General features: G+C 38.1%; 3 protein-coding genes across 7 annotated transcripts; 1 reads left to right on the forward strand and 2 right to left on the reverse strand.

Moving 5' to 3' along the window:
- Nucleotides 1–165: 165 nt before the first annotated feature.
- On the reverse strand, nt 166–779 carry LOC115978933 (dirigent protein 22-like). Its single transcript, XM_031100858.1, has one exon. The coding sequence runs from the start codon at nt 770–772 to the stop codon at nt 191–193; it is 582 nt and encodes a 193-aa protein (XP_030956718.1). The 5' UTR covers nt 773–779; the 3' UTR covers nt 166–190.
- A 33,810-nt stretch (nt 780–34,589) lies between these two features.
- Nucleotides 34,590–45,082, reverse strand: LOC115981697 (transmembrane 9 superfamily member 2-like). Of its 5 annotated transcripts, none has more exons than XM_031104011.1 (9): nt 44,878–45,082; nt 44,190–44,288; nt 42,805–42,983; nt 42,024–42,064; nt 41,343–41,925; nt 41,109–41,246; nt 40,855–41,011; nt 40,265–40,749; nt 34,590–35,008 (listed from the first exon to the last, which is right to left on the reverse strand). In XM_031104011.1, the coding sequence occupies exons 3-9, from the start codon at nt 42,951–42,953 to the stop codon at nt 34,789–34,791; spliced, it is 1,773 nt and encodes a 590-aa protein (XP_030959871.1). In that variant the 5' UTR covers nt 42,954–42,983; nt 44,190–44,288; nt 44,878–45,082; the 3' UTR covers nt 34,590–34,788. The 5 variants fall into 5 exon arrangements, with proteins under 5 accessions (XP_030959871.1, XP_030959873.1, XP_030959872.1 ...); XM_031104013.1 differs by having other exon boundaries at nt 34,617–35,008; nt 42,805–42,954; XM_031104012.1 differs by having other exon boundaries at nt 34,617–35,008; nt 42,805–42,959.
- Nucleotides 45,083–54,230: 9,148 nt separating this feature from the next.
- LOC115980874 lies at nt 54,231–54,770 on the forward strand. The gene has a single exon (XM_031103079.1). The coding sequence runs from the start codon at nt 54,231–54,233 to the stop codon at nt 54,768–54,770; it is 540 nt and encodes a 179-aa protein (XP_030958939.1).
- The last annotated feature ends 17,319 nt before the right edge of the window (nt 54,771–72,089 follow it).

Genomic DNA, 72,089 nt, shown 5'->3' on the forward strand with positions numbered 1-72,089 from the left:
ATGAAAAAAATTAATATAATAGATTTTATTTTATTTTATTTTCGTACAACAAAATGAGAGAGGGGACTTTGAACCCTTTATTCTCTTCAATAATCATTCCTATTGTTGTACTAACTCAATGGCTTTAAAAAAAATAAAAAATAAAAGCTAATAATTAACGTTTGTCATAAAGAAAAGAGAAAAACACACGTCAATAATGGAAGACATAAACATTGTACTCCACAACAGCATCACCAGTTGGCTCCAACGAATAAGTATGAGCCTGAGCGTACCCGCGTGCGAAGCGAAAAAGCCCACTCCCACCAACGATAGGAAATTCCCTGATATTCGAGAACACACTATTGCGCCCTATCAAACTGATAGTACTACCATTGAACTTTCCTGTAGTGAAAACAAAGTTGAGATCCATTAACAACCCCACCTCACTTTGCGAAGCCGCAGCATATATTCCTTGAGCACTTCCCACTCGTTCGGAACTCAGTTCAGGCTTTAAAGTCAACGGGTCATCCATCACATTCACAGCTCCGAATGCTGTGGGTGATGTCTTTGTCACCGGAGCCTCGGCAACTCTCACGGCTGTAGCATTTTTCCCAGTGACTATGTCATGGAAGTAGAAGTGGAGGTGGCTTAGTTTCTGACGCTTTAGCCCTAGTTTAGGTGGAGATAAGACTCTTGCAAAGCCATGGTTTTTTGTGGCGGTGGTGGTAAGGGTTGAGATTGAGAAAATGGTGAAGAGAATGAAGAGGAAGGTCAGGGTCTTGTTCTTGGCCATGGTGAGGATTTTGGGTTACTGCTTCTTAATTGAAAGGTTTACAAATGACCTTTATATTGTAGTCTAAATTAGGCATTCCCTGGTTCAGGGCAACAACACTTCACCTCAAAAGTTAAAAATTACATTACATATGTTTTATTATGATTTGAAGAAATCAACACATTAATCATTCTAATAATAATGATAATAATAACAGAATATTCTAAAATTTGAAGGGTTATATTGACCCGCTCCTGACCACAGAGTGACGATAAGGAGTAATATTTAATTAAAAAAAAAGTTTTACTAACTATGATTAGAATTTGATCAAAGGAATCTTTTCCCAAATTTAGAATAGTGTCTTACTGTGATTAACAGAATAACTAATTTGTTGACTCTCTCCAACCTCAAATGAAGGGAGTGTTAGGGCCCGTTTGGTAGCAAAGTTTAAACCAAATTTTATAGTGTTTATGTGTTGAAGATTGTGAGTTAAAAAAAAAAAAATGTTTGCGGTAACATTTTTTAACAAAGAGTGCCAAAGTCACCATTCTCAATTTAGAGTGCTTAAACACTATACTTTGAGAGCACTGTAGTGGTATCAATGTCCTTTTCAAGATATTTGTTGCCCTACATTGCCCCCGAACCACATGGTTACTATGTTGGCTTTGATACAATTTTCAATAGCCACAATGAAATGTTAGTTACATTACGATTAGGCTTATTGTAATCACTTTTATAGCCTAGTTCAACCAAGTATATCCAATGTAGGACTCAATGCATGCCCACACAACACTCATACAATTTACCGATCCAAACAATCAAGGTATCACAAATCATTTATCATGATCTGAGGAAGCACTAACCACACCTACACTATCACAAAATAGGATTAGTTAAGTTATTATTAGGGCTCTGCTTACACAACCAAGATCTACCTATTAAAGGTCGGACGTCAAACTCAACACACGCTTGCACAACACATATTAATGCAATCCAATCTAATCTACACAATCTAAGGTAGCATAGTTTGGGTAGTATCATATAAAAATTTTATGAATCAATCACCTCACTTGGGACAAGCTAGAACTTTGTTATAGTTTAATTAAACAATAGAAAAATAAAGGTAGATAACCTAGGAGTTAGCATCTAAACTTGCTTGAAGTCAAAACCAGACCCTAGAGACGATTTCAATAGATATTTTATTCATAAAAATAAATCTCCATTTTATAGGAGTATTGTATTTGCTTATATAGGAGTACTAAACCCTTATCCTAACTAACACAGGATACCCTAATTCTAATTGACTTGGAAAGTCCCAATTATTGAATTAAAGATAACATCGTCTCTAATAAAATAAATTACTAAGAGCATCAGCATTAGTTGTGCTAAAAAAATGTCATTTTTATTACACTAAAAAGTTACTTTATCTATTTTAATACACAATTTTACAATATACCGTACATTAGAGCTCTTATTTTAAAATATCATCAATTAAAATAACCTAAAATAACACCCATTATCTGTTAAAAAACAGAAAAGTAATAAAGAGAGAGGAGAGAGTAGAGAGGTATATGAGAGAGATGAGAGAAAGAGTTAGTAGAGAGGAGAGGGAAATTGTTACAAAAAAAAATTTAGCACATAGCTACAGTACACTTCTACTAGTAGAAGTGTATTGTAGCTATGTGCTAAAACTTTTGGCATATGACACACGTAATGAGGTTTGATTTTTGGTGCTAAAAAAATGTCATTTTAACACACTAAAAAGTTACTTTATCTGTTTTAATACACAATTTTACAATATACCCTACATCAGAGCTCTTATTTTAACATATCATCAATTAAAATAACCTAAAATAACACCCATTACCTGTTAAAAACAAAAAAGTAATAAAGAGAGAGGAGAGAGGTATATGAGAGAGATGAGAGAAAGAGTTAGTAGAGAGGAGAGAGAAATTGTTACAAAAAAATATTTAGCACATAGCTACAGTACACTTCTACTAATAGAAGTGTATTGTAGCTATGTGCTAAAACTTTTGGCATATGACACATGTAATGAGGTTTGATTTTTAGTGTATGGTGTGTCAAATGCTAAAAATTTAACATTTAGCACACCTAATACTAATGCTCTTAACCTAAATAACACCTAATCAGTATCAACATCATCAATATATATAAGCAAAGACCTCATGCGGGAAAGTATTAGTTTCTGTCATGTGGCGCACTTTATGAAAAAATTGAAATACTCTCAAACCACATCAGAGATAAAAAAAAAAAAAAATTTTAAATAGGGATTCTTTATTTCCTTTGGTTTAATATTTCAAGACTACTTTTTGTTACATTTTTTATTCAATAATTTAAGATTGCTATTTGTTTCATTTGATTCAATGTTTCAAGACTTTTCCTCTCTCTCTCTCACACACAAAAAACTCTTTCCATTTCCATTCATCCTTTTCACTTCTACTCCTTTATATGCACATGCCCACAACTCTTCATGCTATCACATCCCAAATACATTGAGACAAAAAAAACGATGTCATTTACCTTCAACCTTTCAATGACATCTACATAACTCCAACATTGTGGTACCATTTAATTCTAATCTGTATGAGTAGGCTATGACCAAGGAAGCGGGCTTACATTTTTTTATTCAGTGATGGTAACTTACGATTTTAATATTGAAGTTGGACATTGTGGATTTTATAAAGATTGTGATTCGCTTTGAGTCTTTGGAACTTTGGTTTGGGAAAGTCATAAATGTATTTTGTTTTAGAACTAAAGAAAAAGAAAAAGAAACATTCTAATTGATTATTTATGAAGTTAGCTATTTTTTTATTATTTTGTGTTAGAATTCATAATTTGTAAGTTTCCTTGTAGGTTTTTTACTACTATTTTGTGCTATATGAGCCATAGTGATAAAAATAAAATTCAATGATGATTTCAAAGTATTTTCCATTTTTTTTAAAGGATACAGAAGCCCAACAACAAAAAAAAAAACTAAATATTAATAAATTGATGTGTTTTTAGTCAATTTCTCTTTTTTTTTTAATCACATTCTCTTTATGTGGATACTTACAAATAATTTCCTTAATTTCATTGAGATAATGAATTGGGTGTTTACGATTGAGGTCTCTATATTTGGTTGTGAGAATAGAGTGGTTGAGGAAGTATTTGAGAGGTTACTTAAATTTATGTAATTTTAAAATATAAAAATATTTTAAGCTTTAAATTTTTATTTATAGATTTCAAAATCATTTAATCGGTTTAAAAATAAAATCTACTTTTATTGTAAATATTATAATATGTTATAGTCTTATAGTGTTATAGAATTTTTTTAAAATAAAATATGAATTTTAAAAAATCAAGTATAAAGTATTCAACAATATTGTGGGCAAACATAAATATTATACCAAAAAAAAAAAAAAAAGTATCACATGTAGTGATGTAGGTCTTAATATACATAAACATAATTTCAAATGAAATTACAAAGTAGTCAACACATCGCACGGGACATTATCTAGTTAAAATCTAGTTCACAAATAAATATACATTTGGCTTGCAAAATAGAAAATAAAAATAAATTAAAATTAAGATCTCTTTGTGCCTCCTGTATCAGTAGACCATTAAATATTTGATTTCTCTAAACACCCAAAGATGGAGAAGAGAGTCATTGGGTAGAATCAGGTTTTTGTTCAGGCATCCAATTGTTGCATGAGTCCCCCACCCCCACAAAAAAAAAGGACAGAAACAAATAGAAATTGGCACAAAATTAAATTAAGTACGCGATGAAAGAATCAATTCCAAGGTATATTATGGCATTTACAAACAACTAATGTACGCAGTGCAGAAGCTTAACTGGAAAGCTAATATTCATACACAACATAAACAATTTGGGGTGGGACGGGTTGAGTCAAAACCAAGAGTTTCTTTGAACCAACAGGCTTCGTTATTTAAATCCAAACCCACCCCTAACCAGTTAAAGGCATCCGACCTCGCCCCACTAAGGACAGACCAAAGCAGAGCTTCAAACAAACCTTCTTCATTGCCATCCCCTATTGTAGACATTCAACTTCTTTTATAGGCTAGTACATAAACCCCATACTAAGAATATTAATCTGTACATATCAATGAAGTTTGATTTAAAATTCCCAAATCTATTCATTGCACAGATCCTGGAAAAAAAATGCCAATTCAGGTTACCAGCCAGAAGCTCTAGCTAGAGAGAAATATTTATAACTTCAAACAAGAACTTATGACTAATACAATGATCAAAATAATCATCCAAAAAATATTGTGAAATCTTAAAAATGGCCCTTGATATTGTTGGTTTTCAATGTTAATAATAACAACAAAACCTTAGCCCCAAAATTTTGGAGTTGGCTGGTTTTCAATGTACAAAAAAAAAAAAAAAAAAAAAAAAAAAAAAACTTTTGTTCTCTCCCTATCATGCAGAAATATTAATATTATGTCACATTCTTTTTTCCTTCTTTTTTTCTTCTTGATTTTCCCAATTCCATTCTCGTGTTTTTTTTTTTTTTGGATAAATCTAAATTGGCCCTTGTTAGCCTGGAAGATTTGGAAAGAAAGAAACTAGGCCCTTAGTATTGCTGGTTTCACATGTAAAAAATAATCCTGCATGCATCCATACCATTTATGATGTTTTCAGTTCATTCATGAGGGTGGAATATTATTTGAATTACGATTCATTCTATGTTTAAGCGGTTTCCGGAAGTCGAACATGTCCACAATAGACTACTGTGAAATCACAAATTTGTGACCCTTTCTATGTCTGTTTTGTATGTAGACTCGACTTACTTCTTCTAACCATATTCTGTAGTATATTGCCAATTATTTGATAACATGAAGATATTATTTGAATAAAGATACAATCTCTATTTTTTTTTTTTTTTTTTTTTTTTTAAGTAAGAAAGATGCATATTCAAAAAACTGCTAAATGCAAAGTAGCACAAACCATATCAAAAAGTACCCAAAAAAAAAAAAAAAAAAGCAAAAACAAAAACAAAGCACTAATTACAAAGAAAGAGAGAGCTAAGGAACAAAGGGAGAGAATCACTAGATGTGAGTTCCCAAACCCTAAACCAATCAAAAAGGAAGTCAGAAATGAGAGCAAGCAGCTGGTCATCTGATCTATTCAAGTCCTCAAAAGTCCCCTGATTGTGTTCCCTCCAAACACAGCACATCAAACACAACAAAACTAAATTCCAAATGTGAGAAGAATACTTCCCCAACCAATTCCACCAACTAAAAAGAAAATCTATCACCAAACGTGAGGGATCCCACGAAATCCTAAAAGTTCTAAAGACAAAGCTCCACAGTCGATTAGCCTTTTCCACAATGTAACAACAAATGATCCATTGTCTCCCCACAAAAACGATACATAATGCACCAGTCAATGAAATCAAAGCCCCTAACCCACAAGTTATCTCCTGTGAGAATCCTGTCCCATGCGAATGTCCAAACAAAGAAAGAGACATGCCGGGGTGCCTTAACCTTCTAAATATCTTTCCATGGAAAAACAACAAAGGAAGAACCATGTAACTTATGATAAAACGAACGGATATTAAAATCTCCATTCTTTGTTAACTTCCGTCTCATACAATCACTATCCATCACTAAGGGTAAATTGGATGTCAAGAATCAAAAGAAATCATCCACCACATCCACCTCCCAATCATTAGGACCCTGAATGAAATGAACGCCCCAAGTTCTCCTATCCCCCGCTGCTTGGCATATCAAAGAAGAGTCTACAAAAGCCACTCTTTTAGCAGCAAAATTGTACAAGACTGAAAATGCCAAATGGATAGGAAGATCCCCACACCACTGATTTGTCCAAAATTTCACTATATTCCCCACCCCAACCTTAAACTGGATGTTTTTTTTGCTAAAAACTTCCCAACTCATCTGGATACTTCTCCACAAACCACACTCCTTCCAAGCTTGGAGGTCCACCCCCCCCATTCTTCCCCAAATTTCAAAGTTACCACCCTCCTCCAAAATCAAGTCTCATCGACCCCGAATCACCAAAGCCACTTTCCTAGTAGGGCTTTATTGAAAGTGGTTCATTTCCTAAATCCTAAACCACCATTGGCAGTAGGCATACACAACTTATCCCATCCCAACAAATGTGTCTTAGAATCACCTCACAAAAAATCCCTTTACAACTTCTCAATTTTGTTAGCCACATGTGTAGGAATGGTGAAAAGAGATAAAAATAAATAAATAAATAGGGAGGCTAGATAACGTACTTTTAAGCAATGTCAGTCTACCACCTTTCAACAAATACAACTTCTTCCATCCGGCTAACTTTCGTTCAATTTTTCCAAAATAGGGTTCCAAATAGAGAGGAACTTATGAGACACTCCCAACTGCATACCAAGATAAGTCCTTGGCAAGGACCCAACCCTACAGCCCAAGATCTCCACCAAAGCATGCACATTATTCACCTCCCCTATAGGAACCATTTCACTCTTCGATACATTGACCTTCAAGCCAGTCACAGCCTGAAAAAAAAGTAGGAACAACCGAACATGTAGGATTTTCTCCACATCTGCATCATAAAAGAGAATAGTATCATCTGCAAACAATAGGTGCAACATTCCCCTCCGCCCCTTTTACCATCTACCCTAAAGCTGCTGTGTAATCCTGTGCCCTCCATTCTCTTTACCATCCTACTAAACACCTCTATCATAACTAAAAATAATATGAAAGAAAGCGGATCCCCTTGTCTTAAACCTTTAGAACTACCAAATAAGTCAACTGGAGACCCATTGACCAACATAGAAAACTGAACTATAGAAATACAAGTACAAATCCACGTACACCATTTCTCCCCAAAACCCATTTTCTTCAACAATTTCGGAAGTGCCTCCCAATTCACATGGTCATAAGCTTTCTCAATATCTAACTTACAAATCACCCTCAGAATCTTACTCTTCACCCGACTGTCAACACACTCATTAACAATGAGAATTGAATCAAGGATTTGTCTAACTCCCACAAAACTATTTTGAGATTCAGATATCAACTTATCTAACACCATTTTCAATTGATTTGCCAAAACCTTGGCCAAGATCTTATAAATACTCCCCACCAAGCTAATAGGTTTGAAATCTCGAATGTTAGAGGCATCATTCTTCTTAGGAATTAAAGCTATAAAGGTAGCATTAAGAGATTTCTCAAACTTACAATGCTAGAAAAACTCTTCAAAAACTGCTAAGACATCTCTTTCCACAACTCTCCAGCAATGATGGTAAAAGGCCATAGAGAAGCCATCTGGACCTGGATCTTTATCCCCTTCCATTTCTCTAACAACTGATAGTATCTTGTCCTTCTCAAACCTCCTTTCTAGCCAGCCCCTCTCCATCTCCCCAATTTGATCAAACTCCAAACCTTCCACAAAAGGCTTCCACTCTTCTAACTCCTGATACAGAGTTTTGTAAAATTGAACAACCTAAACAGCCAAATCTGCTCCCTCCTCATAAATCACCCTATCAACTTCAAAAAACTTAGATGATTATACCTTTTATGAGAATTAGTCATCTTCTGGAAGAACTTAGTATTATTATCACCCTCCTTGATACCCAACATCCTTGATTTGTCTCCATGAGATCTCCTCTAGAGAAAGAAAATTCTCTACTTGCGACTCACTCCATTTCTCTCATTCATCTATGTCTCAATGAGTCCAAGAATCCCTTCCTTAGCATCTAAGAACTCTAAAGCCCCCAATAATTCTTTCTTCTGACAACTAACATTGCCAAATTCTTTGCAATTCCACTGAATAATGTCTTCTTTCAAAACCTTCAAATTTTTAGCAAACACATAACTAGGTGTAACCGAGAAAGAATGGCGAATCCACCATGAATCAACTCTATCAACAAACCCATCCATTTTCAACCACATGTTTTCAAACCGAAAGGGACTTTTCCCCCTCGCCATATCCCCTGCCCCCAAAAGAATAAGGAAATGATCTGAAACATGTCGCAATAGCATCCACTGGATCACGTTCAGAAAGTGTTGCTCTGGACATGGATGGCTGGTCAGTACCACTAGACCAAGTATAACTCCCTCCCTCCCTCCAACGGCAAATCTATTAAGTTTATATCCTCAATAAACTCAAAAAAAAATTCCATAGCCCGGAGTAAGACAAGAACCACCCCTCTGTTCACTTGGAAAATGAACAACATTAAAATCCTCAATACAACACCAAGGAACATTCCAACACTATTGAATACCAACCAACTCATCTCACATATAACCCTTCACGTTGTTATCATTTGGGCAATAAACCGCTAAGCATGCCCAAATAAAATCATCCTCCACACCTTTCCACTGAACCGACACTGAGAACGAATCCACCAAAACCTCCAACTTTTCTAAAACCCTCCTATCCCACATAATCAAGACTCCACTAGCTGTCTATCCATGCCAGCGAGCTTTGTTTCTTGAAGGCATATAACATCATACTTCCACCCACGTAACAAGTTTCTCACTACCAGACATTTCTGGAAGTCATTCAAACATTCCTAGAAATCATTTTCAGCTTCATAAAGACTATTATTGCCCATTGCCAAATCTAATACACGACCAATACTTTACCTCCCATCATAATTGACTGAGGAAATTAAATTCCTCAATTCTCTTTTCCTTTTACTTGTAGAAAAGGCCACTTTTCGGTTAACAGTTGCTTTCTTCTACAACAGGTTATCAACCTCCATTGCGCCTTTCTAGCCTTTAAAGATAAGCAATACAAAACCTCTCATAGCAATTCGCAGAAAGCCCAACCAATTTACTAAAATCTGGAATTATGTGCTTCACCTAATTTGAAATATCCAGTGTACTCCCAAGACCCAATATCTCAGTATCATTATGCACTTCATCGACAAGGTTAGCCCCAGAGGAACAATTGTAAATAGCGGATTACAATTAGACAAACTCTCCTCCTCACTTGTAACTAGTTCTGAGAAAGCTACTTCCTCCACCAAAACACTCAAACCAAATAGGCTACTATCTGACTTCAATGCTATCAGCACTAAATTAGACTAGTCAAGCTGAAAAACATCTATCGACCTAGCACACTTGTCATCCACCCCTTGAATCAAACTCATACTATTCTCGTTTCCAATTTCAACCCCATCCTTGATACCAAAATCCACAATCCCAGCATACAATAATCTCTGAAGGAGATTGGCCAAGAAAAAGCCCAATTGAAGTTGCTAAACTACCATGTCGGTCTTACCTAAAGCCACTGTGAAGTCATCAGAGCTAAACCCATCAGATACACAATGCTTAACCTCCATCTGAGCCACTGCGAGATCATTGGAGCTGAGCCCACTAAAGGAACTTTGATTCACCTCCATCTAAGCCATCGCAAGACTATCGGAACTTATCCCATTGGACAGTCTTCAATTAACCTCCATCTGAGCCACCTCAAAGTCATCAGTGCTGAGTTCATAGGAAAAGTTACGACTAACCTCCATCAGAAGCTCTGCCTATCAATCCAGCATAGCGATATGGGCCATCGAGGACCCTAGTTTGGCTGGAGGAACTTCCTTTGTTGCCGAAGAATGGGCTAGGGGTATCAGGTTGGCCTTAGAAGATTGCTCACCCACTTCATAAATGCTTGAACCCGAAAAGCAATTTTTGGTTGATTGACAAGAGCCCAAACCTGGCTGGGTCACCATGGACTTCAGGTTTAGGCCCACATTGGGCTTAAAGTTTTTTTCCTATGAAACCCATTGAAAACACTTAGGTCCCCCTTTATAATAATCCCATGAAGTCTTCCTCTTTCCTTTCTCATCCACCTCCATAGTCAAACCTGTCCCTTTCCAGCATGCATTCCTTAAAACACTCCCAATACCATAAACAGTATCTTTTGAATTTGAATCAAACCTTAATAGAAATCTTTTTTTTATTTCCTACTGGTATTGTCTCTCCTAAATTAATACCCGCATTAAGGCTACGAGATTTCACAGATTCACCACCTACAGCTAACGAGCATGGTTTGGCCACTGGTAAACCACTCAGCACCATCTTTGCATGTTTTGGATCCGACACCACCACCCTCTCCTCCCCTAATTGTGTCTTCCCCTTGTCTATGATGCATAACTGCTATGGATGCTTTCTATTCTCTACATGTATGTGATGGCCTTGCACAATTTCAACAAAATTTCTAGAGATGTGAATCTTCAGAGTATGCCTATGTAGCTGAGCAACAAATTTCGCTGAGCCACCCACTACATATTGAGAAGGATACAACATCCTTCTTAATTTAAGCCCAAAAATCCTCCAACCATTTTTTGCACTGCCTTCAGGCATAATAACCGACCTCTTAGACCCGCCAACTTTGGGTTCAGTCAAGAATAAGAACTAACCAAAAGAGTTGGAGCTCCGTTGGAGAGTATAAGCAGTATCACCATCCCTAAAAGTAAAAAACTACTTGGAGCTAATCCCAACGACAATGTATTCAATATTCTTCATCAACCATTGTGCCGCACTCTTACCCATGAAAACTGATTTCATAAAATGTTTGCCCCACTCAAAAATCCATAGTGAAAAATAATGTCACCCTTCCTCTATTACAAATTGAAAAAACTGCAGAAACCACCCATATCTGATTGGAAAACAAGAAAATAACAAAATATCTAACTAATCTAAGGTAGCCACCTTTTTCAAATTTTTATTCTTTATTTTATCCAAATTTGTATTTTAAATTCAATGCAACAAGAAATGGATCTTTCTTTTGAAGATTTATCAGAGAATTAATCACTTGAGTTTTCACTATGTTGGATTTGAATCACTTGAGTTTTCACTATGTTGGATTTGGATTACTTTCGTCGGTAATGCAAACATAAATAACATATATGAGTTTTCATTTATGTATATGTATGCATTAGTATTAATATGTGTACGTGTGTGTATTAGTAAATTAATAAACTACTGATTGTCCCTTCTAAAAAAAAAAGGTGTAAATGCACTTTTAGTTCCTACATTTTGACTTTTTTTTTTCCATTTTAGTCCCTACATTTTAATTTTATCACTTTTAATCCCTAAACCAATTAACGCGTGCTATTTTTGTCTTTTCCGTCAGTCAACCGACGAAAATAGCTGAGGTGGCAGCCGGAGGAATTAAAATAATATAAAATTGCCACATCACCCAGACACATCAGCATATAAATTTAAAAAATTAATTTAAACCCAGATGAAAAAACCACATGCCAATCAAAACCCAGAAATAAAAAACAAAAACCCCTTACAATTTTCCGCACGGTGATCCCCAAGCTGAGCTCAAGATCCAACCCATTTTTCGAAAACTCTGACCCATCTCCTCTCTTCCCCTGAGAACCCAATTGACCCAACCCGAGTCGCCTTTGATCAAAATCACCACCACCCGGGTTCAAGGTCTTGAGCCGGAAATCGGTGGCGACGCCACCATTACTAAAGCCCTTGAATGGCTTCCTCCCTGGGTGGAACTCAATTTTTCGCTGGAATAGAGAGGAGGAGGATCCAGATGACATCGAAGCGGGCGAAGGATCTAATTGTTGGATATCGAATCTTGTCGAGCTCACTCGGCGCCGAAACCAATGGCGATCAAATCTACTTATCCCTCTTCTGGGTTTTGATCATGGAGGCTTCGGTGCTTGGTGGGCAACATGGATCGGAGAAAACGATGACCAACACGGCATCTCCCCCTTGTGTGTGTTGTGAAACTCAGATCGATGGTGGTGGCTATGGTTTCCTTCCTCACCATTCACCGCCACCAGCCGCCATCAAGGTAGTCTCCTTGATCTCTCCCTCTATCTCTTCTTTTCTTAGACTCACCCAATCGGTGCCTCTTTCTTTGATCCATGATGGTGTAGGGGGTTTGGGTTGTTCAATGGTTCAAAATATGTTTGAGTTGTGGTTGAAATTTGATTGTAGGATTTGGTGGTGATGGATCTGGTAGTGGTGGTGCTGGAGGTCATTCGGGTTTGGTGTTGGTGGATATGGGTTAGTGTGGCAAATTGAAGTGGTGTTCATTGGGTTTGATGGTTTAGGTTTTGATTTATGTGGAAGAACATAGCACCCATTTTTTATTTAATTTACAATTGATTTTTGGTGGAAGAATGTATACAAATTTTGGAATAGAAATTCTTTGAGTACTGTTCTTGTTATCTGGGTTTGTGTTCTTATGATCTGGGTTCGTGTTCCTGTGTTCTTATGATCTTGGTTCGTGATCTTGTGTTCCTGTGATCTGGGTTCATCTTCTTATTTATTTTTATTCAAATCTGATGTATTTTTATGTTTTAAATTTTGTTTTTATGTTTTTCAATTTTGTTAAAATTAATAAATTAATTTTTTAAATTTATATGCTGATGTGTCATGGGTGATGTGGCATTTTTATATTATTTTAATTCATTTGGCTGCCACCTCAGCTATTTCCATCAGTTGATTGACGGAAAGGACGAAAATAACACGCATTAATTGGTTTAGGGACTAAAAGTGATAAAATTAAAATGTAGGGACTAAAATGAAAAAAAGCCAAAATGTAGGGACTAAAAGTGCATTTACGCCAAAAAAAATCCTAGCTCCATCCTTAAAATTTTAATTTAAAATTGTATCATGAAATTGGAATGCAATTACTTTTCTCATCCATCATATAGAATTGATGTGCATGAATAAGAAGAAAATAACAAAATATAAAGTTAGCAACGCTATTAACTTCCAAGAATACACTCTTTACATTCCAAGTGATGACATGGCGATATTATACGAATAAACATCCCTATATTTATTTTTTCTCTCAAACATTAAGTTTCAGTGCCACCGAAGTCATATGACAAGCAACTAATTGTTTGACTGTATAATTCATATTAGTATATATTTTTTGAATGTATAATGTATTATTTTGATAGGTTGGTTTGTAATGTGTGGGGCCCGGCCCAAAAATAATGGGCTATTCCAAATTCAGGCCCGACCGAGGAGCGTCCTGTCCGAAGAGAAACCACATATGAAGCATTACTCAATCCCAATAACGCCAAGGAAACCTGTCCGAGGAGTAACTCCTCCTCGGACATCACGAAGCCCAGACGAGGAACTCTCCCCAGCCAATTCAGTTCATCCTCCCAACATATAAAATGAATAAAATCCAAAATATCTCACGGAAAGCTACCACCACATTAATTGCGCCCCAACCACCCTCTTGGCGTCATTAATGAGGAAAAGACCCCTGAACAGTACCACCTTGGCCTCTGCAACTCACAAAGGGAGTGATGAGAGCGGCTGATGGGACAAGTGCTCAAGTAGATGCTTAGATGATCAACAAGTGTAAGGTTGAGATGAGAGGAGGAGAACTATATAATGTAGTGGAGTCCCTCAAAGAGAGGGACGAAGAAACTGTATTAGGAACTGAAGAAAGAGAATCATACGGGAGAGATTCATTCTTGTGTTTTTCTTTTCTGCAACAATACTGTCCATGTATCAGACCGAATAGGCTCACTGAGGCTAAGTTATTTGACCCATCCTCTACAAATATTTATTGTGGGTTGCGCTTTGGGTCAAGGCCTGATCAATAGAATTTGGGCTAGGAAAATCGTGTAACTACAATTGGCGCCGTCTGTGGGAAGAACTAGGGCATCAGCTAGCACAACGGTCGAGCATGACAGAACTAGGTCCGCACCAGGAGAATCCTCACTAGGCTAACTCCCAACAGACACAACCCGCCGAGTCCCAGAGGCAAAATAACCCCGTCAACCCAGGCCATAGGGGAAATCGTGAGGGAAGTGTGCATACTATCCGGACAAGCCAGAGTCACACTCAGATAGGTAGTCACGTGTCCCAGAGGCGAAATAGTCACCAGGCCATGCAGCGAGAGATAGACGATCTGAAGAGGAAGCTACGACGGGTACAGCGAAAACGATCTCCTTCAGACTCAGACGAGTCCTCTAATGCTGAGGATGCGAGTTACCGACGAAGATCAAGGACCCCCCCAAGTGAAACATTTTCCTACGAAAAGGAACCACACCCTGTGCGGAAATATGAGAGCACATCCAGCAAGGGTTCGGGAAACGATGCCATGAAGAAGGCGTTGGACCAAGTTTCAAGGTCCCCCTTCACGTATAGAATTGAAGGGGGTAAGCTGCCTCGACGGTTCAACCAACCGGCATTTGCCATCTATAACGGTCGAACAGACCCGGTAGAGCATATGAGTCAATTTAACCAAAAGATGGCGATCTACTCGCAAAATGAAGCCCTTATGTGTAAAATCTTCCCGTCCAGCTTGGGATCAATGGCGATGAGGTGGTTCAACGGCCTGAAGACAAATTCCGTAAGCTCATACAAGCAGCTCACTCGGGATTTCTGCTCCCGCTTTATCACCAACACCAGAGTCCCCAGGCCCCTCGGTTCGCTATTGTCCCTATCCATGCACGAGGGAGAGACTCTAAAAGCATACTCGGATAGATACTGGGAAGTGTATAACGACCTGGATGACAACCATGATGCTGTCGCTATCAGCACATTCAAAAGCGGGCTCCCCACCGACCATGGCTTAAGGAAGTCCCTCACTGGTAGACCGGTTGCCAACGTTGATCAGTTGAGGGATAGGATCGACAAATACAAAAGGGTGGAGGAAGATCAGCTGCAAGGGAGGGGAAAGGAGAAGGTTATCCCCCCCAAAGCAAATGATTTCAGGTCGGAACGGCACAACCCTAGTCAACCGAGGAGAGATTTTTCGCGACAGGCTGGGCAGAGCAACCTGCAAACAATGAATGCCGTATTCAAAGAGCCAGTACAACAGGTACTGGAGAAAGTAAGGGATAAGCCCTATTTCAGGTGGCCGGGAAAGATGGCTGGAGACCCTTCCAAACGTAACCAGAACCTGTACTGCCACTATCATCAGGACCATGGGCATACTACTAAGGACTGCAGGAATCTATGGAATCACCTAGATCAGTTGGTCCGAGAAGGAAAGTTACGTCACCTGCTGCACCCATCGAGTGGCCATCCCGGCCAAGCAACACAAGAGCCTCGAAAGGACGTGTCCTTAAGACCCCCCACCGGGACGATACATGTCATCCTCGCTGCACCAGGAAGAACGGGGCCACCCATCCCCAGAGTATTGGCTGTTGATCGGCTCCCCTCCGAAGGCAGGCAAAGGGAACCCAAAAGGTTAAAAAAGGGAAGCTCTTTGATACTGGGATTCTCGGATGAGGATAAGAGAGGAACGATTCAACCTCACGATGATGCCTTGGTGGTCACGCTGAGGATTGGGGGCTTCGACGTGAAAAGGGTGTTGGTGGATTCGGGAAGCGCAGTAGAGATAATGTACCCTGATCTATACAAGGGGCTGAACTTAAAGCTAGAAGATTTGGCAGCTTATGACTCCCCCCTTCTCTGCTTCGAAGGAAAAATTGTTACGCCAAAAGGGCAGATCCGACTACCCATACAGACGGGGTCGGAGGTGGTGGAGGTGAATTTTATCGTCGTCGACGCTTACTCACCCTACACCACGATAGTCGCCAGGCCATGGATCCACGCCCTGGAGGCCGTAACCTCCACACTTCATCAAAAAGTGAAATACCCATCCAGAGGACAAGTAGAAGAGATCCGAGGAGATCAGGCCGTGGCCAGGAAGTGTATGGTGGCCGCCATTTTACATCGGCCCCCAATCGAGTCCTCGGCCCCAGAGAACTTATAGCAACCAACCCCCTCGGCAAGGCAAGACGATGGGCTGGCCGAGGAGATAGGGTGTGAAAGTTTAGATAAGATCGCTGTCAACGACGACCCGGAAAAGTTCTTTCAGGTCGGCTCTGAATTACCTTCTCAGGAAAAGGAGGAGCTGGTCAGATTTCTCAGAGAAAATGCCGACGTGTTCGCATGGGACGCCTACGACGCCCCGGGAGTTGATCCTAGCCTTATTTGTCACCACTTGAACGTTAACCCCTCTTCCGCTCCGAAGAAACAGCCACCCCGACGCCCTTCGAAGGAACATGCCAGTGCCGTAAGAGATGAAGTGGCGAAATTAAAAAGGGCAGGGGCTATTAAAGAGGTCTTTTATCCCTAATGGTTGGCGAACACGGTGGTGGTAAGAAAGAAGACAGGGAAGTGGAGGGTCTGCGTGGACTTCACGGACCTGAACAAGGCGTGCCCGAAGGACCCATTCCCCCTACCCCGAATCGACCGACTGGTGGACGCAACCGTAGGACACCCTCGAATGACCTTCCTGGACGCCTTCCAAGGCTATCATCAGATACCCCTTGCGCTAGATGACCAAGAGAAAACAGCTTTCATGAAGCCCATCGGAAACTATCATTATAAGGTGATGCCGTTTGGGCTGAAGAACGCAGGCTCAACTTACCAAAGGATGATGACTCGGATGTTCGAGCCACAACTGGGCAAGATCATTGAGGTTTATATAGACGATATGGTTGTGAAGAGTAAAAGGGTGTCCGAGCACGTGAAAGACCTCGGAATAATCTTCGCTATCTTAAGGGAGCACCAGCTGCGGCTGAACGCTTCCAAATGTTCATTCGGGGTCGGGTCTGGGAAACTCCTAGGGTACATGGTCACCCACAGGGGAATAGAAGTAAGTCCCGACCAAATCAAAGCCATTAACAGCCTACAGGCTCCTCGGAATCCGAAGGAAGTGCAGAAGCTCACTGGCATGATTGCGGCATTAAACCGGTTCATATCGCGATCGGCGGATCGATGTCGGCCTTTTTACCTCCTGATAAACAAATGGAAAGGGTTCGAATGGTCGGAGGATTGCGCTCAGACTTTCCAGCAGCTTAAGGACTACCTGTCCCGACCACCCATCATATCCAGCCCTAAGGCAGATGAGGTGCTATTTGCATATGTCGCTGTAGCTCCCCATGCTGTAAGCTTGGTACTGATACGGGATGATAATGGGGTGCAGCGACCGGTTTACTATGTGAGCAAATCATTACATGAGGCCAAGGTGCGGTACCTACCTTTAGAAAAGGCAATTCTGACGATAGTGCATGCAACCCGGAAGCTTCCTCACTACTTTCAGGCGCATACGGTCATCGTTCTAACTCAGCTTCCCCTTCGAGCAGTGCTTCGAAGCGCTGACTACACCGAAAGGATCGCCATGCGGAGTGCGCTTTTGGGGGCCTTTGATATTAAATATATGCCCAGATCCTCCATCAAAGGACAGGTCGTCGCAGACTTGGTGGCGGAGTTTGCTGAGCCCTCTGTAGAAACAATAACTGAGGAGAAAGACATGGATGGAAAATCGGTTGGTGCGATTTCAACAGGGAAGACCATGCATTGGAAGGTCTACGTGGATGGCGCAGCTAACCAGAGAGGGTCAGGAGTTGGGATAGTTTTAATATCCCCGGACGGTGCTGCCATTGAAAAATCACTGAGGCTCGGATTCTCGGCTACAAACAATGAAGCCGAATACGAAGCCTTACTCCAAGGGATGACGATGGTTCAAAGATTGCGCGGAAGAATAATAGAAGCATTCTCAGACTCCAGACTGGTAGTCGGACAAGTGATGGGTGAGCTGGAAGCTCGAGATACTAGGATGCAAGAGTATCTGGGACAAGTCAAGCGGCTGCAGAAGAATTTTGAATCCTTCAATCTGACGCACATTTCCAGGAGTGTAAACACCCATGCAGACTCGCTGGCCACCCTCGCCACGTCCTCGGCACATAATCTGCCGCGGATGATCCTGGTTGAAGATCTAGCCCAGGCAAGACCCATCAGCAGAAGCCCGGCCAGAGTCCATCAGATCAGAAAGAGTCACAGCTGGATGGACCCCATAAAGAACTTCCTTCAAAACAACATCCTGCCGAAGGAAAAATTGGAAGCCGAGAAGATACGTAGGAATGCTCCTCGGTTCTGGCTATCAGAGGACCACAAACTATATCGGCGCTCTTACTCTGGACCGTACCTACTCTGCGTGCATCCAGAAGAATCCGAATCTCTAATTGAAGAGTTACACGAGGGGATTTGTGGAAGTCATACCAGAGGAAGGTCGTTGGCGCACAGGGCACTTACCCAAGGGTATTGGTGGCCGAACATGCAAAGAGAGGCCCAAGAATACGCTAAGAAGTGCGATCAGTGCCAAAGATTCGCCCCGAATATTCACCAACCCGGAGGGTTCTCAACCCCCTCTCTAGCCCATGGCCGTTCGCACAATGGGGCCTTGATATAGTTGGACCCTTCCCCAAAGCTGCGGGGAACAAGCGATACGTAATAGTCGGAACTGATTACTTCACTAAATGGGTGGAAGCTGAACCCTTGGCCAACATTAGGGACGTGGACGCCCAAAAATTCATCAGGAAGAACATCATCACCCACTTCGGGACTCCGCGCACACTCATTTCCGACAATGGTCTGCAGTTCGACAGTAAGAACTTTAGGGAGTATTGCCGCGAGTTTGGAATCATTAACCGATATTCCACCCCCGCCTACCCTCAAGGAAATGGGCAGGTCGAAGCCGTGAACAAGGTCATAGTGAACGGACTGAAGAAGAGACTGGACGAGGCAAAAGGGAGATGGATAGAAGAACTCCCCCACGTCTTATGGACTTATCGGACGACGCCGCGATGATCGACCGGTGAAATCCCCTTCTCGATGACTTATGGGGCTGAGGCCGTGCTCCCAATCGAGAACAACTTTCCCACACTAAGGTCTAGATCGTTTACCCCAAGCGATAACGATGAGTTATTGGAACGGAGTCTGGACCTAGCCGAAGAAAGAAGGGAAAAAGCGATGATTCATATGGCCTATTATCACCAGAAGCTGAGACAAGGGTATGATGCTAACGTCAAACTACGGCCTCTGGGTCCAGGTGATCTCGTGATGAGGAAGATTCTTGGCAGCGCAAAAAACCCCTCTTGGGGTAAGTTGGGGCCCAATTGGGAGGGACCATACCGTATCACATCCGTGGCCGGAATAGGCGCCTACTACCTAGAAGATTTGGATGAAAAAGTTGTACCTCAACCATGGAATGTAAATAACCTCAGAAGATATTGTTATTAATGAGAATGGCTTAGCATACGTTTTCTTTCATGACTATCCGCTGCTTGCTGGTCTACTGACAACTATTCATAGTTTTAAGCAGAACATAAGTCCTGCATGACTCCTCGGACCACAGACTTAGGGGAAATTATTACTCATGACAATTTTTATAAGTTTTGAATAGAACCTAAGTCTTGCATGGATCCTCGGACCACAGACTTAGGGGAAATTAATACTTACGGCGACTTTTCATAGTTTTAAACAGAACCTAAGTCCTGCATGGCTCCTCGGACCACAGACTTAGGGGAAATTATTACTCATGACAATTTTTATAAGTTTTAAACAGAACCTAGTCCTGCATGGCTCCTCGGACCACAGACTTAGGGGAAATTAATACTTACGGCGACTTTTCATAGTTTTAAACAGAACCTAAGTTCTGCATGGCTCCTCGGACCACAGACTTAGGGGAAATTATTACTCATGACAATTTTTATAAGTTTTAAACAGAACCTAGTCCTGCATGGCTCCTCGGACCACAGACTTAGGGGAAATTAATACTTACGGCGACTTTTCATAGTTTTAAACAGAACCTAAGTCCTGCATGGCTCCTCGGACCACAGACTTAGGGGAAATTATTACTCATGACAATTTTTATAAGTTTTAAACAGAACCTAGTCCTGCATGGCTCCTCGGACCACAGACTTAGGGGAAATTAATACTTACGGCGACTTTTCATAGTTTTAAATAGAACCTAAGTCCTGCATGGCTCCTCGGACCACAGACTTAGGGGAAATTGTTACTCATGACAATTTTTATAAGTTTTAAACAGAACCTAGTCCTGCATGGCTCCTCGGACCACAGACTTAGGGGAAATTAATACTTACGGCGACTTTTCATAGTTTTAAATAGAACCTAAGTCCTGCATGGCTCCTCAGACCACAGACTTAGGGGAAATTATTACTCATGACAATTTTTATAAGTTTTAAACAGAACCTAGTCCTGCATGGCTCCTCGGACCACAGACTTAGGGGAAATTAATACTTACGGCGACTTTTCATAGTTTTAAACAGAACCTAAGTTCTGCATGGCTCCTCGGACCACAGACTTAGGGGAAATTATTACTCATGACAATTTTTATAAGTTTTAAACAGAACCTAGTCCTGCATGGCTCCACGAACCACAGACTTAGGGGAAATTAATACTTACGGCGACTATTCATAGTTTTAAACAGAACCTAAGTCCTGCATGGCTCCTCGGACCACAGACTTAGGGGAAATTATTACTCATGACAATTTTTATAAGTTTTAAACAGAACTTAGTCCTGCATGGCTCCACGGACCACAGACTTAGGGGAAATTAATACTTACGGCGACTATTCATAGTTTTAAACAGAACCTAAGTCCTGCATGGCTCCTCGGACCACAGACTTAGGGGAAATTATTACTTACGGCGACTATTCATAGTTTTAAACAGAACCTAAGTCCTGCATGGCTCCTCGGACCACAGACTTAGGGGAAATTATTACTCATGACAATTTTTATAAGTTTTAAACAGAACCTAGTCCTGCATGGCTCCACGGACCACAGACTTAGGGGAAATTAATACTTACGGCGACTATTCATAGTTTTAAACAGAACCTAAGTCCTGCATGGCTCCTCGGACCACAGACTTAGGGGAAATTATTACTCATGACAATTTTTATAAGTTTTAAACAGAACCTAGTCCTGCATGGCTCCTCGGACCACAGACTTAGGGGAAATTAATACTTACGGCGACTATTCATAGTTTTAAACAGAACCTAAGTCCTGCATGGCTCCTCGGACCACAGACTTAGGGGAAATTATTACTCATGACAATTTTTATAAGTTTTAAACAGAACCTAGTCCTGCATGGCTCCTCGGACCACAGACTTAGGGGAAATTAATACTTACGGCGACTATTCATAGTTTTAAACAGAACTAAGTCCTGCATGGCTCCTCGACCACAGACTTAGGGAAATTATTACTCATGACAATTTTTATAAGTTTTAAACAGAACCTAGTCCTGCATGGCTCCACGGACCACAGACTTAGGGGAAATTAATACTTACGGCGACTATTCATAGTTTTAAACAGAACCTAAGTCCTGCATGGCTCCTCGGACCACAGACTTAGGGGGAAATTATTACTCATGACAATTTTTATAAGAACCAAGTCCTGCATGGCTCCAACAGACTAGGGGAACCTATAGTCCTGTCCTGCATGGCTCCGGACCAAGACTCGGTTTTAAACAGAACAGTCACCACAGACTTAGGGGAAATTAATACTTACGGCGACTTTTCATAGTTTTAAACAGAACCTAAGTCCTGCATGGCTCCTCGGACCACAGACTTAGGGGAAATTATTACTCATGACAATTTTTATAAGTTTTAAACAGAACCTAGTCCTGCATGGCTCCTCGGACCACAGACTTAGGGGAAATTAATACTTACGGCGACTTTTCATAGTTTTAAATAGAACCTAAGTCCTGCATGGCTCCTCGGACCACAGACTTAGGGGAAATTATTACTTATAATAGATTGGGGGATTATTACTTAAAGGAAATCATTTTAAGGCGTGCGCGCAGTCGGACACCATCGCAACCCTCAAGTGCACAGCCCAAAAACCCATTTCATTTTGACCATTTACCTGTATCTACATCGTTGCAAATGTTTAAAAAAAAAAAGAGCGTTACTGGCATACATCCGTAGTAAGCAAAACAAACATTTTATATTAATATTCCGAGTGCATTAGAAAGAGAGGTCCTTACAAAAGAATTAAAAAATAGGACGACTCTCATTCAAAAAGAAAAAAAAAAGGAAAGAGTACAAAGATTAAAAGCCTGAAAAGCTAAGCCTTAGCAGGAGGATCTTCTTTTGGCTCGGGCTGAAGGGGAGGAGCCTCGATGGAAGAGTCCGTGACAGGATCCTTCGCCATATCAGACACAGGGGCGGCATCAGGCACCACCAGATCCTGCTCAGAGATCGCTTGGACACCATCAGAATGCTCTCGGATCTCCTCAGGATAGAAAATGCTCTCGGGCAGTCTCAGCGCCGAATCGGCAGGAACTCCTGCAGCATCAAGGGCACGAGCCCATGAAATGCCGCAATAGTCCCGGCATACCTCGGGGATCTCCTCAGATAGCCTGGCCTCCGTCTCTTCGACCCCGAGCTGGCGAGCGGCACTCTTCTCAGCCTCTGTAGCCTCTCGGATCAGCTGGGCCTCCTCTTTGACCCGCCGCAGCTCATCCTCGACTTTCTGCAGGGCAGTCTTGAGATCCATCACTGCCTGCTTCTCGGTGGCGAGGTTGATTTGGGTCGAGTACAGCTCTTTACGCTGGTCCTCCGCCTGGGCCTCGGCGCTTTTCAAACCAGCCTCTGCACTTTTGCGCCGGTTCTCCGACTCCTTGAACTTTTCCATAAGTTCAACGTGATCGTGCTTGAGGGACCCCAAGGTTTTCTCCATCTCTGCCCGAGCCTGGTTCTCGACCTCAGCCCGACTACTGTTACCGCGGCAAAATTCCTCAGCCGCAAATACCTGCTGAGTAATCTACAAACGAAACAAGATTGCTTTAATCTAACAAGGTCAAATAAATTAATGAAACAGTAAAAGGATTACTTACCATCGCGAGATCCCTTTTAAGGGATAGGAAGATCTCGGGCTGAGAAAACCGCCTATAAGCCTCCATGTCCCGAGGAAGGAGTAGGGGTTGCTCTAAGGCGTCAGCCACGTACCCTGCCCGGCCTCGGTTGTACTCTCGAACTGAAGCATTGTAGGGGATGGCAACCCCATCCAGCTCCAACTTGAGGCTCCATGTACGCGGAGTAGCGCGCACCTCAGCAATGTTCTCCTCGTCTCGTCTCTCCGAAGAGTTACCCCTTCTGCTCCTTGGAGCACGAGTGGTTTTTTGCTGTTTGGTCGGCTGGGCAACCACCTCACCCTCCTCAGGGGTGTCAACCGGCCTCTTCTTCTTCAGGTCCGAATTAACCTTAAGGCTAGGTTCCGAAGTGCCCTGAGGGACCACAGGAGGAAGGGTTTTGACTTGTGATGGAGGTGGTCCCTTCGATGACTGACCTTTCCCTCAGGAGGCCATCAGCTCCTTTAGAGATTTTCCCTTTCCTGCCATGGGCTCTATCTCTTCGTCCGAAGTATCGTCCGAGCAGATAACGATGGAAGGAACGCCAACTGCAGAATGTCGGTCCCGCTCTCCTTCAGGATCGGAAAGTTCCACCAAGGGGGTTTGCTGAACTTCCTCCTCAAAATAAAACTCGTCTATCTCTTCCTCAAGGGAAAGACGAGATGATTCAACTTCCTCTTCAACCTGAACAGCAACACGGGGCTCGTTTGGCGGAGGTAGCTGCTCTGCTAAGTAGGGATTTCTAACACTGGGCAACACAACTAGTGGCAGATCGTGTTCAGCTAGGAACCCGTCCTTGGACACGTCAATCCTAGCCAACCTCGGACTGCCAGCCCTTATAGCGTGACCGATAGCCTGGAAAGAGCTGCTCAGAGGTTGATAGCCCAGAACCAGATGGGCCGCACGCAACTGTCCGTCCTCGGAAACGTAAATCTCCGACCTAAGAAGGTAGTTCAACGCTGGCACATTCACAAAGTTTAGCCGAGGAGCGACGTGAACTTTATCTGCAAACAACCAAGAAAAGTGGGGTTAGTTCACGAAATTTTCCAATTACAAAGAAAGCAAGAAAAATAACCCCTCAATACTAAATCCTTTCCCAAAAAGGACCGATTCTAAAAACGCCGCACCTGGGTTTCCTGCCCGAGTTGGACAATGAATACCGTCGAACCACTCCCCAGAAGCAATAAGGAAGTCATTCTTCACGGTCTTAGTGGATATTGGGAGACAAGAGATCAACCTAACGTCCTCATTCCGGGATTTAAGATAATACCCATCATCCCCGAGGCGGTGACATTCGTACAGATAAGCCACATCGTGCCAAGTAAGGCCTAGATTCATCCGCTCGTCTAAGACATCTACACAGCCTAGTATCTTGAACATATTCGGGGCACACTGATACAGCGCCAACCTATGGTTGAACAGGTATTCCCTTGTAATCCTACACATGGGAAGTGTCATCCCTCCCTCTATGAAAGCAATCATGGGGATAACGACTTCTCCCCCACCTCTATCTATCAATACTCCTTCAAGAGGACAGTACTGCAGCCCAACCCCCGGGGGAATGTGGTATTTAGCCCTAAAAGCCTCCATAGCAGCTGGAGTTTTTACTAATTTCTCAAATCTACCCATCCGAACTGAACTGGGGAAACGAAAGTAAAGACTGAGAAGAAAAGTAGAGTCCGAGGAGGGAATTGAAACGGCGAGATGAACGAAATGTACCAGTACCTTCACAAAACGCTCAATGGAAAGCCTGGAAATCTCTCTTGGACGAAACGCTTCACAAAAAACGGCTACGATGGCGTAACGGACGCAAGTGTTCGTATATCTCTGGGATTCGATGGAGTTCTCTAGAGTCCTTTGAGGTTTATGAAATGCAGATAAAAAGAAGGAACTGAACCCCTCTGACGTCTTATATAGCCGGGAGGAGAGAAAAAAGATCACTCCTGCCTAAAAATACGAGAAAAAACGATGGTCATTCGATCCACGCCACACCGTTGGATGAAGGGAACATAACGCCTCCAGAAGTTAATGGCCGCGCCTCGTAAATTGTAGCGCGTCAAAAGTAACGGTCCGCACGCGCGCCCCAAGCTTTCCTTATTTCCATCCTCTCACTAACATCAAAACCCCGCTTTTCTCCTCGGAAGGAGATAAAAACCGGAGTTTTGAGGGGCTATTGTGGGGCCCGGCCCAAAAATAATGGGCTATTCCAAATTCAGGCCCGACCGAAGAGCATCCTGTCCGAAGAGAAACCACATATGAAGTATTACTCAATCCCAATAACGCCAAGGAAACCTGTCCGAGGAGTAACTCCTCCTCGGACATCACGAAACCCAGACGAGGAACTCTCCCCAGCCAATTCAGTTCATCCTCCCAACATATAAAATGAATAAAATCCAAAATATCTCACGGAAAGCTACCACCACATTAATTGCGCCCCAACCACCCTCTTGGCCGCATTAATGAGGAAAGACCCCTGACGTTACCACCTTCGGCCTCTGCAACTCACAAGGGGATGATGAGGGCGGCTGATGGGACAGGTGCTCAAGTAGATTGTTAGATTGATCAAACAAGTGTAAGCGTGAGATAAGGGAGGAACTATATAATGTGTGAAGTCCCTCAAAGAGAGGGCGGGAAGAACTGTATTAGGAATTGAAGAAGCAAGAAGAGAATCATCGAGAGAGATCTGCTTGTTTTTTTCTTTCTTGCACAATCTTCCATGTACTCGACCGAATAGGCCTCCAAGGCTTAAGTTCTTTACGATCCTCTCAAATTATTGTGAGTTGCCTTTGGGCAAAGGCCTGATCAATTAGGAAATTTGGGCCAGAAAAATCGTGCAACTACATAATGTATAAACAAGTTGTATAAACAAGTTGGTAATGCATGAGTTTGTGATATACTTAAGGAAAAATTATTAAAAAAAAAAAAAAAAAAAAACCTATAGCCGCGTTTATGAAACGCGCAGCTATAGCCAAATTAAAAATAAAAAAATAAAAAAAGAAATCTATAGCCGCGTTTTTAAAATGCAGCAGTAGGTTGAGGATCTATAGCCACGTTTATTAAACACGGCTATAGCCAAATTTTTAAAAAAAAACCTATAGCTACGTTTTTAAAATTTGGCTAAAATAGTTCCTATAGCGGTGTTTTTACAAACGCAACTATAAGTCTACAATCTATAACTGGATTTAGAAAAAAATGCAACTATAGACCTGTCGGACTTATAGTCATGGTGTATAGGTCATGCCTTAAAATGCGGCTGTAGACCAAATGGACCTATAGCCACGTTTTTTAGGATCTATAGCTGCATTTTAAAAATGCGGCTATAAGATGTGTTTTTTGTAGTGATCTTTAAAAATTTCTATCATGTATTGTTTGGTGATTGTGTCATTCAATCAATAATGCAACTATACATCAAAATGTATAATGCTGTCACAAGAATTATGCTTGAATTATAGACATGCAAGCATGTGGATTCATTTGAAGGTCAATGAGTGTCCATTTGAAAGGAAGTATCACTTCATTTTAACATAAACATGTAGATCATTAATTAAAATCAAGTGTACACATCAAAATTGTATAGGTTACACAAGCCTAATTGTTGCTGCCCTATTTTGAGTTGACCCTCCTACACAAACACATCTCAAGTCCGTCAACTAAGCAGGCCTAAACAAAAAAACAAAAAACAAAAAAGGAAAAACAAGTAGCTGCACATACAGTGTAGGCAAGATTATCAAGCCTAGAATCTAACCCAAAGCGGAGGTAGTTGCACAATCACTGTATGTGAGGCCACCATAGGTAACCATTACTCTCAACCACCTATATTGAATTCCCAATTGGAAAGAAAAATCAAATTGCACTCCGCCCATACGATATGTGCATGGACACAAGATGACGCAGGACCACTAGAACAATTGAATAGTAAAATTGAAAGACAAGAAAATAAAGGGATGGGAACTTAGGAGTTAACACCTAGGCTTGCTTAAAGTTAACACCATGTGAGAAAAACCACTAGGAATCAACACCCAAGTTAGCTATATCAACACCAGACCAAAGAAACCAGAAGGCTATTTTTTTTTCATTCATCAAAATCAAATTGCACTCCGCCCATACGATATGTGCATGGACACAGGATGACGCAGGACAACTAGAACAATTGAATCGTAAAATTGAAAGACAAGAAAATAAAGGGATAGGAACTTGGGAGTTAACACCTAGGCTTGCTCAGAGTTAACACCATGCGAGGAAAACCACTAGGAATCAACACCCAAGTTAGCTATATCAACACTAGACCAAAGAAACCAGAAGGCTATTTTTTTTCATTCATCAAAATCTTCTCCAAAATGCGTACAATAGTTTGCTTAAATAGAAACTAGACCCCAAATCTTAGTTGGCATAAGAAGCCCAAATTTCCTTATTACAAAAATAGTCTTACTTCCAAATATTAAAATAATAACAGATTAACAAAAGTTTAGTACCTAAATTATAAAAATACAACTAACTTGCAAAAATAAATAATACTAAATTAAAATAAAATATCCTTGTGTCTCCCACATCACCCCAAAAATAAAAACAAAAAACAAAAAACAAAACAAAAGTTTAAGCAATATTGTAAAAAAGAAAAGCAGGGCCAAGCATGCATAATATGCATTGTATGCATGGCCGCCAAGGCTCCAAGCTAAATAGTCTCATTCATTTCATTCATTCAAAACTTCCAACAAGAAGCAACAAGCACTCTTCAATGCTTCGAAGGTTTAAATCTCTAGCATCTTTGATGACTAGTGATGGTAGTAACTTCTACAACATTAGATCTTGAGTTTTTTCGAAGAATATTGCCGGTAGAAGATTTGAGAGAGTTTTGGGTACATAAACCCTAGATCTACAATAGGAGGCACAAAAAGCACTCTTCTCTCACTTTTAAAAATGTGCCTTAGGGTTTCATTTAAATACTATAGGAATTAGACTTGAAAGTTGAAACCCTAATCAATTACTGGGCATTATGGGCTATTGGGCTTTAATTAAATTCTGCAGATCTGTGTCTCAATCAGTCGAACCTGACATATTTTAAATTCCTAAACCTTTCTTGAACCTGCATCTTCCTTGTTCTTGTATTCTGACTTGCTATATCTTAAGCGTTGTCTAATCATACATATAGACTTAGAAATCTATATCTAGACAAGTTTGTACTCATGGTTTGCCAAATGTTCTAAACTTTTAGAACCTAACAGGTATGTTATAAAATGTCATAATAGAAGGACTAACACTCAAAATCATCATGTATGTGCCTTAACTACCTAAATGTCATGACTAGTACTGCTACTACTACTGTTCTTATTGTTGATTTTGTTGCATTATCTTATCTTGTAAGTAAGAAGAGGACATCATGATATATGTAGTCATGACCATATAAGTTTACAATCAAAGAAAGTATGAATTGATTCTTAGCCAAAAAATGTTTTTGAGAAAAGGAGTATTTTAAGTGAGAGAAGGACAACAAAATAGCAAAGGCCAAGAAGAAACGAGAGACAGACTGAGCATGAGAAATTGCCAAGTCCCCTTGAATTAGTTCCTAAAAATTAGGTTTTTTTTAATGATCCATGGATGTCATTGTTGAATCCCATTCTAGATTTAGAAGGGTGTAATCAAGATGAGAACTAATGTAGTGAGTCTTGTATCTCAACTTCCACTTTATCTTGTTTCCAAGAGAGACGTTTATGTTTAAATACCCTCTCCCCCAACTATCAAATTATCAACAAAAAAAAAAAAATTCTTAGAAGGAAAAAGTTGTGTGCATTCACCTAGCTTCATAAAGAGCTATCAACTAATATGATAAGCCATAACATAGCACAATAAAAAAAGAATCATGTTATTTCCAATTCTCTCGCCAACAAAAAGGAAAATGTTCTTAAAAGTAAAACTGCTTGTCCCATTCTTGCTCACTAGAAAGTGAGGTTATGCAGTTTCTACTCAACACACGTTCACATAAACCATTGCCAAGAAAGTCAACCATATATTCTACTCAACACAGAGTACTTGCAAAAGAAGACATAATATAACACACAACTAACAATTCTTAAATTTAGCAATCAAATCCGTGGCCTTCGTTTGGTTATTGATAAAACTAGTCGCTAACCCGTGCGATGCACGGGATTGTTTTAAATTAAATCAAATGTTAACATGTTCAGGTTTAATCATTTCTCAAATTTCAATTATTGAAAGCTAAATTGACTCTAATATAAGATGAAACATGTAATATTATGAAGTAATATATTGCTATAATCATAATGTGCTCTTACATTTGGTTTAATAAGTATTACAAAAGACCTAGTAAATAGAATAAATATACAATTGTGCTTACATCTTCAAGCTTTATTCAATGCTTTTCAAGAATGTATTTCCTCCCTTTCTTAAGCTCTTCTCAACTTCTTTAAGCTACTTAATTTTTCACTAAAAAAATTTTCTAAAATGGTTTACTAATATATACCCTAAAAGTATATTTTAGTAAAACCCAATTTGTAATATCCCTGACAATTTTTTTTGTTACACGTATCTCATCTCAAGTACTACAGTACCTAACATAAAAAAAAAAAAAAAAAAAATGAAAGTACCGCAGCACCTAACATTTGACAGCCTTTTTTTTTTTTTTTTTTTTTTAACTAACGTTTTTTCACCTCCACTCATTCTTTGTTGCTTTTAGGTTTTATTTATTTTCTTAATCTTCATATTATCTCCTCCACATGTTCTCTTCCAATATGTACTTACATTTCAAAATTTACAAACCCATCATTCATTGTTTCTTGGACAAATTTCAGTTGCTTCTCCTTTGATTCAAGAGAATCAGTGCACTCTTTGACGGACTTTTCTACCAAATAAAGTTCCTTCTCCTTTGATTTTTGTTCCTTAAAGCATTCCACAATTGCTTTCTGAATTGATCTAAGCTCTTCCTGTTTTGATTTGAACTCCTTGTCACACTCTTTAATCAAATTCTGTCTAGAATTCAGTTGATTTCCTTTAAATTCAAGTTCCTCGTTGAGTTCTTCAATAGATCTTCGGATTGCATTATACTCCCTCTGTTTTAGCTCAAAATCTTCACAAAATTTCTTCAAATCTAATATCTAATATCTTCAAAATTTCTTTAGACTGGTCTATCAATTTCTTCTCTATCAAATCTAATATCTTCTTTTTTGACTTAATTTTTTCTGAACTCTCTTTAATGCAACCATCAATAGACTCAAATTCATTCTCTTTCACTTTCAGCTCCATTGTCCGCTCTTTGATTAACTTCCCTATTTCATTCATAACTTGATAACCCAAAGCAAAACTCAAAAACCAATAGAGAGAAGCGGTAACCAACAGAGAAAGATCTGATAGAAAAAACGAAGAAGACCGAGAGCAGAGGAACACGCAGAGACCACAATGAAAAAATTGTATTGCAAAGCTCACAAGAAACAAAGTAGAAGAAGAGAAGAGACCATGACACAAAAAGAGAAGCATCAGATTGGCAGATTTGGGATAATTCTAAGGAAGTATTTCTGGCTTCTGAAGTTGTCGAAGAGTTAAGAATTTATGAAAGAGCATAAGAGACGTTGGACAGAAAAAAGTCGGGTTCGCGCAAGGGAAAGGCAGAGCATCGGGTTTTAGAAAACTTTTATTACGTTTTGTTTTTTTTTTTTATGTTTTTTTTTTAAATATTATGCTGATGTGGAAATTTGTGGGAGCTCCAAAAGCTTCGGTTTTATATGTATATATAGATTTGAAGAAACAAAGGAACCCAACTTCTTTTTTCATCTAAGTTGAGATCAAAGAAATCCACGAAACCATTAGTCCTGATGGGAAATTCTTACATTCTTATTTACCAAAATAAGAGAAATTAAGTAAATAAGTAGAGAAAAGAATTGACCTTCAAGACTTCCTTTTTCTTGTTTTTCTTTTTTCTTTTTCTTTTTGCTCGAGGCAAATAAAGTTCAAGACTAGTTTGTTCCTTGTATGATCATCATGTTCATGGTCGTAAAGTCATTGCAAGTTGGAAGAGAGGTGACAAATTGTTAAAGAAGAAAATGGGATATGTGTTAGTTTGGTCGGCCAAAATTGGGAATTAACAGTGTTTTTCAAACAATATAATTAGTAGGTACTGTTTTCAAACTATTTTTTACTAACATCTCGAGTTTAAGAGACTCGATTTAGGGCCTATAAATCGAGTCTCAAAGACTCGATTTCCATGGTTTGATCATATCTGATGTGACATTTTTTTCACGTGGCGACCACCTGGAAATCGAGTCTTAGAGACTCGATTTATAAGCTCCTCACATATTCAGCCTCCCTACACTACAAACCATTCACCCCACCTTCTCATCAGACCAAAAACCAAACCATTCACCCCACCTTCTCATCAAACCAAAAACCAAAGAACCCATAGCCACCACCGTGCGCGACCCAGGCAAACCACACCACCACCATGCGCGACCCAGCAGTGCGCAACCCACGCTGCGCGTGACCCAGGCAACATGACCAAGGCAACAACTCGGCAAGGTGAGGTGAGCTCTCTCTCCTCGGATTCTTTCTCTCTCTAATCGGATGGGTTTTGGGGTTTTTTTTTTTTTTTTTTTTTTTTAATCTGGATTTTAGGTGGTTGTTGGGGGTGGATTTGGTTGGATTAATGCTCGGATTTGTGGGTTGTATTTGATAGTGGCTGGTCTGTGCTTGTATTTGATGGTGGCTAATCTGTGTTTGTGTTTTGTACTCCAACACTTGCGAAAATTTCATCTTATCAATTTGAAAGTTTTACAAAACAAATCGAGTATTAAAGCGTCGATATATAAATCGAGTTTCTAAGACTCGATTTCCAGGTGGACAAAGTGCCACCTCAAACTTGATTAGAACATGAAAACCAACCCTCAAAAACTCAATTTATAACCCAAAATTGACCCTCTTAGACTCGAGATGTTAGTAAAAAATATAGTTTGAAAACAATGGCTACTAATTATATTGTTTGAAAAACACTCTTAATTCCCAATTTTGGCCTAGTTTGGTCTATTAACATTGTTTGATTCGATCATGCTTTTGATTGACTTCGCAATAACAATTTTGCCAACAGTCTTCAGACACTTGCTGTAACTGAAGAGGCAAAGTCGGCCGCATACTTCTAGGGGGAACATTTTGACATAAAATAAAATTTGAGCATGGGATTAGCCGTTATAGTGTGTGCAATCAGACTAGTGTTATCATTTGTATCTCAAAAAAGAAAAAGAAAAAAAATAAAAAGACTAGTGTTATGAACTTATCATTAAAATATTTTTGTTAACAATATCAGTAAAGATGCATCAATCTTCTCAAAAATAATAATAACAATAAATGCAGCAAAGACTTCTTTTTTCCCTTAAAGAAAGTACCTGCTTGTTATGAGGTTTAAAACATTTTTTTTAGTACAACTTTTTAAAAGTCAATTTTTTTATTAAAAAAAATATTACACTTTATCCGTTTAAACTATCTTCGTTTTATATTTATTTTCTAAATTATGAGAATGCACACTTACCTCCAAACTATACCAATTTTTACACTTATCACTTCTAAACTATTACACATGTAACACTTTTTAACTCATCCAATGAATAATAGTTTAGAGAAGTAAGCATCCATTCTCATAGTATAGAGGAGCAAGTGTAAAAGATGAAAAGTTTAAGGGGGTAAAGTATTCATTTTCATAGTTTAGGAGAGTAAGTGTAAAAATGAGTGTAGTTTAGAGGTAGTAAAGTGATAGTTTTTAGACCCCTTAAAAACACAATTGGATTAACTTAGGTAATTAGCCAAGTTGTTACTTAGTCCAATTTAACAAATCTAGGTTATCACAATCAAATAATCATATCATGCATAGCAGCGGAAAGATAAATAACACAAAGATATGATCACCCAGAAAACCAAACCGGTAAAAACCTAGGGAAGGTTTTAACCTAGCTATCTTTAAGGTAAACCTGAATCCACTATCTTAAAAGAATCAAAATTCATACAATAAGACTTATAAGCCCTCACGCTCGACTTCTTATTGCTACTCACCAGTAGAACTTACTGACACAACCACGTGCAAGTTTCGAATCCACAGACTCCTTCTTTCTTGGATTCACCACCAGATACAAGCACCCAAGCTTTTTTTTTTTTTAGACTTCAATGGCAGCAACTAAGTTAATTATCAAGGTATAGATAACATCTCCTCCTTGAAAATCCTAAGTTTTGTGTAAAGGAAAGCTCATTTAGATCTCACAAGAGATTTACACAAAATAGAAAATATGAGCAACAATACAACTCTCAAGCAACCAAGACTTTAGAAAGGTTTGGGTACAAAACCCTAAAATCAAAAGAGGCACAAGAGGCACTCTAATCTCTCTCTCTTCAGTCCCAAAAACATGGCTTAGGGTTTCCTTTATATAGTGGGAAAAGTAGATCTGAAACCCTAATCCTTAATGGGCTTAAGCTGCTGTTTGGGCTGACTTAAAATTTTGCAGATACGATTTTTGATTGATCGAGCCTATTCTTCAATCAATCGAACCAGGCAGAATATGAAGTCTTCTTCCTGCAGCTTGTATGTTCTTAAATCTTGACTTGAATCACCTTAAGCATTGTCTAATAAAACCTATAGACTCTAAGATTTATATCTAGACAAGTTTGTATTCACGATTTGCCAATTGTTCTAAACATTTAGAACCTAACATAAAGTATAATTTTCCAATATTTATACAAACTTTTCAAAGAACCCATTTTAAATAAGAGTTTAAATTCTTTAAGGACCTCTATAAACCCTTTGGTTTCACTGTCCAATACCAACGTGCCACACTAGTATTTCACACGACAAAAAATAAAGCCTACCACATACAATACTTATTAATTAGCGCTTATTTCAGAAAATCAAATCCCATCAAACACAAAAACTCAACCTCTACTCACCATTTTTACAAGGAAAATTCAAGCCACTCAAAAGTCAAAACATTCATCACCCTCGCGGGTGTAATTTTATAAATGCTTATATTTAATTATTATTTTATTAATGCTGTCATGTGTGCATTTCCTCCTGTACTCCCTCAATTTTTCCAGACCAAAAGAAAAGGAAAAACCAATTTAATGCAATGTGGCGTATGTTGAATTCAATAAGAGAAATGTCTTTTCATAGTCTGAAGACTGAAAGAAATATATAGTACATGTACCTTAACATAAAAAAGAAAGTACTGAAAAGAAGCAAGCAGTTTTCCACTTTTCCATTTATAATGTCTCAGATATTATTTACATCCCAATATTAATAATCCTCAATGTACAAAAAGTCCCTAAAGCCTGACTTGCATCTTCTGCTTTGAATTCTGAGGCACTTTGGAAGCATACTTGAGATACAAATCATACTCCCACAAATAATGGTAGACACACTAATCACACTTAATAGACCCATATATGTGACGGACAAAGAGCAAGGAGGCAATAAAACCCACAGTCCCGAGCATGAGGAAGAAACCATAGCAGATGCAAGCCATGTATCCAAAGAAGAACGAGGTTTGCAAGAAACCATGCATACCTGTTCGCGCATAGTAATAATAAAAGCAGTAGCCAAAAATATACAAACCAGTTGAACCACCGCAAAGAAAGGACCTGACATAGATTGAAATACTCCATTCAGTCAACAAAACTAGCATTCAAAGTTCTCATTGAAGCGGATTGACAATCGTCTAGATTGCCGAAAAACATTTTATGTGGAGAAGTTTCAGTTAAAGAATAGGTAGTTACTAGATGAACCTATGATCCATAAATGCAACTGCAGAGATGAATAAAATAAGATATAGGTTGACAACAGGAAGTATACTAGAATAACAATTGAGACAACACGTTTTATCAAAAAAAAAAAAAAAAACCTATCGAGTCAACATCATACGGTTAAACAGATGACCATCGGGACTTTTGCAGGTATCAATCTCACTTAGAGCATCAGTAGTCCATGTAAAACTAAATACCAGTAATAATATGGTTACTGATCAACATAAATGGTGCAATAAAAGACTTCAGAAAATGAAAAATGTTAAAAGGAATTTCTAGTTGTAAAATACACAGGGGGATAAGCATTGAGGGAATCAGTTGCAAGAGATCAGGGATTCTACAGAATCAACATTTTAGCACTAATAACATCTACTGGGATGAAATTTATTTAGCAAATATATATAATAGCTAGGTAGAGTTAGAGAAGGAAAAGGTTATATATCAAATGAGCCAATGAAAGAATCTGAGTACAACATATGATGTCGCAATTCAACCACTTATCTGTGCGTGTCACAAAAAGTCAAACAAACAAAGGATCTAGCTACTTGGTCTAGACCTAGGAAACATGGACATGGACACGGCAACAAGGATATTCTTGAAAAATTAGTACACAAAACAGTGGAATACAACATTAATTAATTAATCAATATCTTTAGGCACTCATACAATTCCAAACCAAAAGGACTAATAAAGTTATAATTAGGGTTCCTTGTAATAGCTTATATAGCCCAATTCAATGTAGTACAAGCCCAATGTAGGACACAACACACACCCACACAACACACACAGAGACACACACTCATACAATTTAATCCATTCCAAACATTCCAATATCCCCCACTTATATCCTCGATGTCCTTTTCAGGACTTTCATTGCCCAACAATGCCCCTAAACCACATGGTTACAAGGTTGGCTTCCATACCATTTTCTATAGCCACAAGGAAATGTTAGCTACATTATGATTAGGCTCATCGTAATCACTTTTATAGCCTAGTTCGACCAGGTACACACCTAATGTAGGACTCAATGCACGCCCACACAACACTCATACATTCTACCAATCCAAACAATCCAAGGTATCACAAGTCATTTAATATGACATGAGTAAGCACTAACCACAACTACGCTATCCCCAAAAAGAATTAGTTAAGTTATTATTAGGGCTCCACTTATACAACCAAGATCTACCGATTAAACATCGGACATTGGAGAATAGTGTTTGCTTATATAAGAGTACTAAACCCTAATTCTAACTAACATAGGATACCCTAATTCTAATTAACTCAGGAAATCCCAATTATTGAATTAAAAATAGAATCATCTCTAATAAAATAAATTACTAATAATCTAAGTAACACCTAATAAAAACCTAATTGACAAATAAATATACATTTGGCTTGCAAAATAAAATAAAACTAAATTAAAATTAAGATCTCTTAGTACCTCCAGCATCAGTAAACTGTTAAATATTTGATTTGTCTAAACACCCAAAGATGGAAAAGAGAGTCATTGTGCAGAATAGGTTTCTGGTCAGACATCCAAATTCCCAGCCTCCACCCACACCACCCCCCCCCCCCCAAACAAAAAAAAAAAGGATAGAAACAAATAGAAATTGGCACAAAATTAAATTAAGTACGCGATGAAAGAATCAATTCCAAGGTATATTATGGCATTTACAAACAACTAATGTACATAGTGCAGAAGCTTAATTGGTTGAGTCAAAACCAAGAGTTTCTTTGAACCAACAGGCTTCGTTTTTTAAATCCAAACCCACCCCAAACCAGTTAAAGGCATCCAACCTTGCCCCATTAAGGCCAAAGCAGAGCTTTAAACAAACCTTCTTCATTGCCATCCCCTATTGTAGACATTCAACTTCTTATATAGGCTAGAACATAAACCCCATACTAAGAATATTTAGGTATACATATCAACGAAGTTTGATTTAAACTCCCAAATCTATTCATTGCACAGATCCAGGGAAAAAAAAAATGCCAATTCAGGTTACCAGCCAGAAGCTCTAAAGAGAAATATTTATAAGTTATAACTTCAAACAAGACCTTATGACTAATACAATGATCAAAATAATCACCCAAAAAATATTGTGAAATCCCAAAACTGACCCTAGATATTGTTGGTTTTCAATGTAAATTACAACAACAAAACCTTAGTCTTAAAATTTTGGGGTCGGCTGGTTTTCAATGTACAAAAAAGAAAAAAACCTTTTATTCTCTCCCTATCATGAACAAATATTAATATTATGTCACAATCTTTTTTCCTTTTTTTTCCTTCTTGATTTTCAAATTCCTATTCTTTTGTTGTTTTTTTTTTTTTTTTTTGGATAAATCTAAATTGGTACTTGTCTTAGCCTGGAAGATTTTGAAAGAAAGAAACTAGGCCCTTAGTATTGCTGGTTTCACATGTAAAAAAAAATTCTGCATGCATCCATACCATTTATGATGTTTTCTGTTCAGACATGAGAGTGGAATATTATTTGAATTACGGTTCATTTTATGTTTAAGCGGTTTCCCGAAATCAAACATGTCCACAATAGATTGTGAAATCACAAATTTGTGACCTTTGCTATGTTTGTTTTGTATGTAGACTTAACTTACTTCTTCTACCCATATTCTGTAGTATATTGCCAATTATTTGATAACATGCTGATATTATTTGAATAAAGGTTCAATCTCTATCTAATTTTTTTTCTTTATTTTATCCAAATTTGTATTTTAAGTTCAATGCAACAAGAAATAGTTTTTTTCTTTTGAAGATTTTTGAGAGAATCAATCACTTGAGTTTTCATTTATGTTGGATTTGGATTACTTTCGTGGTTAATGCAGACATAAATAATATATATGAGTTTTCATTTATGTATATGTATGCATTATTTTATTTTATTATTTTTTATGAGAAAAATGTATGCAAAAGTATTAATATGTGTATGTGTGTGTATTAGTAAATTAATAAATTACTGATTGTCCCCTCTAAAAAAGTCCTAACTCCATCCTTAAAATTTTTATTTAAAATTGTATAACAAAGTTGGAATGCAATTACTTTTTTCATCCATATATAATTGATGTGCATAAAGCAGAAGAAAATAACAGAATATAAATTTAGCAACGCTAGTAACTTCCAAGAATACACTCTTTCCATTCCAAGTGATGACATGATGATAATATATGAATAAAAGATCCCTTTATTTATTTGTTCTCTTAAACATTAAGTTTCAGTGCCACCAAGGTCATACGACAAGCAGCTAAATACCTTGAATTAGATTGTCTACTTGCAGTTTTGTACTTAGTATTTGATGTTAAAAAATTGAATCATACATAATGTATCATGTGTGTGTAGGCCACGAAATATAAAACTCCCATTAAGTGCATCTTCAGAAATTTCTGTCATGTATTGTTTGGTGATTGTCTTTCAATCAATAATGCACGAACCTGTACATCAAAATGTATCGTGCTGAAACATCACAAGAATCATGCTTGAATTACAGACATGCAAGCACGTAGACTCATTTGAAGGTCAAGCGAAAGTAAGTACCGCTTCATTTTAACATAAACATGTAGATTCATTCATTAATTAAAATCAACCGTACACATCAAAATCGTATAGGTTACACAAGCCTAATTGTCGATGCCCTATTTTGACCCTCCTACACAAACTCTCAAGTCCGCCAACTAAGCAGGCCTAAACAAAATCAAAGGAAAAACATGCAGCCACACATACAATATAGGGACGATTATCAAGGCTACCCCGGCCAACAGTAGAAGCCCACCCATGTCCAGCCCAGAATCTAACCCAAAGTGAAGGAGGCAGCTGCACAATCATTGTACGTGAGGCCAACAAAGGTAAACATTACTCTCAACCGCCTATATTGAATTCCCAGTTGGAAAGAAAATTCAAATTGCACTCCACCCATATAGTATATGCGTGACAAAAGATGACGCAAGCCAACCAGAACAATTGAATAGTAAAATTGAAAGACAAGAAAACAAATGCATAGGAACCTAGGAGTTAACATCAAGGCTTGCTCAAAGTTAGCACCAAGCAAGGAAAACCACAAGGAATCAACACCTCGGTTAGCTATCAACACCATACCAAAGAAACCAATGGGCTATTTTTATCATTCATCAAAATTTTCTCCAAAAGGTGTACAATAGTTTGCTTATATAGGAACTAGACCCTAAATCTTAGTTGGCATAGGAAACCCTAATTTCCTAATTACAAAAATATTCTTGCTTCCAGATATTAAAATACTAATAGAGTAATAAACTTTTAGGACCTAAAATTTAAAAACACAAGTGACTTACAAAAATAAATAATACTAAAATAAAATAAAATATACTTGTGTCTCCCACATCACAAAGAAGGGTAAAAATAAAAATAACAAAAGTTCAAGCAATATTGTAAGAAAGAAAAGCATGGGCCAAGCATGCATTTTATGCGCGGCCACCAAGGCTCCAAGCTAAATAGCCTCGTTCATTTCATTCATTCAAAACTTCCAACAAGAAGCAACAAGCACTCTTCAATGCTCCAAAGAAGCCCCAAATCAGTTCCAATACCCTCTAGGAGTTTCAAAAAAAGTTCCTAGGATTTAGAAAAGCAGATTCAGGAGGGAGATCCTTGAAGCACCTGGGCTCATTTGGGAAGGTAACTTGGAGTTAGAAAGCCCATCTCCTTAAGATTTAAGTGAGCCCAACTATATAGACCACAAACCTAAGGTACCCACACTATCTCTTTTATCAAAAAACACACAAAAGACCACAGGCCCCCTATAATCTTGGACCCTGATATGCTTAGGGCTCTCATAAAAAAAAAAAAAAACAAAACAAGATAGAGAATGATATCACTAAGACTGGGCTATACAAAGGCCAGAGCGATTGAAGCCACCATTTATTCTTCCTCATTATTTAATTACCTAGACATTTCCAAGATACAAGGAATGACAAAAGAAAAGTTATTGTTGTTAGATGATTGCCATGGGGTGCCCAACACCTTCCCTATGCACAAGCGCATATCTAATTCTATTTCAATGATTCACAATCATTTATTAAATAAATGACTATATTATAAAAATGCTTGCGTACCTCCACCACCATTGATGATCTTCAGCAGCAAGCTGAAAGTAAGTCAAAGCCACAGTAACCAAAGCAGTGGCAATCAGAAGAACAATGAAAACGACAAATAGGATGCTGTATATTGTGTAGATCCTATGACCCCAGACACTAGCAAATATGTAGTAAAGCTCAGTGTACACAACAGCAAAAGGTAGAATACCAGCCAATGCCATCTGAGGAAGAACACCCCTATACCAGGGGAGTGGTGGAATATCTCTTGGGCACTTTGTGGTGTGGCAAGGAGCTTGAAATTCAGTTTGGCTATTTTTGCCTAGAATCCCGCCCAAAACGAGCAATGGAAATGCAACAAATGTCAGTAGCAGAACTAACACCAGGATGGTGCCAAAGGGAAGAGCTGCATTAGCTTTGTAAGAAATTGCAACAGTTTGAAGTACGCAGAATGTGAAAAGCAGAGGACCAGAAAAAAGGCATCCTGCAAACAACAGATTCCTCACCTGCCACATCAAAATTTAAGAAAAACTAATCAGTTCACCTGGTTATACTCTAAGAGGCACAAGTATCAAAGCCAATTCTGTAAGAAATAATCTATCAGGACAGACCCAATTCGTTCCTTCTAGTTGATGATAAAAAGTGGTTGATGAGTATCCTGCAATACCAGAAGTAATTGCATATATGAAGACCAAAGCCATCAAGAGATTTCCCCGGTTATATGGATAAAAGACACCAACTAGTCCCAGTATCATAATTAGGATGGTACTGGAAATGCAAACAAAAAGAAGTTACAAAAAATCATCAGAATGTACTCATCTGTAATTACTGGTTCTAGACAAGACAGTCTTACAAAAAGACTTACAGAATAAACAACTGAGTGCCAGAACCAAGGACTGCAGCAATCAAAGACCTGTGATTTGGGTACTGAAACACATCACCAAGAATATACTTCCACCCCTTCTCGTCTTGGTCATCAGTTAATACTTCATTGTATGTATGTCTTTCAGGAAATTAAGTAAATAAAATGAATAAAAGCAATGAAAAAGAAAAATCATTCAAAATTGGAATGAATATTTATGCATTCATGCATACTTACTCCATAAAATCCTTCTTAAGGACTCGCATGTAAAATGTTACAAAGCAACCAGTTAGGATGAGAACTGTAATACATGAATTCATTATTGCAGACCGATGGATATATAAGTGATGTGGTAGGAAAGAAGACTGCAAATACTTTTCCATTCTTTTCTCAAATGAAATCTTTGTTTCCTTCCAATTCACATTGTAGATGAACTCCACATGCAACTCCCTGTCCTCAGTAAGGTCCACAACATGTGTATGGTCCATACGGACAGAGACCTCAATCACACGGTCCTTATTGAAAAAAATATCAAAGTGAAGGTGCATGAGAAGAAAAAATCTATCATTTGGCACAGCTGTGCCTAGTCTGTCAATCTTTCCAAGGAATCCCCAGATTGGCAGGTCATCATAATACATTTGGAAGTAATAATCCCTTTTGATTGCAGTTCGGAACTGAATAACTTCTTCCCTTGTCAAGTTCTTTCTACAAGCAACTTGAAAATCTTTATCTATCCGGAATTCAAGTTTATATGGAGCATTGACAAGACAATCTCCATTCAATACCTCACCTAGAGTTTCCTTCTTCTCCTTTACATAATCTGCCAATGTGATTAATCAAATAACAGAGGGGAAAAGTATAAAAATGAGTTGTAAAAACATAGATCTATGAACATAGGACATAAGTGAAGATGAAAACCTGGTGAGCAAAAGGGAAGATTGAAGTAGCAGTAAGTTTCACTGTATTCGAAAAGGACAAAAGATGAAATAAAAAATATACCTTGCACTCCTAGTTTATCGTAAGAAGCCCTCTACATCTCAGATATATACAAACAAATAGTATAGAAATTAAAGATTTAATAAAAATCCACTTACTAAACAAAATATTTTACATTTTGTGTATAATAATTTACCAAACTACCTCACGTTGTGTCGAAGTCTAATATCAAATTGTTATATGCTTCTAAATATATGATTCACACCATATTTTTTTATCTTTGAAAGAAAGCATGCCAAATTTGAGGCAATATAGAGAGTCAAAATGCGCACACAAGTGTGCGTGCACAAACTACCCACCCACCCCCACACAAACATATGTAAGGGTAAGTTCTTGTAAAAAAAAAAAAAGAGATCTAGAATTTTAGTATTGATACATAAATTTTTTCTTACACCAATACTCACAAATAGATAACAAAAGCAAAGCTCCAAGCAATCTAAACCATAGAAGTCCAAAACAGGAATCCTCCATTTGAAAACATTGACAGAAAACAGGAAATTCAAAAACAGAAATCTTTTTTTTTTTGATAGGTAAGAAATATATATATTCAAAAACTGCTAAATGCAAAGTAGCATAAAGCATATCAGACAATACAAAAAGAGAGAAAAAAGCAAAAACAAAAAAGAAACACTAAGAGTAAAATGACAACATATTTAACACAGTCAATACTAACGATCAATTTATGGGCAAATTGAGACTCTACCTGGGATTGGAAAATGGCCCAACCTTGTTGGCATAGAGAGGAACAAGATCTCCAGCTTTGTAGCGATGATCAATTGCATCTGACATCACTTGACTCCCACAACACATTACAAATATGGCAGAAAGAATTATTGCCACAAGTTTCCCCATTCTTCTCTTATGGCAACAAGAAAGAAAGTCCTAAAATCAGATGAAAATGACTTGCCGTAAAAGGAAAGATATGAAGATAAAGTACAATTTATACAGCATGACCATGTAAGCAATATAGACACCTATGGTCATGTTCTGCTTGAACTTGCAATCTTAAGTATGTGAAGTCCTAGGGCTTTAAGAATTTAAGAATTCAAGTACATATGGGGTGTGGTCGAGTTGACCATGGTTCAATTGCTGGAGTTTAAGGCAGAGATGACAAGAGCAGTGAAGCCTTTAAAAAAAAATAAGGAAAGTAAGGACAGTGAAGCCAGTATCTTAAGATGAATGTGATCCAAAGTGGAGGTAGAGGAAGTGCAAACAATGACAGAAATATGTTGATGTTGGTATTGGTGAATTCAATTACAACCCAAGTTATCAAAATTCCCAACCTAACGCCAACAATTTTTTTTTTATTAGTAACTTGCACATGGATTTTGAATCCACGACCTCACCCTCCACTTAACACTTGAAAGGAGAGGAGGTGCCAATTGAGCTAGAGCTTTTTGGTGCCTAACTCCAACAAAATGAACAAGAACTTATCTATTACGGTAATTACTCACCAATAAATAGTATGTATGTGTGTTATTGTTAGGGTAAATAAATTAACCCTAAACATTCTTCCCAATTCTGAACAATTTAAATATCTTCCAACTATGTTTTCTTTAGTAAGACCATTTTTCTCCTTAACAACTGAAGTTGAGCCCTAAAGCCTGAAGGTCTATATACTCTTTCACTCTTCCAGAACCAACCTCTTCCAAAGGTGCATCTAACATATTAATATTTTGTATAAAGGACTAAAGATCTCTAAACAATTAGGACCACTTACATAAAAGTCCACCGATCCGTCTGGATTGAGGCAGAGGGAGAGAGAGTGGAGTAGAATTAGCCCAAAATTAGCCTATTTTCAGCCAACTCTACTCCCTTTTACTCCCCCTCCCTTCCCCCTCAATCCAAACGGGCCCTTAGTGGATCTAGATGAGATGATTGGTGGGCAGCCTTCCCCCCAATTTTATTTTTTTTTATTTTTTTTTTTTTCGGAGAGATTGATTCCTAGTCTCGAACCCACAACATGCCGCTTTGAGTGGAAGGCACTTGCCATTACACAAAGGCCCAACATCTAATCTGGACCATTTACATGATGATCTGATTATCAAATGACAACAAACTGAGGCCTACATTATTAGGACCACTTACCTGATGATATTAGTATCAAATGGTAACAAGCAGATGCATAAAGTTTCCCACTATGTTCAATTCACCAATGACCTAAGTTCAACCAATTACCGGAGCCACCTGCACAGAAATTAGTCGTGTTCCACAAGTCAAATCCTGTTAGATCCAGCCAGTAATTTCAAGCATTGGTTCCACAAAGAAAGAGCACATTGTACCAAAATTCAAATACACAAAAACAGAGGCCAATCGCACCCAAATTCAAGAACAAGTTTATCAAACTTCAACATACAGCAGCACAAATTATCTAATAATTTCCAACTAGACCCTGCAATTGAAACACTTCATCACAAACTGGAACCATGGTGTGCAAGTATATATATAAATAAACACATTCACATAAACCATTGTCAATAAAGTCAAACCACATATTAAACTTAACACAGTGTACTTGCAAAAGAAAACATAATACACACACACACCCAACAATTCCTCAATTAAATAAAGCAATAAAATCCATGGCCTTTGTTCTGTTTCTGAGAAAATATGAAGAAATGGAAGGAACCCATTTTTTGTTTTTTCCATCTTTAAAGATTTCATTCATCAAAACTTGAGATTAGGGAAACCCACGAAACTACAAGTCCTGGGGGCAATTCTTAGATTGTTATGAACATAATGCAAAACAAGAGAAATGAAATGAAGTATAAATGACCTTGAAAGCGTTTTGTTTTTTACTTGTTTAGACAAATGAAGTTGATGAAGCTGTTCCATGTAGTTGGAAGATCATCATAGAGGTGAAAACATTGAATGTGTGTTTTGTTTTGTAGTCTACATGGTTTGTTTGTTTGATTTGGATTTGGTTCTTTTATTGTATGACTGACTTCCGGAGAGTCAACTGGTTCTTCTGTAGTAGAAAAATCAAAAAGTTCCTGCACACTTCGGCACTAAAACTAAAAGCCTCTTCGGACGAGCCCGGTTGGGTCAAAGGGCTGGATGTGGGCCTTGGTTGGTCCTGGCATATTTAAGGAAAAAGAAAATATACATAGCCCATTCAATTTGAGAATTTTTTAGGATGCCCATTTGAGATTATTATTATTTAAATTTAAGTGCATTGGTTACTTTTAAATTTTTTTTATTTCAATTGAGCAGTTTTTATTTTTTTTATTTTTTTTGGGAGTTGCACAACTTTTGGTTAAAGTGGTATTTATTTAGAGTTCGAATTCGGTAAAAATAGGGTCATCAAGGTAGACGGAAAGAAAAGGTTAGGTAAATTACAAGAAACAAAAGGAAAAAAATAAAAAAACGATGGACTTAAGTCTGCGTGCCTAATTGTCGTAGCGACGGGTAGTTTCAATGGGTTCAGGATCGTCGCAATACCAATGGATTGTGTCCAAAGTAACAAGCTTAGCCCATGTCCTCCTTTTCAATTCAATTGCAAAATTTTTCTCCAGGAAGCTCCACTGCTCTAAAGTCACCTCTAAACGGTCTCGAGCTGCAAGAAAGGGGGACAGTTAGACTAACAACGATAAACATTAAAAACAAAGTTTATACCAGACGGATACCTACTGGACGGAGGCATTATACCCCAAGTTTTGTCAACGGGCAAGTACTCCTGATCGTTGGGGTGACACATCCAATCGTCAATGAAGAAATACCGATTCTTCTAGTTTCTATTGGAGTCAAGAGTGTCACACACTAGCCTAAGTACAGGCTTCCTTGGATGGAAACTATACATGCCCTTAAATTGGTTAATTTCTAATGGACAGTAGAAATGGAAGAACTCCTCCACCGTCATCCTACGCTCCCCATCGCTCAAAACCCCATACAAAACTTCTGCACTGATGAAAACTCTCTAGGCATTCAGAGAGATTTGGGTGACGTCAAGCCCAAGGTACTAAAAAAGACGACAGTGAAGAGCACTTAAAGGGAACCTAAGTCCAGCCTTAAACATTTGCTCATAGACGCCAATGTCCTCGATGCCCTTGTAATGACACTTTTCAAACTTACCAAGTTGACGGATGGGGATGCCAACGGGTATTTGGTATCTCGCCCTAAGGGTTTTGAAGTGTTTTTGCTTGACGATGGAATTGAAGTCATTTACAGTCCATAATGGGAGAAGGATAAACTCTCTTAAGCCGTAAGGACCTATGACGAATTGGACTGGAGGATCAACGTATATTACTTCTAAACTATTCGAGTCACCACCTGAACCTCCTTCCGAACCATCCACTTCCTTATTCTTTCACGGAAGAATTGGCAAACAGAACCTTGTTATCGTAGGAGGTGTCGGGGTCTTCCTGACCTGACGGGAACACCTCATCATAGCCCACTCCTTTGCGGACACACGATTGCTTACTCGACGCCTCACTAGACATCTATCACCTACATGTGACAAATAAACCCCTAAGACTCTATAGGTCTGCTTAGGTGACGGGCGCGCAACATTTAAAAAAAAAAAAAAAGTATAAAGCAACGAGTGCTTACTAGTTGAATGATACGTTGTGGCAATGGGCAAGGTGTGGCGGATGGTTGCACCAGGTAGACGGTCACCCAAAGCAACGGAGAAGACGTAGTTGAAAAATAGGTAGACGGTAGCGCTTTGGCTCTGAAAATTTGTTGAGGAAAGTGAAAAATGAGAGTAAGCAGCGGCATATATATAGAGGGAATGGCACGAAAGACGAAGGGATGCTTTGGTACGAGCAAATGACCACTGAAAATGTGCCACGTGCCCTACTGCATTAATGGCACTAGGATAGCCTCTCAAATCAGAGTGCATATCCCAAGGGTTTGGTCAGACCATTCGGAAAATAAAGCGACGGACCTATGGAGTGAGGAGGCAACTGAAGAGGATAAAATTGAAGTAAATGGCCTCGTTTGACGAAACTTGCCATGAATGATAGGACTGGTAGTGCATGATCAAAGTGATGGAAGGAGACGGGGGTACGCATCCAAGGAGGACAGATTCCCCATGATGGATGGATAAGAATGTAGACAGATATAAAGTGAACGGTGGCAAGGTCACGTGGCATCCACATGACTTAAGTAGCCCCCAGGAAACCCCAAATGGAAATGTCTTGCGCTTCACAATTAACCCTAGTCAACAAAATCTCTATATGGAAAGGATCCCATAAAATACGCACATTTACGAGGATCTTCCTTACAAGAAAAAATTCCTCTTCACCAAGAAACCAAAGTTAGTTCCATGCTACTATAAAAAACCCAAAACCCTCAGGAATCAAGGTACGCATAATTTTACCCCAGCTCTGGCACTCTAGAGTTGTGAACATTCTTTAACTTAACCATTGGAGGGCATTTGGCCGGTATCACACTGGTACTCTCTGTAAGGTCTGCTTTTTTTTCTGTGTTGTGTAGGTGTTGTTTAGAGCACGTGAGGACTGTGTGGCTAACTGACGATTTTCGGCATCATCACACTCTAAATTCACAAAGTTTTGCACACTATGTTCAGATGCAACTCAATGACAAGTATAACACCAAAATGTATGAATGAAGTTCACAACAAAACAATGAAAACATTACATAACACTTAAACAATAATTATATACATAGGTATTCATTTTTTTTTTTTTGGTAGTAAATACACAAGTATTCTAGTAATGCATCACTTAGAGACAATGGCAGAGTCAGGAATTTATTCCAGGGGGGCCAAGATAAACACAATAAAATTCTTTGTTAACAAAAATAATGATTGAAAACATTATTTATTTGACAAATTAACTATAACTTAATGAAGATGTATCATCTTTCATGGCATTAAAACCATTTATAATTGATTTTGAACTAAATTATTTAGAAATCACTCACTCAAAATCTCATTGGCCGTCCTGTTACGAGGCTTCATCCTAACAAGTCTATAAACAATAATTTAATTTAATTATCCAAGCCACTACTATTAATTAAACAAATAATTTAAAAAATTACTTTTATCAAATTATAATAAATTCAATTTAAGTGTTAACTAGGTTGCAGTACAAAACAATCTGTGGTTGCTTTAGGTTTTTTATTATTTAATTTTTGGTTTAAATTAGATTGGTGCTTAGCTGGAAACCATTAAGTGTTAATGTGTTGTGCAATGAAGTGTCATCGGTGGTGGTGTCTTGCCTTTTCAAACTTAAGTACAAATATTTATTGTATTGTAGTGTGTTAAGTCCAAAAAAGTGAAAAAACTACTTAACTCTCAATCTTCTTCTTAGAGTTTATTTAGATACCGCTTATTGCTGAAAATTGAAAACTGAAAACTGAAAACACTGTAACAAAATAATTTTTAAATATGTAAGTAGTGCCATAGGACCCATTTTTAATGAAAGTTTTGCTGAAAAAAGATGTTTGTAGGTCCCCTGAATAGTGCACGAGACCTACTGACAGACGCTGGACACAGTTGAAAAATCATTTCAGCTGTATTCAAATGTTCACTTAGTCTAAAAACAATACATTTAAATTTGTAGACAATAGAACATAGATAGAGTGAGAAACCCATACTAGACCAAAGATTGCAGCGGAGGCGGAGATGTGGAGGTGGCGTAAATGTTGAGTGGGGCTAATTTGTTGGTGGCTCTCATGGCCTCTTGCTCGGTTGCAGCTGGCAGCGTAAAAGTAATTTTGTTTTTCTATACAAATGGTAGTGAGCCTCCTGAAGTTTGGATCTTTGAAGTTAGCAAGTTTGGGTTGTGTTTTTGTGTATTTATTCGGATTTTGGAGTCCTAATTTACAAGGGATTTGAGTTTTTTTTTTTTTTTTTTTTTCCATAATTTTTTATGGGCTAAAGAATGGGCTGTGTTTTTTAGAACTTAAATTGCTATATGTATTTTTTGTCAAAAACCTTGGGGGGTCGGTGATTAAGTTTTTCCTAATTTTTAAGGTTTATTTATTTATTTTTACTACTATTGGAGAAATTTTCCAAAACACGGCATGGTGCAGTGTGGATTGTGGTTTTATAATAAGAAAATGCACAAACTGCACCGCACTGCACCCTCTCTATATATTAATTTATTTTTAATATTAAATATATTATTAATAGTTTAATAACCCTAATTAAAAAAAAAAGTTTAATAACTCTAGCAAGTGTTGACTAGGAAAGCCAGCCTAAAATAAAGAAAAAACTAGCTATAAAGGGAAAAATTAGTTTTGGTTTAGGTAGAAAAAACCCAAAATTTGAAAAATATACTTACTTCAAACTACATCTTATACACTGCACCACACATGTGATTGCAAAAATGAGATGCGTTGTGGTTATGGTTTTGATTAAACTCTAAACCGCACCGCACCGCATATGTGACAGCAAAAATAAGGTGCGATGCAGTTATTGTTTTAGCTAAACAGTACCGCACCGCACCGTGAATACCTTGGTCAGCGGACACAAATTTAGGTAAGCATCCAAAAACTCTCTCAAATAACCAATAAAGCGCATAACTATAGCTAATCATAAAATTCCCCCCCCAAAAAAAAAAAAAAAAAAAAACGATAGTTGCAAAGAGTTGCACAGTCCAAATAACTCAAATCATAGTTGCTACATTGGTAGTCGATAACTTAAGCCTTAGAAGTAGTTTGATATTTTATTTATTTAAATTCATTGACCAATCGATCTGGTATGGGTTTAAAAACAATGTTGTTCCCTCCCCACAAATTGATTGGTATGGCCTTCAATGGGATAGTTTCTTGAGTGTTTTTTCTATTCTTTCAGTCATGGCTCAAGTTCATCTACCAAAACCCAATCAAATTAGTACAAGAGACAAAGAGTGACTCTAGAGCTAGTAGAGAAAACTAAAGCGCATGAGAGGCGAATATTAGTAGCCCAAGTCCAAAGGGTATGAACTTAAAACGAGTTTTGTTATTTGTATTATTCTCATTATTTATTTATTTATTTATTTCCATCTTATTACTAGAAAAAAATGTAATTCAAATATGGAATTTCATGATGAACAATATTTAGTTTTCATGGTCTCAAAACTATTAAAATTTATATTTTTTTCTTTTTCAAAATTGATTTGAGTTAGGCATTTGATCATGTTTGTTATAAATTGCATTATGGCTGCCCTTCTCTAGGCTATAGGAATGTTACTCTTAATATGTTTGCTATAATGTTTGATAATTAACTTCAATGTGATGTTTTAGTTTTGGCCTTTGTTTTATAGTAAGAGTGTCATTCATTTTCACCAAAGAGAAATTGCTATTGTTCTCTTTTTCCTGTCTTCCTATATGCTAAACTAAATTTCATTTTTATCTCTGTTTTGTTTGTCAATTCCTCAACAAATGTCAACGATCAAGCCTCATAATCACTGGAAGCTTTTTATTCTATTGAAGGTGATACCAATCAATTGGTAACCATTCTTTTCTTAGAACCTTTTGAAGGAAAGGGGAATAAATTTGTTGCTTTTCTTGGGTGGGGCTTGATAATTTGCTTTTTTTTTTTTTTGGTTCAATACACATTAGTTATATTAGATTTTCATTTCCTTATACTAATAATTTGTTATTTATTGTTTAATTTGATTGTTTGGTGTCCTAGAAATTGTGGGAAAATGGAAGAGAAAAGAGAGTAGAGTTTGAATCTTAAATTTTTCTGTTGTATGGAACTTAGGGTATAATCGTTTAAATTTTTTTCTCTTAATTTTTTTTTAAAGGAAATTCTAATTCTTCAAAGTACATCAGCTTAAGTAGACTCTTGTGTTGTGGCTATAATTTTTGTGTTTTGGACCTTAGTTGGCCTATTTAGTTGACGAATAACTTTGGGGATTGTTTAGCTTCTAAGAAATTGTTTAGTATTTTAGCAGTGAGTAAATTCAAAGAATTGAATTCTTTTTAAATTATATTAGTATCTAGCTTTAAGCTAATTGTTATGTGGATGGAAAAACTAATTGGTTCTTGATTCTTGAATTTCTATCTATAATATTGTGTACATGAATAATAGTTAAGCTTTTAGTTTTAGATTTTGAATTATGCTATTTTTTCAACATTTTTTTTTTCTTTTTTTTGAGAATCTATTTTTTCAACAACTTGATTTTCTTTTTAGAATTTTTTCCTTTTGAATATCTAGAATATTGTGTACATGAGTTTTAGACAAAACTTAACAATACTACTTCTTTTGGATTTTACTTTTTCTTTCCTTATCAAACACAATATGATACAGCTGATGTGATCTAATGAGGGCAGAAGCAATTGTTATTTTTTGGTCATAGCAGCTGATACAATGTGATGATTTTCCATAGCCATTTAAAGTTCATAACCTGGAATGCTAATAGTCATCTTCTCCAAGGTAAGAACAATTGGCCGAGTTCAGTAAGTTTGCCACCAACTTTGACCATGTCATGGCAATGTAGGTGACTCACTTACTTACAATTTATATATGCACTACTTTAATTCTCTGTGGGAATTCAGAACATTGATAAAACAAATGTAATTGCAAATGGGTGATTTGTATATGGACACATTGATAAATGTGTGTAGTGGACATGGGTGGAATCAATGGCACATTACTATTTGACAATTTGGTCTTTGATGGAAATTGGTATAGGTGAGGGTCTATTAAATTTGATTGTTTTGCTGAAGTAAGGTTTGTTAAAAACATATTTTATTTATTTATTTTATTGTAAATAAGTTTTTCTACATGATGATTCTAACCTGTAAAACTTCACTTTACTTCTTTTTTTTGTGGTTTCATCCTTTTCTGTTGGCAAAGACATCACTTTTAAGAATTATGAATTTATCAACTGGTACAAAGGTTGCTCCTAAAAATTTAGAAGAATTAAAATATGATACAATCTCATAATGGGAAGAAAAATAGGAAATCTAATGTTGTGTTGGCATGTCCCTGCATTATTGGGTTACAAATATCATATCTAAAATAAATAAATAAAAACTCAAAATAATAGAATGATATATTTGTAGAGATGGAGAGTTAAAAAATACTTTTAGAAATAATTCAATTTTTTAGGAGAATGAATTATCTTCAATAAATTTTAGAGAATAAATTATGGATTATATCATATTACAAAATAATTATATATTCCCACGTGTTGTATGTGTTTGTGACTAATTAATATAATAATGGGGAAATGATGTTTATAAAATTCAGCGAAAGTTCAACGTTTATGAAACTGATGGAACTGACCATATCTCTTCCACCAAAGAAAAAAATACAAAAAAGATAGCAAGCCTAAAAGTGATGGAATTGAACCAAAACATAAGACTAGCTAGAGTGAGCCTTCTGCCATAGTTACAGTCCCGAAGAAAATACCATGAACAACAAGCATTTCCCAATATGCATGTACATCTAAACCAATGAAAAACTTGACCCTAGAACAAATGGTATGTGATGAGGATAAAAAGGATGTAGACAGTCTCACTCTACTAAATTGGTCACAAGCAACAGTGCTTTAAGCTTAAAGTAATGGAGGGAGACGATGCGCAAGGAGATAGACTTTCCATGATGGTTGGATAAAAAGTAGATGGATACAAAGTGGACGGTGGCAATGCCACGTGGCATCCACATGGCTTTAGTAATCTCCAAGGAACCCTAAATGGAAATATCTTGCGTTCTACGATTGACCCTAGTCAAGGAACCCCTTATATGGGAAGAATCCCACAAAATACATACATTTATTAGGGTTTTTCTACATAAGGAAATACCTTTTTAGCCAAGAAACAAAAGTCGGTCCTAATCTACTATAAAAACCCCAAGCCATCAAAAAACAAGGTACGCATAATTCATCCAAGCTCTGGCACTCTAGAGTTTGTAAATGTTCTGACTTAACCTTCGGAGGGTATTTGGCCGATACCATACCAGTACTCTCCGTAGGCTCTTCTCCTTTTTGTTGTGTAGATGTTGTTTGGAGCATGTGGGAACTGTGTTGCTTACTGACAATTTTCGACATCATTAGTTGGCGTCGTTTGTGGGAAACAAGTTTTGCAAGCCATACTATTGCTTCCCGAATGAAGGGTTGCATGGTACTTACATGCTCGATGGCAACCACCAACAATGCTCAAGGTGATGAACCACGTACTGCCGCCCTCAAGAGGTAGGTCTAGACTCTCGTAGCGGCAGTAGAACGCCTCACCAAGCAAAATCATGACCTAGAGGAGCAGCTGTGCCAAAAGAACACAACACTTAACACTCAAGAAGAGGACCAGGAAGGAACCAGCGCTGTCAGAAGGAATCAAGAGGGGCCGGAAGGCAACAACGCCCGAAACAGACATGAGTGAATGGATACAAGCCGTCCATCCACTGTAGATATTGTTCCACCTCACATGGTAGCGGAGATGCAGATGATAAAAGAGAGGATGGACGTCATGATGAATGCCTTCAAAGGACGGGTGTTAAGTGACCTCGACGAACTGGTCCATCAGACAAACTCACCTTTTACGGCAACAATCACCTCAATCCCCCTTCCACTAAAGTTCCGTATGCCACAGATAGAAACTTATAACGGGTCCAAGGATCTCTTGGATCACCTGAAATCTTTCAAGACCCTAATGCACTTGCAAGGAGTAGCGGACGAGATCATGTGCAGGGCTTTCCCCACTACACAGAAGGGCCCCGCAAGGATTTGGTTTAGCAGGTTGACGCCCAATTCCATTGGTACTTTTAAGGAGTTAAGCACCTAGTTTGCTTCACACTTCATCGGGGGACACAGGTATAAGAAGTCAACTGCATGCCTGATGAGCATTAACCAACAAGAAGATAATACGCTGAGGTCTTACATAGCCCGCTTTAACAAAGAGGCCCTCTTAATTGATGAAGCTGACAACAAGATACTTATGGCCGCATTCACGAATGGGTTATAGAAGGGTAAGTTTCTGTTCTCTTTATACAAGAATGACCCAAAAACTATGTCGGAAGTACTCTATAGAGCTAGTAAATACATGAATGCAGAAGATGCACTACTAGCTTGTGAAGAGAAGCCTAGAAAGAGGGAAAGATAGGAGGAATCCAAATAGGACAGGGGGCGAAAGATAGCAAGGATAGGAGATAGAAGGGATGATAGGTGCTCTAATCCTTCTACTAGAAGGTTCGCAAGCTTCACCCCGCTGAACACTCTGATTTATCAAGTCTTAATGCAGATCAAGGATGAAGGAGCGTTGACATTCCCTGGCAAGCTAAAGGGAGAACCTAGCAAGAGGTCCAGAGACAAATATTGTCGTTTCCACCGTGACCACGGTCATAACACATTTGACTGCTATGACTTAAAGCAGCAGATAAAAGCTCTTATTAGTCAAGGGAAGTTGCAAAAGTTTGTTAGTAAGGAAAGGACGGACCGGCCCCAAGAAACACCGGCACGAAGAGAAAACGAGCATCCCGGACCCCTACTAGGAGACATAAGGATGATCGTGGGAGGAACAACATCTGGCTTGTCCAAAAAGGCATGCAAAACTTACCTATGGATGGTCCAAAATGTCCCATTGACGGGATTCTTCCTGAAGATGGCACAGATTGACAACCCTGTCATTGGGTTTACAAAGGAAGATGTCAGGCACCTCCACCACCCTCACGACGATGCGCTTATGGTTAGCATTCGAGTAGGGGACTACAATACCCACCGAGTCTTGGTAGATAATGGGAGCTCTGCCAACATCCTCTATTATCCAGCGTTCTAGCAGATGAGGATTGATAGGGAATGACTGATTCCAGTTAATGTGCCGCTTGTCAAATTCGGAAGAACAAGGGTACACCCTCTAGGAGCAGTCACTTTTTCCGTAACAGTCGGAGATTACTCGTAACAGATCACCAAGGATGTCATGTTCCTAGTTGTCAACTGTTCATCTGCCTACAATGCCATCCTAGGCCATTCTACCCTAAACTCATGGAAGGTCGTAACTTAGACTTACCACTTGCTAATCAAGTTCTCGACTGAGTACGGAGTAGGAGAAGTACGGGGAGATCAAGTGGCAGCACGTGAATGCTACATTGCTATACTGAAAATGGATGATCATTTACAGACCATGTGCATAGAAGAACAGTGGACGGTGGCAGAACCCTTAGAAGTATTAGAGGAGATAACCCTGGATGATTCTAGACCCGATCAAACAACCAAGATCGACACTCTGGCAAGCATATCGGTCCGCCAAGCGCTCACAACGTTTCTAAATAAGAACTAAGACATATTCACCTAGAACCATGAAGACATGTCCAGGATTGATCCTTCTATCGTTGTGCACAAGTTAAACATGTCACCATCATTCTCTCCCATCCACTAGAAAAAAAAAAAAGGGTATTCGCTCAGGAATGGGACAAGGCCATAGCCAAAGAGATTCGCAAGTTACAGGAAGCAAGATTTATACAAGAAGTATATTACCCCAACTGGTTGGCCAATGTGGTAATGGTTAAAAAGTCAAATGAAAACTAGAGGATGTGCGTAGATTTCACTGACTTGAACAGGGCATGCCCCAAGGACAGCTACCCACTTCTGCGGGCTGACGCTTTAGTGGATTCGACTGCGAGACACTAGTTGCTGAGCTTCATGGACGTGTTCTCTAGGTACAACCAGATCAAGCTGGACAAGGCCGGCCAGGAGAAAACTTCGTTTGTCACTAGCTTGGGTCTCTTCTGCTATAAAGTAATGCCATTCGAGCTCAAAAATGCGAGCATCACATATCAAAGACCGATGAATAAAATGTTCGCACAGCAGATTGGGAGGAATGTGCAAGTCTACATGGACGATATGCTAGTGAAGCGCATACGGGAGGATGACCATTTGAATGACCTCCAAGAGACCTTTGATACCCTTCGCTCTTATAACATGAAGCTGAATCCAAGCAAGTGTGCATTTGGGGTGACGGCGGGAAAATTCCTAGGGTTCATGGTGTCCTAAATAGGTATTGAGGTCAACCTAGACAAGATATAAGCAATATCAGAGATGACGCCGCCAGTAAACATCAAAGAAGTACAAAACCTAAACGATAAGGTTGCTGCACTAAATAGGTTCGTATAAGGAGCAACGAATAATTGCCTACCTTTCTTCCGAACGTTGAAGAAGTTGTTTCAATGGACAGTTGAATGTCAGTAAGCGTTCGAAGACCTGAAAGCATACCTCTACTCCCCACCATTGTTGAGTCCCTTCAAACTCAGGAGGAATTATTCCTCTATCTAGCTATCTCCCCGGCAGCGGTCAATGCAGCCTTAGTTAGGGAAAAAGACAAGGTACAGAAGCCTGTGTACTATACTAGCAAGACGCTCTAAGGTGCGGAAGAAAGGTACCCCCCGATGGAGAAGCTCACCTTCGCGTTAGTGACTACAGTGCGTAAACTCAAGCCATACTTCTAGGCCCACATTGTGGTCGTTTTGATAGATAAACCTTTATATAGGGCAATGAGTAGCCCTGAAGCAACTAGATAGATGGCATTATGGGCAATTAAGTTGAGTGAGTTCGACATACTGTATCGCCCACGAACGGCCATAAAAGGGCCAGTTGTCGCTGACTTCATTGTAGAATTCACCAACACGAAGGGCTAGAAGGTAGAAGCATAGCCACAATGGAGCATCCACACAGATTGATCTTCTAACAGGCAAATGGGTTGAGTTGGTGTGATTCTCCACAGCTCGGAAGGGGATAAGGTTGAGTGCATGGTCTGACTTGATTTCCCTACAACAAACAACGAAGGGAATATGAAGCCTTGGTAGTAGGACTGGATCTAGCAAAAGCAGCAGGAGCCACGAATGTAATAGTGTATTATGACTCTTAAGTAGTCACCAACCAGGTTAACAGTGACTACGAATGCATGAAGAAGTACCTAGAGCAAGTGAAGAATCGGGTGAACAACCTCCAAGCAAAGTTCGTTCAAATCCCAAGGGAAGAGAACGAGCCAGCTGATCGTCTCGGCAAGGCTGCATCAACGGAGTTTATGATTATCCCTAGTTAGGCACTATCCTTCATTCAAATCTCACCACTAATAGACGCCATCAGTGGTGATTTGAAATGTTAAGTCCAAGTGGACGGGCTCATCCTAGAGGGGTGATTTGATATGTTAAGTCCAAGTGGACGGGCGGGCTCATCCCAAAGGGGTGATTTTGATTTGATATGTTAAGTCCAAGTGGATGGGCTCATCCTAAAGGGGGTGATTTGATATGTTAAGTCCAAGAGGACAGGCTCATCCTAAAGGGGTGATTTGAAATATTAAGTCCAAGAGGATGGGCTCATCCTAAAGGGGTGATTTGAAATATTAAGTCCGAAGTGGACGGGCTCATCCTCAAAGGGTGACTTGAAATATTAAGTCCAAGTGGACGGGTTCATCTGAAAAGGATAACTTGTGCTTATTAAGTCCACAAAGTGGACAAGTACTCCTAAAAAGATAACAAAGTCCTTAAAGTGGATGGATGGAAGGATAACCGATATTTATTAAAGTCCACAAAGTGGACAGGTTACTGCAAAAAGGCTGACCAAGTCCATAAAGTAGGATGGATCCGTCCTAAAAGGGTGACTTACATATGATTAAGTCCACAACCTGAACGGAATGAATTCATCACATAAGGGTACCTATATCTGATCAAGTCCACAATCTGAACGGGATCATTCGAACTAACAAGTTATAGTTGTCAAGTTCACAAGAGGATGGGTTCGTCCCAAGAGTCCATTTACAAAAATTAAAGTCTGAAATTGACGGATGTGTTACAAAAGGAAAGTAACCAAAATATTACAAAAAACCATAAAAGAAAGTACGTACATGCAAAGTCTAGAATAAGCGACGGATAGATAAAGTTAATAAATAAAGGCCTATGAAAGGAAAATTGTTTACAGAAACCCAAAAGCAAAGGTGACAAATAGAATGAATATTGTTCTCAAAACTGTGCCAAAAAAAAATTTGACAATACACAGTGAAAAGTAAAAAAGTAATGATAAAAATTATTGTTGGGCAACAGGGGTCTCCTCCTCTTTCTCCTCAGCTGTTTGGTCCACTTCAAGTTGACGGATACCTTCCTCGACAGATTTTTCTTGGTTAGGTTGAGTGGCATCCCTGTCAACTTGAGGGTTGGGATTGGTCTCATCGGTGAAGAGCACATCGATTCCTTCAGAGTAAATGGGCTTGGCAGGAGTCTGAGGTGGGGTGTCAATGGAGACGTGAGAAAGATCCAGGTCAGGGTAGGATGCTTTGACCTTACGAAAGCAGTTGTCAAATCTATCAGCGAAGGAGCCACCAAGCTCCTTCAATAGGGTGTCGGAGTCACGGTACTCTCGCACTGCATCCTCCTTGGCCTGATGGAGGTGACACTTTGCTTCTGAGATCTCCGCCTCCTTATCCTTAAGAATCTTCTTTAGCGCTTCAACTTGCGCCTCAGACTCCTTTAAAAGTTGCTTTGTATAATCAAGCTTGGAAACCTGGATGTCCTTCCAGGCCATCAATTCCCTCAGCTCTGAGTCCTTCGCCTCCACTTTCTCCTTCAAGCGGGTGATTACCATCTCGTGGGATGTACATTGGTCCATGAGACCTTTCATCATGACGACCCCCTACAAGAGTCAAAGACTGATGTTAGAACAAGACAACAATGGGGTGGATGGAAGAAAAAGGACAGAAAAGCATGCTTGAATAAACTGAATAGGCCCATCTCCCCCATGGCCTTCGTGGCATGGTTGCCCAAGTCTTCATAGTCATTGTCTTGGATGACGAATGATAACTACTTGAGCGTATACCCAGAGTCCTCACAGAGGAGGACTGGGCGCTTTTCTGTGACGAGGTTAGCACCCGTCATCAGTCCTTTCCCCTTTCCAGTCTAGGTTTAGGGGGCAGCTTGCTGGTGGTGGCAGTCTCACCAACAGTTGGCTCCGCAACCACTTTGGGCTTCTTATGTTGGCGGTCCACCTTTTCAGACGACTTCCTTTTGGTGGATGGGTGGGCTTGGCTCGTCACCTTAAGTGCCTCCTACTTATTCTTCGCAGCTTGCGCCTTGATGTAAGCTCTTCTCTTGCTCTTTTCCATCTCTGCACAAAGGTGGACGGATAAAAGGTTAGATAACTTAAAGCAAGGAAATCACAGTTAGATAAAAGGAGTCAGATAACTTGTGTGATAGACTTACGTTGGCAGATTTGAGAATCGTAACGACGGGCAGCCGTAGTTGGTTCGGGACCTTTGTAATACCAGTGGAGGGTATCCAAGGTGATGAACTTCACCCAAGTCTTCTCCGATAGCTAGATTTTAAAAATCCGTTCCAAGAAACTCCACCGTTCGAGAGAAACCTTTGGATGGTCTCGAGCTGCAATAGGAGACGGTTAGTACATTATATAAAAAAGTAAGAAGCCAAGTTTATTGCTGATGGACACCTACCAGTCGAGGGCATTATACCCCAAGTCTTGTCCACTGGCATGAACTCTTGGTTGTATTGGTGACACATCCAACCATCCCCCTCAAGGAAGAAGTACTGACTCTTCCAGTTCCTATTTGAGTCGGAGGTATCACAGACTAGTTTAGAAGACGGTTTTCTTGGTAGGAAGCTGTACATCCCCTTAGACTGGACGATCTCAAATGGACTGTAGCAGTGGAAGAACTCCTCCATCGTCATCCTACGTGCTTCCTTTGAAAGGACCCCATATAGAACTTCTACGCCAAGGAAGACCCTCTAGGTGTTCGAAGAGACTTGGGTGACGGCCAGCCCAAGATATTGCAGGAGGCGATGGTGAAGGGCATTTAGTGGAAACCTAAGTCTTGCTTTGAGCATTTGCTCATATACTCCAACATCGTCAACCCCCCGGTAGTAACATTTCTTAGATTTGTATGGTAGACGGATTGGTATTTTATGTGGAATTTGGTATTTTTCCCTAAGAGTATCAAAGTGCTTTTGCTTGATAGTAGACCTGAAGTCATTCACCGTCCATAATGGAAGGAGAATGAATTCTCTAAGGCCATTCGGTCCAATGATGGATTTTTTGGGGGGGGGGGGGGTTGGCATTGACTAAGTTGTCATTGGAGTCACTTTTTAACCCATCCATGTCCAAATCCTCATCCCTTGTGGAAGGTGAGGAGGCCGACGGGTTCCTTTCGTCACTTAAAGTGTCGGGGTTGCCTTGACCTGACGGATTCACCTCATTGTAGCCCGCTCCTTCGCGGACCCATGATTGCTCACTTAATGCACTAAACATGTCACCTACACGTGACAAATAAACCCTAAGACTTTGACGGTTTCACATATACGATGGGGTGTTTAGAATTTAAGTAAATTGCAAGGGAATTCAACATAAAAAATACTTACTAGTTGAAAAGAATTGCAAGAGGTGTGGCTGACAGTTGCACCGAGTAGACGGAAAGCAAAGTCAATAAGGTAGACAGATGCGCTCTGATTGAAGATTTGTTGTGGAAAGTAAAAATGAGAAGGAAGGAAGCGCATATATATAGAGGTAATGGCACGGAAGATGAAGGGATGCTTCGGTTCGAGTGAATAACCGCTAAAAACACACCATGTACCCCTATGACATTTATGACCCTAGGCTAGCCTGTCAATCAAAACGCATCTCCCAAAGTTAAAATTAGACCGTCACTCCATGGATCTGTCCTAACATTATGTGACGGACACATGGAGTGAGGGGGCAACTAATGAGGATAAAAAGGATGTAGATGGTCTCACTTTACTAAATCAGTCACAAGTAACGGTGCTTTAAGCTCAAAGTAATGGAGGGAGACGGTGCACAAGGAGACGGACTCTCCATGACAGTTGGATAAAAAGTAGACGGATACAAAGTGGACAGTGGCAATGCCACATGGCATCTACATGGCTTAAGTAATCTCCAAGGAACCCTAAATAGAAATATCTTGCGCTCTACGATTGACCTTAGTCAAGGAACCCCTCTTTGGGAAGAATCCCACAAAATACGTACATTTATTAGGGTTTTTCTCCATAAGAAAATAACTTCTTGGCCAAGAAACAAAAGTCGGTCCTACTCTACTATAAAAACACCAAGCCCTCAAAAAACAAGGTACGCATAATTCATCCAGGCTCTGGCACTCTAGAGTTTGTAAAAGTTTTGACTTAACCTTTGGAAGGTATTTAGCTGGTACCATACTAGTACTCTCTATAGGCTCTTCTCCTTTTTGTTGTGTAGGTGTTGTCTAGAGCACGTGGGAACTGTGTAGCTTACAAACGATTTTTGGCATCATTAGTATGGAATGACCAAACCCACAAATACATAATGAGTTAAAAGGTTATATCTAGAGCATAAAACTCCCATGTTTTGTGGAGTTTGGGAGAAATCTCGGTAGGCAGCCCTACTCTTAATTTTTGTTTTCTGTTTTTGTTCTTTTGTTTTTTGTTTTTTGTTTTTTTTTTTTTTGTTTTTTTTTTTTTTTAAGAGGTTGATTTCTGAACTCAAATCTACAACCTATCACCTTGGTTGGAAGGAACTTGTTGTCGCACCAAAGTCCGACTTCTAATGAATTATATATAATGAATAAAAATATATTTTTATGATATCCCCACAATATACAGAGACATAAATGATATTTTATAAGGAAATTTGCTCTTCCTTTCATGTATGTATGTTCATTATCTCACATTCTTCCCAATGAATGTAGTAATGGTGTAGCAAAACAAAAATAAACAAAAAAAATCTAGTAACATTCTAGTTGTATATTACTAGACCGGTCTTAGTAACCAAGAAGAAAAGCATAAATAATCAAGCACAAAATTTATATCTAACAGTCATCCGATGATATATCTCTATTAAATCTTAGTAAATGCATGATGATATTTTTTTTTCCATAGAATATGTCTATTTTGAATTAAGTCAATTCACACACACAAATAACTAGTTGCTAACCCATGCGATACATGGGAAAGTTCTTAGAAATACTAAAATTTTCCAATGAAGGAGTGGTCAATTCAGTGAGAAAATGAATGTCACTATTAATGTTTTTGGAGGGTTGAGAGAAATTTAGTTAAGATAAATGGACCTTTTCACTATGGATTTGAAGGAATAAGTCACACAAATGGTTAATTACGACACTAATATTCAAAGCAATACACATAATTCATTAGAATGTAAAGGATTTGAGTTGGTCTGCCAAGGTGTGTGTGTGTGTGTATATATAGTGATCTCGTCTCATATTTCTTAGTCTACCGACAAAATTTTGAAAAATAATATGATGTTTAAACATTGGTTATTTCTTGCACAACAAAAAGGGAAAATTTTCAAATCAAAATATTACATATCACATCTAAAAGAAACAATAACAAAAAGTAAAAGTATACGATATGCACTAATAACAAAAATTTATAATATTTGAAGAGTTTTGCAAATCAACTCAACAAAATCTTATTAAATTGGTCAAGGGCAACTTCACTAACTATATTTTATCAATATAAATAACCTTCTTCATAAGACTTTTGCTTAAATTATCATACTAAATATGAGAAAACAGGTGCAAGCATATTGTTGTTGACTCTACACTGTATCCCAAAAAGTTTCTCTTGGATTGCTTTGTTCTTCTCTCTGGCTTTATAGCTAAAGCTCTCCCATCATAACGTTGTTGGTTCTACACTGTATCCCAAAGAGTTTCTCTTGGATTGCTTCATTTTTCTCTCTGGCTTTACAGTTAAAGCTCCTCCATCATAATGTTCCTACCTTGTAAAACTTTGCAGACAAAAGTAGAATCACTCCACCTTTATTTATCTCTCAATAATTAAGATAGATAGCTAACTTACACATTTTCAGAATTTTCATTTTCTACTTTTGCAGCCCCCAAAAATAGTTGTCCTGATTTTATCAAAAGCTTGCCTGCCATTAATATTAAAATTCTTAGTATATACACAATTAGCATAGATACAAATTAATTCAAGAGTAGCCTTGTTTTAAAAAGGCCATAAAGCTCAAATATCACCAGCAACCAAATAAATGAAATCATTGCTCAATACTAACAGTAAAATTCTCATTAATCTAGTGCAATATATAACAAATGTAGATTTTATAAAAATATCCTATAACACATATACAATAGATCTTACTCCCATATTCATGTGCTAAATGGTTTCACTTTAATATATAACATAATAAGGATTTTTGTCAATACTAATATGCTACAAACCTAATGTATATTTTGCTCTCATATATTTTGTGCCTTAGTGACAAAATTCACAAAAGTCCCATCCAATAGTTTAGGCTATTATTTCCATGTTTTGAAAAAAAGAACTTGATATTTATTGAAAAAGGAATGAAATAAAAAAATAATTAAGAATCACAAAATGAAGAACCAAAAATCAAGAACATAGAGGGAGATTGTTGGAAGCAGAATTAACGAACCTAGCATGAATTGTGAAGAGTCAATTGATAAAATTTTAGACTCAATTAGAAAGGAAGCAACTCTAAAAGTTGAATCTCGCCAAGCTCTCTTGCATTGTTTATGTACCTCCTGAGGTAGGGATACCAAGGGTTTTACTAGATGAGCAGCTAATAGACCAAACAAGTTGGCCCGTATTTCGTCAATAACACATCTAAAATGACAAAAATCTAAATAGATTAAAATGGAAGATCACAAAAGAACTTAACAATTTATTTATAACTGCCGAAAATGATACAAGATTTCCAAAACTGCTAAAGTTTGTCAGAGTTACCAAATTTTATATACCTAATGGAAACCCTTACTTGGTTCTTCATCTCAAACACTTATAAAATTAATCTATTTAGTTTAGACAAAGAAATGTTAATGAACAACCCACATTGAATTATGTATTTGTATGATTCTAATTCATAAAGTCTAAAACTTATCTAAAATTTTTCAATTCAGTCAAAGGATTAAACAAAGATGTAAAAAAATCAGGGAGAGATTATAGGAACTGGTAGGGCACATCCTCAAAAGCATATACAGTTGAGAGAGAAATCATCACTTTTGAATCAAGCACAATCCTTAACAATGAAAATATCATGAGACTTAAGATGTAAATCTTTTTTTTTCCTTTAGTCCCAATGTCAACAAATTTATATTAAATATTTAAAAAACAAACAAAACAAACAAAAAGAAAAGAAAGATATAATACTTGTTTCCAAACTTTTCAATAGCTTTAGGTAATTGCTCATACTTATACTCCTTCATCTCCACCTCTACCCCTACTTTCTCCACCACTCCTGCACCTTCTAAAATACCAAAATAACCTAACTCAGATTCTTACTCACTAGGGGCAACGATAGTAGCAGCAAGAGACACAATCGAATTCTTATGTTTTGATTCAATGTGTAATGCCATCTCTAAGCACTATCTTTGTGAAAAATAATAATCATGAATCTGAGTTCGAGGATAATCCAATAATAGCCTAAACAAACAATTTTGTGTACCTAAAAACAATAGGAAAAAATATTCAACCATTATTAGAACAATTAAAAACCAAAAAAGACGCCAACGGGGGCTTGGCTCAGCTGGGATGGTTCGTTCGCTCTGCCTAACACACTCAGGTTCGATTCCCGCTACTAGCAGGAGTCCGTTGGTGGGCATCACATTCCTAAGCGTGTGTGCTTTGCCCGGGGGTTTAATATAACCACAAACACCCCCATTTTTCTTTCTCAAAAAAAAAAAAAAAAAAAAAAAAAAAAAAAAAAAAAAAAAAAAAAAAAAAAACCAAAAAGGACAAATTTCTTTCAAACTAAATAATCAGCTTTTTGGAATTGCAGTAGCCAAAGAAGTAACAGGAAAAGCCTTCTAGAAACTAATTATAAATCAAAACCTTAATTAAAACCAAATGTATCCCTTAAGAAAACAGTAATTAACTGCCACTAACACCCAAAAATCTATAAAATATTTAGAACCTTATTGTTAAGCTTTGACTAAATGAACACAATTTGAAAACCAATGTGCCAAATTGGATCCAAAAACCAAAAATTCAAGTTGTAACTTATCTGACCTGAAATTGCAGAGACATTTTGTGCAGTTCAAGCATGCAAATGTTCATTAACAATAGCTACATCTTGTGCAGTCCAGGCATCATAAAAGTACACAACTCACATCTTGTGCTGTTTGCAAAGACATGAGAAATACAAAAGAAGTTTATCAAGATTGCTTAACCCCCAAATATCAAAAGAATGAAAATTAGAAAATTTTAAGCTAAACTATGGTTTTTCAATCAAATGAATGCAATAGTAATAATTATAAAGAAAGAGAGGTAAACATTGGGTTATTATCAGAACAAAACCTTGTCTTGTAGTATGTGATATCAATATACACATGAACTATTCACCTAATATTCCTAATAAATGAAAAATAAATTCTAAACTTAAACTGCCCCTATGACAATTCTTAATTCAAGCAATCAAAAAATTTTGTTGGCACCTTAAGTAATCAACAAATTTCTTTTATTCTATTAACATAAACGAATTTTGAGCCTCCTTTGAAGCTACATCTTTTCTTCTAAATGAAAATCCAAATCTAAAAGTCATATTTCTCATATATATTCATATAAGGAGTGGATAAAAACTCTCTAAACCCAACATATTATCTAGTCTATTGTCAACTGGATAGAGATATATTCCCCTAGAGATCAAGGATATGATGAAAATGGCAAACTATTATCAAATTTAAGGGAAAAGAAAATGAATTTCATAACCACCTTATGCAAAACTAAAATGAACATTTTTTTTTCTTAATGAAAATGTAGTGGCATGAGCCAAAGAAGGGACAATCATGCATAATTTACATGATAAGCTACAACTTGAAAATGCAGAAAATAACCCTCTTACTAATTAGCCAAAAAGGTCATATCACCAAGTTTTAAGGTACTAAGGTGGTACTACATATGCATAAAGATGAATAGCATTGTTAGTAAAATCATTTGGAGTACAAATATAATAGCGATACTATTAACCACTATTCAATTGGCAAAACTAAAAGTTGTTTTGGGATTTTAATCAAACAATCTGGACTTAAGGAGAATCTACCAATTAGGAACAGTTACCACATCAAATTCAGATCCAAATCCCATTGATGTAAAGTTGTTTTGTTTCATCAAGCTAATTTCTTCTTCATCAACTGCTTTTGTTATATATTTTTTGTAACAGACTGAAAAAGAGAAAGCAATGCAGCCAATAATTGAAAATAGAAAACTCCATTACTAGCTCCAAACCCATCAATCTATGCTAATCATTCAAAAGAAACACTCCCAAACATAACCCTAAATCATACTTAATAGCCAAAAACAATAGAACAAAATTAAAAACTTACTGGTAATGTTTACTGAGAAGTTCTGGTCTGATTATAAAGTCCATCAGATTTTTCTCTCCCTCTTTGACTCTCTCTGCCCCTTATTAAGGCTCTCAATGAACAATAATAATGTAAGGCTCTTTTGGTTTTAAAAAAAAACCACAAATTGACTCCAAATAAAGAGAATAGGTAAGGGGAAAAACCTAAAATTAAAATAAAAACATCACTAACCATTGTTTAAAATGCCAAGAGATGAAGCCTATGTAGAATTTGATCTTCTATAGGGTTTCCCTAGGTTCAACGAAGCCAACATCGTTTAAATCCGTAGTTGATAGAATCTTTACTTTGATGAAATTTGGAACTCTAACTTCAAATTGTTACTGATCTGGCATTGAAAGTTGCGGGAGACTTGGAGAGAGACAGTGGTTGTGTGAGGATTTGAATAGGATTGGAGTGATGGTGGTTGTGTGAGATTTTGCATCATTCAGTAGGTTGCCTTTCCGTGGTGACACCGATCCGTGGTGACACCGATCCGTGGTGGCAGTGGCAACGATGGTGGGAGAATCTGAGTTTTGGATTTTGATTTTGGAGGAAGGAAATGGTGAGTTTTAGGTTTAGGGGAAGGAGATGTTAGTGTGTGAGATGAGAAGAGAGATTTTTTTCTTTTTTTTGGTTTTAAAGAGGTATTGGGTTTTGTAACGTGTATTTGGTGGGAAAAAAAATTAGATTTATTTTTAAATTAAGTTTAAAAAATAGAAAAAATTTTAAATGCTGACGTGGAAAATTGTGGGAGTTTCAGAGATTTTGGTTATACATATATAGAGAGAGAAAAAGAGAGAGATAATGCACTTATTCACTATTACTAAGACTTTGTACTGTACATCACCCGCATCATTCATCTATTCTCCAATAAATTCGTTATACAAAGTGTCTTTTTTACTGCTTAAACTGTTAAACAATTGCAGGGAATTAATTAACCGGTGTGTCATCCTATAATAATAATAATAATAATAATAATAATAATAATAATAATGGCACATTGTCTAGCGATCTCATCCCACCGACTAAAGTAATTTTACAATGATCACTGGACAAACGTACAACAATTGTTTAATTTAAGAAATTTAATTCCTTCTCCGTCCCCAAAAAGGATTAGAGACTAGAGTTTTAGTTACTTGCAAATTCCTTCTCCGTCCCCAAAAAGGATTAGAAACTAGGGTTTTAAATTACTTGTACTCTTGAGACTAGGGCATGCCCTTTTCTCTCTAAGTCGGTTTGTGGCGTATCTCTATATAATAAAGAGATCTCTCAGACTCACTCCCACACTACCCAACCCTAATTCTCTCTCTCTCTCTCTCTCACTTAGTTTCTCTTCTAGACTTCTTTTATTAGTCATACGCAAATCTAAGAAACAATGGAACCTTGTCAAAACAACATAGCCTTCGACCATAACGCACCATGTCCACGTCCGGACAGCTACAACAACGAAAGTGGAATTTTGGTTTTCGCTTTTATTATGCTGGTATTATTTAATTTATTGGTACGTGTGTCACGTTTGGTTAATAATCCGCAGAATATTTCCGGATACTCAGAGTACTGATGATCATGGCCATGGCCGACTCAACACATTGCCTGCCAATTCTTCTGAAGGACAGGATCCCACCGCCAAACGTGCTGGCCGTGGGGAAGGACTCGACCTCTACGCAAATTTGTACCAAATTGACAGCTGCGCTATTTGTCTCACTGAGTTCGAGGAGAACAATGGCGAGGGTGAGGCCGAGGCCGTGAAGGTGAAGGTGATTCCGTTTTGTAAGCACGTCTTTCATCCTGATTGCCTTGACACTTGGCTCTCGGCGCATAGTACCTGCCCTATTTGTGGATCCAAAATTGATGATCAGGGTGTGAATAAGGAGAAGATCATGTGTGAAGGCGAATATCAGCTGAGCATGCAGGGTGTGATGAGTACTACTAAGTCATCATCAGGTGATCAAACATACATGACCATAACGGTGGGGAACGTACATGACCATGTGTGTGTAGAGATCCATGACCATATATGACTGTGTTTACATGAGATAGGACATCCATCTTACATATATGTTGCAATCAACGCTTGTTACTAATCAATTTTTTTAATAATAGTGTTTTCACTTCCAATTTTTGCTTTAATTTTAGAGTACCGATTGACGAATGATAACAAGAATCATTAGTTATGTGAAATATTTGTTTAGTTTTGTCTCTATTGAAAATTGCCTCAAATTCTTAATTTAATTTTATTTGAATTTCCTTAGCATCAAAGGAAAGGTTTTTCCTTAGTATAAAATACAAAGATTTTCTTTGGTGCGTAAAACAATGATTCTCCTTAATATGGAAGGAAAAATAAAAGGATGAAGGAACTCGAATTTTTCAAACGACTTCAAAATTTTCATAAGCCTTTTTGTGTTAGAGGGTTCGTTTCTTGATTCTGGTACAGTCTAAATAAAAATCTATCTAAACATACAACAAGGAGAGCTATGGGGAAATGGATCAATCCACAAAATCCCTAATAGGTTGTAGATGTTGGTCTAAACCTCTGGTTCACCCCAATTCATTAATTCTGGTCTTTATCACTCTCTCTTTTGCTAAGACTTATGTTGTATACATGTATATTACTAAAAATCACACAGACAGGAGATGACACTTAATAGAAATCATCCTTTCAAACCTAGTAAAGCATTCCAACCTCAATACGCTGCTATAATGGTACCCCAGAGCAGGCAGGGCAGACCGCATTGACGGAGCTGTCTAAATTTTTTATTTTTTTTAAAATATTACTATCCCCATTAATAATGCCATCAATTCTTTTGAGAGTAATGTTATAGCTACAAACGTTTTTACAATGTTTATACAAACTATTGAGGTAGCAAATTTTTATTGGTTCGTACACTTGCATCACTCTTTACTTATCAATAACCACTCATCACATTAGCAATTTGTAAAAAGTTTGTAGTTTTAGCATTTTTCACCTTTTAAAGGACATACAAAATTAATAAATTAAATCTAAAACAAAATATACAAGCCCAAAAAAATTAGCCCAATAACAAAAATCACCAATAATAAAACTAAAAAAGTTAAGGTCAATCAGTCTATTTTACCCAAAACAAACAACTTGGTCATTTAAAAAATTTTAAACAAAAATCCTTAGTAGTAAAGCAGTATACTTAAAGGCCGAAGCCACTGAACACAGCTAGCAACAGAGTCGCCCACCCTAATTCCAAATCATGGCTCCGTCCTTGGCAGACCGACAATTGTTGTGCATAACTTCGTGAAATACAAGCATGATTCGGTCAAACCAGCCACAGTTCTTGCCTACATGGAACCTTGTCTCCCCTCTAACGTGGAAATTATGGGATTCTTCTTTGTAGACAACCATCTATTCCTGAAGTGAGAAGCCAACGTTTCATTGGAAACCAAGTAGTACCATCCTCATAAAAGTATTCAACAGACTTCTCAATTCAACCATAGAACTCTTAAGTATCCATCCTCAAATGTTTTCCCTTCTCTTGAGATGCTATATAAAATGTCTCAAAAATCTGCACTGCACACTATTTTGAATAACGTTCTGCTTTGTTTTTAAATAACATTTTGTAAACCAATTTTCTGTCATATATGTGTTTACTCACTGACTTGAGTATGGTTTAAAGGATCTAGAGAATGTAGATTACTATTGCGTAGATTGTAAAGCAACGTCTAATTATGAGTTATTAACTTCAGAAAAATGCCAGCCAAATGTGAAGTATGTCTGTCCTATTTGTGTGTGTGTGTGTGTTTCTACAATTCTTTTCCTTCCAGTTGATTTTTGGGGTAATTTTATATTTGACTTTATAGACTAAGGAGTTTATCATCAGGTTTTAAGCCTAATTTTGAGACAATTTTTGAAGTAGGTCTTTAGAAAATAGTGGACAAAATGTTCTACCTGGGAAGGTAGCTATGGTATGCAATGGCATGGAAGGAACATATATTCCAAACCTTTATATGCAAGCCTTGAACTCAGTTCCAAATATTACATGTACGTTGACATATTTTTCTTTAATAATCTTGTAGGACCTTTATGCACTCCTTTCTCACCACCACATTCATTTTCTTCTTATGCAATCCTTACCGCAACTTTCTGTTTGTTTTGTTGAAGGATTCATTAAGATGCTTCATTATTATTTTATTTTGCCCCCATCTTAGAGTTATGTGCAAGTGCAGTTCATGTGGATCAAAGAAGTATACATGTAGAAGATCAAATTCTACCTGAATTGTTATTAGGAATTTTCATTTTCTAGGTTTCGTTAGTTTTTTTATTTTCAATTAGGTGGCACTCTCCATATCTATGTAAAGAGGTTAGTATTTTCTTTTAAACCTTTGTGTTTTTGGCAATCTTTACACCAACCTGGACAATTCCATTAAGACAAAGAAACCAATGATGTTTCATAGTTATCAGAAGGACAAGATCAAGGACTCATGTTGAAGGTCAAGCAAGTTTGGATTGTAGCTACTGACTCAGGCAGAGAGACAGAGTATCAGAACAAAGCAATGGAAGAATTGTAGCTGAGACTGTATAAACGACAATGTTTATATTTAAAATAGCTATACTACCTATACTTTAGTATTAGTTTAATTCATAGCTATTATTTACATACATGTGTATTAATTTGATTGGTTGTAGAGGCTAGATCCGTATATTGTGGAATTAGTAAGAAGTTAGTTACTCTCAGACTTTGCATAAATACTTGATGTACTTTTATTTTCTTTCAATGCAATATATAATTCTTTCATCAAATTCTCATAATAGTTACTTGTTGTCTCAAATGACATAGTGCCTCAATGAAAGAGCTAGCCAGATGCTCTAAAATATTGGCACCTGAAAAGCTCAAAGTTCCATTTTTGACAATTTTGAGTCCAACCTTAGGAACAAACTCTGGTAGCCATGGTACAACTCCACCATGCAAGTTAACCCTATCCTCTAAGAACTTTCCCGTGCATCGTTGCATTGCATGGGTTAGTGACTAGTAATAATAATAACAAAATCGGCATCTTGGCCTCTGGGGAATCCCATCCCATCCCTACTGACCCAAGTAATTTTACAACGGCTAGACTTGAGACTAGTAGGGTTTTAGTTTAAATCTTTTTCCTTTTCCAAAAAGGATTAAGAAATTGGTATTTCGATTTTCAATGGGAAATAATTACTTATTGCTCTCTCCCTCTCTATATATATTGCTAGTCGTTAGCCCTTGATTCTCATACCAAAACATTACTCTCTCGCTCTTGAGAAAACAAAAACAAATTAAAGGAAAGCCATAATAGTTTCTCTCTCTGTTTTTAGTATTTACTTTTCTATATAGTTATGGGTTCAACAACAAGAAGAAGGGAAAGTTGTGAGATGAAGAAGAAGAAGATGAAAACAGATCTGTCTTTGTTAGAGAACATGGGCATTCATGATATGGAGGGCCATACTATTACTCCCAATTGGACTCCATTTGACAAATTGGTTGAGGTCTCAATCGTAGCTATAAAGAAACTTCACAAGTTTCATAGGCTAATCCAAGAAAAGTCTCTCAAGAAGCCACTCTCTATGGAAGAAACCCCTACTGTTGTGACTGTGCCTGTTCGAAACAAGCAATCAAGATTTGGAGACCAAGATGTTGATGATCAAGACTATTGTTTTGAATTGGAAACCAAGAATAACATGCCAAACCTTGTGGAGCAAGAAAAGGCCTTCATGATCACAACCACTGCTGTTCCTGTTTCAAAGAGAGTAAGATTTGGAGATCAAGATGAATGGTGTTT

The sequence above is a fragment of the Quercus lobata genome, chromosome 3 (genome assembly GCF_001633185.2).
Source record: "Quercus lobata isolate SW786 chromosome 3, ValleyOak3.0 Primary Assembly, whole genome shotgun sequence".
In the NCBI taxonomy this organism is placed as follows: Eukaryota; Viridiplantae; Streptophyta; class Magnoliopsida; order Fagales; family Fagaceae; genus Quercus; species Quercus lobata.

Excerpts from the sequence above, each read along its gene's own strand:
- LOC115978933 (XM_031100858.1), bottom strand. The coding sequence starts at position 772 with ATGGCCAAGAACAAGACCCTGACCTTCCTCTTCATTCTCTTCACCATT.
- LOC115981697 (XM_031104011.1), bottom strand. The coding sequence starts at position 42,953 with ATGGGGAAACTTGTGGCAATAATTCTTTCTGCCATATTTGTAATGTGT. Across the intron at positions 41,247-41,342 it reads CTTAAGAAGGATTTTATGGA|ACATACATACAATGAAGTAT; the intron begins GTAAGTATGCAT and ends ATTTCCTGAAAG. Across the intron at positions 41,012-41,108 it reads GGCACTCAGTTGTTTATTCT|TACCATCCTAATTATGATAC; the intron begins GTAAGTCTTTTT and ends TTGCATTTCCAG.
- LOC115980874 (XM_031103079.1), top strand. The coding sequence starts at position 54,231 with ATGCAGATCAAGGATGAAGGAGCGTTGACATTCCCTGGCAAGCTAAAG.